A 72,089-nucleotide genomic window follows, 5' to 3' on the forward strand; every position below is an offset into this window, starting at 1 on the left:
TAGGTGAGAGTAGATACAACATAACATTACTGGGGCTAGGTGAGAGTAGATACAACACAACATTACTGGGGCTAGGTGAGAGTAGATACACAACATAACATTACTGGGGCTAGGTGAGAGTAGATACAACACAACATTACTGGGGCTAGTAGTGAGGTGAGTAGATACAACACAACATTACTGGGGCTAGGTGGGGAGGTGAGGGTAGATACAACACAACATTACTGGGGCTAGGTGAGAGTAGATACAACACAACATTATTGGGGCTACTGGGGCTATGGTGAGAGTAGATACAACATAACATTACTGGGGCTAGGTGAGAGTAGATACAACACAACATTACTGGGGCTAGGTGAGAGTAGATACAACACAACATTACTGGGGCTAGGTGACTGGGGAGTAGATACAACATAACATTACTGGGGCTAGGTGAGAGTAGATACAACACAACATTACTGGGGCTAGGTGAGAGTAGATACAACACAACATTACTGGGGCTAGGTGAGAGTAGATACAACACAACATTACTGGGGCTAGGGGTAGCATTACTGGGGCTGAGAGTAGATACAACACAACATTACTGGGGCTAGGTGAGAGTAGATACAACACAACATTACTGGGGCTAGGTGAGAGTAGATACAACACAACATTACTGGGGCTAGGTGGGGAGAGTAGATACAACACAACATTACTGGGGCTAGGTGAGAGTAGATACAACACAACATTACTGGGGCTAGGTGAGAGTAGATACAACACAACATTACTGGGGCTAGTGAGATACAACAACACAACATTATTGGGGCTAGGTGAGAGTAGATACAACATAACATTACTGGGGCTAGGTGAGAGTAGATACAACATAACATTATTGGGGCTAGGTGAGAGTAGATACAACATAACATTACTGGGGCTAGGTGAGGGTAGATACAACATAACATTACTGGGGCTAGGTAGATACAACACAACATTATTGGGGGGTGAGAGTAGATACAACATAACATTACTGGGGCTAGGTGAGGGTAGATACAACATAACATTACTGGGGCTAGGTGAGAGTAGATACAACACAACATTATTGGGGCTAGGTGAGAGTAGATACAACACAACATTACTGGGGCTAGGTGAGAGTAGATACAACACAACATTACTGGGGCTAGTAGTGGGGAGGTGAGTAGATACAACACAACATTACTGGGGCTAGGTGAGGGTAGATACAACATAACATTACTGGGGCTAGGTGAGAGTAGATACAACACAACATTACTGGGGCAAGATACAACACAACATTATTGGGGCTAGGTGAGAGTAGATACAACACAACATTACTGGGGCTAGGTGATAACATTACTGGGGAGTAGGCATCATTACTGGGGCTTGAGAGTAGATACAACTAACACTTTTACTGGGGCAGTAGCTCAGTAATCATACCGCCTACACTCTTAGAACAAAGGGTTCCAAAAGGGTTCTTTGGCTGTCCCATAGGATAACTCTTTTTGTTCCAGGTAGAACTCTTTGGGTTCTTCTGGGAAAGGGTTCTACATGGAACCCAATAGGGTTCACCTGGAATCAAAAGGGTTCTTTCTGGAACCTAAAATGGTTCTTCAAAGGGTTTTCTTATTGGGACAGCCGAAGAACCCTTTTAGGTTCTAGATTTATTTCTAAGTGTGTAGTTCCTGTTTTGCAATGTGCAGTCTGAAACCTTTTGTGAAATGGTATATAAACCTGGCCTGATAGGTATTTTCCAGAACAGAGTTAAGGTCACATTTGCTATGCATTTGGAACTGGTGAAAAGTTTGCACCTGTTTTTAATGGATGAAACACCAAAGCTACAACAGCGAACTGTCTTCATTTATACTTGATAAATGATTCACTTTCTGAACCTTTATTCAAATAACTTCTCAAGAAAATTATATTTTCATGAACTACCTCATACAACCCACCTCATACATGATTACTACAACTACATAAACACAACCCACCTCATACATGATTACTACAACTACATAAACACAACCCACCTCATACATGATTACTACAACTACATAAACACAACCCACCTCATACATGATTACTACAACTACATAAACATGATTACTTCAAATGTCCTCATGGTTTGATTGGCAGGATTACAGAGGAAACCAATCTGTATCCATTCAAAACGTGGATTACAAAGAGTTGCAGGCTTTTCCGACATCCCCTAAGACTTACGTCAATTTGAAACATCCTAAAACATATCATTAAAAAGTTTGATCGGGGGTTGTAAGTATTCAAGTAAATGTCCTTGGGAAAGTGATGATGATCAATGTGGAATGTAAAATACATTTTTAAGTACAAAAAGTACAATCAACCTCCATTTGCAGGAGAAAAGTGAAAGTTGAAAAAATTGCACTTAGCTAAATCTCAGCAGAACACTTGCATAAATATGCTGCATAATCAGCCAGAATAAGAAAACACCTGTCATCCTTCCGAGCTACTACTTTCCATCACCATTAATCAATACATTTTCCTTACTTCTCCTTCATATTTAACAATCACCAGCTGTTTCTCTTGGCATTATTCTCAGAATGTTTTGAGTCTTTTATACACTTGGCCTGCCTGAGGAACTGGTCTGCTTTCCTCAGCTTCTCCATGGCTCTGGCTAGCAGCTCCTCCGGCGACCTGTCCTCCAGGCTATTGCCCCCCGCTAGGGCTGAGTTCTGCCCAACCTCGGTGCTCCCTTTGGGGACGACGCTCCCCAGGAGCTCCTCTGTATTTTCCAGCTCCAGGGCCACTTCATTTTCAAGATCTGTTAAGTTTTGTGGACCCACGGTGGCCTTTGTCACGGCCACGTCTGTGATTGGCTGTTTCATGTTTTCACCCAATGAGGCCTCAGAGAGGAGATCCCCCAAAGAGGTGGACATGAGCTTGGCTAAGGGTTTGAAGGGGATGGGGGGACAATGGGAGGCCTGACTGACCCTCACCTGGAGGAAGGTGGAGTGTAGGCCAGAGTGATTGTCCTGGGGCGTCTGGGTCGTAGAAGGGCAGTCCTCCACAGTGCTGAGTCCCAAGCTGCCGGGGGTCTCCGTGTCTCCGTCTTGACTCTCATCCATCAGCGCGTCCAGGCCAGCTTGGCTGCCCATTAGGGCAGCGGTGGAGGCTGCCAAAGTGTCCCTGCTCTCTGACCATTCTTCATCGACATCGATGTCCGAGTGTTGGCCGCTGTCGACTGACTTTTCCTCTTCACGCTCACTCTTCTTTTCCGGGGAGAGGTGGCAGGACATGGGGCTGGAGCAGGAGCTGTCTGGCTCAGGGTCACTCAGAGAGAGAACTACGACTGGGAACTCAGACTTAGTCTCAACGACCACAGGAACTTTCAGGTCCTCTGTTTCTTCAGTCGGACTGGTTGTGGTCACCACGGCTGGTGTTGGTGAAGTGATAGAGTTGAGTTTCTCTCCTGGTGTGGTGTTGATGATGATGTTCTTGGTTTTGTCTGTCGCTTGGTTCTTAGGCTCGCTTAGGTGGACGTCTTGAGCCACCACCACTGCTTTGGGAGGAGGGAGGACGACAGGCTTCTTCTTTGTGGGAGGTCTGGGAGGGCCAGGGCTCTTTTTGATTGGCTCCGGTGTCTGAACTGACGGCGTTACTGTGAGTTGGGAAGACTTCATTGTCTGAGGTTCTTCATTGGGGGATATATCCACTCCACCACTAGTGGCAGACTCTTGTTCTTGAGCCATGGGCTTGGCAACTTTCTGCGTCTCTTCTTCTATGGTGGTGGTGGTGGTGACCTCTGGGTGGTCAGTCACAGAGGTTTCAACTTTGACCTCTAGTGGGGTCATGGGTGATGTAAGCTGAGAGGAAGGAGACTCCTCCTCATCCTCAGCCCCCTCAAGGATACTGCTTTGTTGAACATCAGATGCAATCATTTCAGAACCCTCTTCCTCCTTCTCCCCTACTTCATCCTCTTCACCTTTCTTCCTCATCCCATTAGCCTCCTCTGTACTCTCCTGCACGGCTGTCTGAGTGGGCTTTTTGTCTTTGGATGGTGGGGTGGGCGGCCTGTGTTCCTGGCTGGATTGGGAGGCCTCGGCCAGGTTGTCTGTGGAGCCGCCGATTGGTTTGCCGGGAGGGGTGGGCGGTGGTGCTGACTCGAAGCCCTGCTCTGGGCTGCCCTCGGGGCTGGTGTTCCTGGGGGGTTGGTCTCCGGCTGGAGCAGTGGGCTTGGCCTCTTTGGAGGGGGGCATGGGCGTCTTCAGGACCTTGGAATCAAATCAAATGTTATTTACTTAACATCTTTCATATGGTTGTTACAACACATTGTAAAATACATGGAAAGAAGAGGGTAAAACAACAAATGATATGCACCTTTTTCTCAGGGCTGGTCTCTCCAGGTGGTTGGTCCTCGGCAGACGCTGTGGGCTTGGCCTCTTTGGAGGGCGGCATAGGAGGCTTCAGGACCTGGACAAATGAATAACAATGTTTGTGTGTGCGTGTGTGTGTGCGTGTGTTCACCACAGACGTGTGTGTGGATGCGTTTGTACATGCGTACCACTTAATTGAGGAGGACGGGCTCTGGAGTGGAATGGTATCAAATATAGCCATTATTATGAGCCGTCCTCCCCTCAGCAGCCTCCACTGATACGCATGTGCATGTGAAACAGAATATGTACTATAATGTTTTAAAAATGCAACCTTTTTCTCTGGGCTTCTGTCAGTGCTAGTCTCATCAGGGAGTTGGTCCCCTGCAGAAGCAGCAGCCGTCTCGGCCTCTTTGGAGGGCGGCATGGGGTGCTTCAGGACCTTCTGGGGACTGGGCTCCGTTTCAGATGGCAGACCTTCGTCAGGGCTCTGGGTGGTCTGACACTCCTCTGGGGCCTCGCTGGGTTTGGACGTGGGGGGCATGGGGGGCTTCACAGACATTTTGGGAGTCTCAGTGGTGTCTGTGGTGATCTGGTGTGTCCCGTTGGGGATGCTGGCATCCACCACGTCCAGGTCATGCCGGAGAATGCCGTCTGATGAGACGTTGGCAACCTGGAAGATGAGGGGAGGGGTTTAACAGACATCTTATTCCAATGAATTGTATAAACACATAGTATAACATGATGCATTTATCAGCATCACACACTATCACTCAGCACTATGTTGCAGATAAAACACACACCTCTTTCATGTGTATCCTGGTCGGTGGTCTTCTGTTACGGTTTCCTTTCGGCCTTGTGCGTGTTGCGTGCTCCAACTGACTGGTCTCATCTACCTTCACCTGGGACAAAAAAAAGGAATGGTTTGATATTGGAGCACTGGTACATGAGTGTCGAACACCACTGGTTTCTAGGGGTTCCCAACATTTCTTGTTCCTGGGATTGTAATAAAGATAGTGCTTATATTAGCCTGGTCCTAGATCATGTTTGGAATGACCATAGGAGTTGGCAAGAGAACACAAACCGATCTGGGACCAGGCTATGCTTATACCACACTGGTTACGAAACATGCTTTTCAGCATTAAGGAAAACACTTCACCTCGTCAAATATCTTATTCTTTGCTCTGTTGATGCCGTCACTAAAGGCCTTAATCCAAGCCTCCTTCTCCTCCGGGTTCTGAGCCTGGAACTTGACATCATGGACCTGGGAACCAGGAGAACACAGAGCTTAGAACATTAGAACAAAGGCACATAACCTGGAGAGCTGTCAATCATTCCTTAATTACTATTAAACCTAGAATGAAAAGAAAACACTGTCACTAACCAAGGTGCTGTAATCAAACAGCAAACGCCAAAGAATGTATGTTAATTGTGCCATTTAGTTCTTCGCCTAAACAACTTGGATTCCACCACTGACGTAATAATTAGAAACAGGGAATTATGAATACATTGCTGAGTGCCAACCTTAGAATAGCGCTGGAGATAACTACATAATCCAATACTACAGAATTCCTATCAAACATTTTCAACAGAGAATTTTTGCTGTCAAATAAATGTCAAAACCAGGAAAGAGGAAAAAAACAGATCGACAAAACCACTGTTCAAAACTAGGGCCAGGATGGAGAATAGAATTTAGATTAAGGATCAGAAAGGTCTGAATCTACAAAACCACTGTTCAAAACTAGGGCCAGGATGGAGAATAGAATTTAGATTAAGGATCAGAAAGGTCTGAATCTACAAAACCACTGTACAAAACAGTCCCACAGTGGAGTTAAGAAACTAGGGCCAGGATGGAGAATAGAATAGAAAATAATCAAATATGTAAGAATAGGACAGACATACATTCTATTCTATTCAGAGCACTGAGTACAACAGATTAGAGCGAGAAACTAAAAGTTCTGTCTCGGTGGCAGTTCTGGGACATGCACTGGCTGAACTAGTCTGAAGGCCATCTTTGTTCCTTTTGACATACCTTCTACTGAGGCCAAGCCAGAGAGCTAAACAGGGTTACCAGGGAGGGAGTGCAGGGGCATCCAAGTAGCTCTTAACATCCTGGTCAAACCCTCTCTGTCCATTCACACTGAACGACAACAGCGCCAACTCAAAACTACAATACTGTATCTTTAGAAGCTAAACTACAATACTGTATCTTTAGAAGCTAAACTACAAATAGCTTTTAAAGCTCCATAAAACAGCTGTGTAAATGCAATGCATCACAGAACATGCAAATATCCACAGCTTTGAGCAGAAATGATGACAAATGTTTTACATAGACGTTTCTTTGTTAGTGTTTGTGGACTTTGGAGTCTGTATTACAGGGGTGTCTGTTGTGAATGTTAAATAGGTTTCTACTTTCTACGGGCCAAAAGCTGACTGTTGTTCCATCTAGACCTGGGTTCAACTACTATTTGAAATATTTAAAATAATTTGAGCGTTTGAGTCGGCCTGGTGCAGAGTGCCAGGTGGGAAGGGTTTGCTCTTCACTATTGGTTCCATGGCAACAGGCAATGGAACCAAGAACATATAAAGTATTTGAAAGTATTTCAAATAGAATTTGAACCCAGGTGTGGTTCCATCCGCTCAGCATTGAGCTCTCTGCTGTTTCAGGTGACCCGGCGACCAGACAGAGACTGAAATAAAAGTTGGCAAATCAAATGCGTGGAAAGCCCTTTGGTTTGTCTTGAGAGTGCTAGGGCCAGCACAACCAACTGCTTACTTCACACAATTCTCCCTGATAAAAACCTCCTCCCTAAAGAAACCAAAACCAAACAGGAAACTAGAGTGCACAAAAACAATAAGTAGGTTGCATCCTGGAATATGTTGATTTAAGAAATAGACAAATACTAAAGTGCCACCCGGGACAGTGTGGGTGTGTATGTATGTATGTATGTGTGTGTGTGTGTGTGTGGGGGGGGGTGGCATTGGGACAAATATTTCGCACCATAACAACAAATGCGTCGAACCACAGCAAACATTATTAACGCGTCTCATTATCTTCAGGGTTCCCCACTGACTAAATCTTCCAGCGACATAATGAAAGTTCACAGATGTTTACTTTTCTTCCTCTTTGTTTGTTTTTGTAAAGACTTTATTTATACAGCCTATTGTTCAAGTGGTGTGCTTGGTGTTCATGAAGGAGGTGTGGCATCCGGTGTCTTGCTAGGGCCCAGTATATGTAAGACCCTTAACAGATGCTTAACGACGTCTATCTAGCCTCCAAAACCAACACCAGCAGAATTACATGTAGACGTTCTCTATTGTCTGGTGCAGTGTGGGACTTTCTCTATTTTATCAAGTTTATTATGTTTGTTTGCACCCTGCTGACATTTTTGAGTGCATGTCAGATATATTTATACTACATACAGACCAACATAGCCTCCTGACTCTAGGAAGTGTGTCAAAACCCAGTTTAAAGCCCAGTTCCAGAGTCAGAACCACAGAGAACCTGACGTGTTCAGTGTTTAATGGAAGTGTACAGGCCAGCATATAGTTCAACTCCAAAAGTCTTTCCAAGCTGTTGAGGGCTGCTGCATTAAAATAAATCTGTGGGCTAAGCAGTCTGACTCACACTCCTCTCCTGCCTGGTCACTGTATTTAGGACAGGGGAAAAAGTGACACACACACACACACACACACACACACACACACACACACACACACACACACACACACACACACACACACACACACACACACACACACACACACACACACACACACACACACACACACACACACACACACACACACACACACACACACACACACACACACACACACACACACACACACACACACAGACACCCCTTCCTCTGACATCTGCTCAAGTTGTGGCGTTGGCCAACTCTCCAGTCTCCTCATTTGTTAGTGATACATTCTATTTCACCACTTTGGAATCTTCCACATTTCTTGAGACTTTTTCCACTGTCCTTGATCTGGGCCAAGGGGACCTCAGCTCCACCTGCACACATTCATACAGTCCTAAATGCTTTCGATATGAAATAGGCCCTCCTGTATCAGTCCAGCCATGCCCTCCTGTATCAGTCCATCCATGCCCTCCTGTATCAGTCCATCCATGCCCTCCTGTATCAGTCCATCCATGCCCTCCTGTATCAGTCCATCCATTCCCTCCTGTATAAGTCCATCCATTCCCTCCTGTATCAGTCCATCCATGCCCTCCTGTATCAGTCCATCCATTCCCTCTTGTATCAGTCTATCCATCCCCTCCTATATCAGTCCATCCATTCTCTCCTGTATCAGTCCATCCATGCCCTCCTGTATCAGTCCATCCATTCTCTCCTGTATCAGTCCATCCATGCCCTCCTGTATCAGTCCATCCATTCTCTCCTGTATCAGTCCATCCATGCCCTCTTGTATCAGTCCATCCATTCTCTCCTGTATCAGTCCATCCATGCCCTCTTGTATCAGTCCATCCATTCTCTCCTGTATCAGTCCATCCATGCCCTCCTGTATCAGTCCATCCATGCCCTCCTGTATCAGTCCATCCATGCCCTCCTGTATCAGTCCATCCATGCCCTCCTGTATCAGTCCATCCATGCCCTCCTGTATCAGTCCATCCATTCTCTCCTGTATCAGTCCATCCATGCCCTCCTGTATCAGTCCATCCATTCCCTCTTGTATCAGTCCATCCATTCTCTCCTGTATCAGTCCATCCATGCCCTCCTGTATCAGTCCATCCATGCCCTCCTGTATCAGTCCATCCATGCCCTCCTGTATCAGTCCATCCATGCCCTCCTGTATCAGTCCATCCATGCCCTCCTGTATCAGTCCATCCATTCTCTCCTGTATCAGTCCATCCATGCCCTCCTGTATCAGTCCATCCATTCCCTCTTGTATCAGTCCATCCATGCCCTCCTGTATCAGTCCATCCATGCCCTCCTGTATCAGTCCATCCATTCTCTCCTGTATCAGTCCATCCATGCCCTCCTGTATCAGTCCATCCATTCCCTCTTGTATCAGTCTATCCATTCCCTCTTGTATCAGTCCATCCATTCCCTCCTGTATCATTACATTTACATTTAAGTCATTTAGCAGACGCTCTTATCCAGAGCGACTTACAAATTGGTGCATTCACCTTATGACATCCAGTGGAACAGTCACTTTACAATAGTGCATCTAAATCTTAAAGGGGGGGGGGGGTGAGAGGGATTACTTATCCTATCCTAGGTATTCCTTAAAGAGGTATCAGTCCATCCACGCCCTCCTGTATCAGTCCATCCATTCTCTCCTGTATCAGTCCATCCAATCCCTCCTGTATCAGTCCATCCATGCCCTCCTGTATCAGTCCATCCATGCCCTCCTGTATCAGTCCATCCATGCCCTCCTGTATCAGTCCATCCATGCCCTCCTGTATCAGTCCATCCATGCCCTCCTGTATCAGTCCATCCATGCCTTCCTGTATCAGTCCATCCATGCCCTCCTGTATCAGTCCATCCATTCTCTCCTGTATCAGTCCATCCATGCCCTCCTGTATCAGTCCATCCATTCCCTTACCATCTGAAATCTTCAACTTCTCAAATTCAGGGGTTATGATGAAGAGTGACCCAGAACTGTGTGTGTGTGTGTGTGTGCATGTGTGTTAATGTGTGTGTGTATCTCATAATCACACAGTCAGTAACACATAGGAGGGACTGGGGCTTTAAAGTATAGGAAGGACTGGGGCTTAAACCCATAAGAGGGACTGGGGCTTTAACCCATAAGAGGGACTGGGGCTTTAACCCAGAGGAGGGACTGGGGCTTTAACCCAGAGGAGGGACTGGGGCTTTAACCCAGAGGAGGGACTGGGGCTTTAACCCATAGGAGGGACTAGGGCTTTAACCCATAGGAGGGACTAGGGCTTTAACCCATAGGAGGGACTGGGGATTTAACCTATAGGAGGGACTGGGGCTTTAACCCATAGGAGGGACTAGGGCTTTAACCCATAGGAGGGACTGGGGATTTAACCTATAGGAGGGACAGGAGCTTTACCCCGATTACTTTTGTATCGTGGACAATTGGAATGAAGTAGGATTTTACGTTTACTTCCTGAATTTAAATGGAATTGACCTGAACCCTGCTGTTTAGCATGTTTGCCTTGAAACCAGAAGGTTGTGAGATTGATAGTAAATGGTTCTTTACCCCTGCCTCTATGGGTTATTTACGCCACAGACAGACAGGCACACACAGACAGACAGGCAGGCAGGCAGACACACACACAGAATAGCAGGCAGGCAGGCAGGCAGGCAGGCAGGCAGGCAGGCAGGCAGGCAGGCAGGCAGGCAGGCAGGCAGGCAGGCAGGCAGGCAGACAGACAGACAGACAGACAGACAGACAGACAGACAGACAGACAGACAGACAGACAGACAGACAGACAGACAGACAGACAGACAGACAGACAGACAGACAGACAGACAGACAGACAGACAGACAGACAGACAGACAGACAGACAGACAGATTCTTCAAAGACAACCTCTTCTATGGCCGGCCTGTTAGCATACTGCATCCACCTCTGTGAAGCCTCAAGGCCTTGAAAGCCCATAATTACACTCTCTGGCCGCTTTGATGATCTCTGAGCAGTGGTGCCACACATATCTGCAGTCTCAGAGAGAGAAAGAATAAACCTGCTGACTTCAAGGGTAAGAGCTTGTCACCTTTCCAAGCGAGAAAATTGTTCAGAGGTTTTAAACTTGAACATTTCAGAATCTACAGTTTAGTGTCTAAAGTTTAGTTGAGTGAATGAGCACAAAGCTTTATACACACTGAAGACAAGCTGGAGACTAACTAAGATATTGAATGAAAGGTATTAGTTATATGATACTTTAGTCCAGACCAGTTTGTCAGTTTCTTTCATACCATGGAGCAGCACGCTTTGGACCAACTCTGACCTGGAACACCTACTGATTTTTTTCTATTTGACCTCCACTCCCACTTTTCAGAGGTCAACTTGACCTCTTGAATTAAAACAATCACTTGAGAATTGACTAAATCTCTGTGAGCTGACTATCTGACTGACAGCATTCTTCCATGGGCCAGCGCTGGTCTACAGACTGGAGGTTGAGAAACACTTTGTCTGGACGACTGACAGCATTCTTCCATGGGCCAGCGCCGGTCTACAGACTGGAGGTTGAGAAACACTTTGTCTGGACGACTGACAGCATTCTTCCATGGGCCAGCGCCGGTCTACAGACTGGAGGTTGAGAAACACTTTGTCTGGACGACTGACAGCATTCTTCCATCTTACAGACTGGAGGTTGAGAAACACTTTGTCTGACTGACAGCATTCTTCCAGCGCCGGTCTACAGACTGGAGGTTGAGAAACACTTTGTCTCTGACAGCATTCTTCCATGGGCCAGCGCCTGTCTACAGACTGGAGGTTGAGAAACACTTTGTCTGGACATGACAGCATACTTCCATGGGCCAGCGCCGGTCTACAGACTGGAGGTTGAGAAACACTTTGTCTGGACGACTGACAGCATTCTTCCATGGGCCAGCGCCGGTCTACAGACTGGAGGTTGAGAAACACTTTGTCTGGACGACTGACAGCATTCTTCCATGGGCCAGCGCCGGTCTACAGACTGGAGGTTGAGAAACACTTTGTCTGGATGACTGACAGTCCAACTCAGGTCATTTTCCCAGATCGCTCTCCTTTGTGTCCGTTAAGAAATAGCTCAAGACAAGCCTTGCTGATGATGACATCACTATGTGACAGCATCTGTCTTCTGAGTTTCAACCATAGCATGTGAGTCAGTAGAACAGACATTTCCATTCAAATTGACATTTGAAATGCTTGAATAATTGATGCATTGCACATGTATGAGGAGCTTTGTCCATTTGATCAATTTCTCATTCTATGGTTTTCTCATCACAGGCCAACATTACATATGGCTGTTTCATTTACAGTAATGCTCCTGACATAAATGAACCTCTGGGAGTAGACCTGGGTTTTAGCTGTGCTTGATTGAGCTTTCCTGGTACAATGGAAACAATGGAACATTCCCAAAAGTGCAATCCCTGCTCATCTGGCAATCCTGGGTTTCAAATATTATTTGATTTCTTTCAAAAACGTTAAGAGTTTGATCGAAAACCAGCCTTGGTTTTCGATCAAACTGTTAATGTTTTTGAAAGAAAACAAGTAATATTTGAAACCCAGGTTTGTCAAGCAAACAGACAGACCTTTTGATTCAGAGATTCAGAGACAAGACACGTCTCTCTGCTCGCTTACAAGGTTGTGAAATAGTGCTCACCTTATTCCCTGATTTGGCCGCTCGTATCAACACCAGTCTATTCTTCTTCGTGAAGGCGCTCCTCAACTCGTGACACTTATCGTAGTTTTCCAGGTCCACTTTCTCCAAGTAGGTCGCAAGGTCCTGCACCAAAGAGGCAGAACGTTGTTTACTCTAAAGGGCAAATTGCACCTTTAATTAACTGACGTTCTATTCCAGAAGAACGTGTGTGTGTTTAATGTTTATAAATCTGCCAGGTGGAAATTGAAGGACTACTGAGTGTTTATGGAAATAGTTATCAAAAGTGAAAGAGAACAGTACATCATCTGACAGACATGCATACAATGCATTGATACAGGATATCATCTGACAGACATGCATACAATGCATTGATATAGGATATCATCTGACAGACATGCATACAATGCATTGATATAGGATATCATCTGACAGACATGCATACAATGCATTGATACAGGATATCATCTGACAGACATGCATACAATGCATTGATATAGGATATCATCTGACAGACATGCATACAATGCATTGATATAGGATATCATCTGACAGACATGCATACAATGCATTGATATAGGATATCATCTGACAGACATGCATACAATGCATTGATATAGGATATCATCTGACAGACATGCATACAATGCATTGATATAGGATATCATCTGACAGACATGCATACAATGCATTGATATAGGATATCATCTGACAGACATGCATACAATGCATTGATATAGGATATCATCTGACAGACATGCATACAATGCATTGATACAGGATATCATCTGACAGACATGCATACAATGCATTGATATAGGATATCATCTGACAGACATGCATACAATGCATTGATATAGGATATCATCTGACAGACATGCATACAATGCATTGATATAGGATATCATCTGACAGATGCATTGATGATATCATATGATAGGATATCAATACAGGATATCATCTGACAGACATGCATACAATGATTGATAGGATATCATCTGACAGACATGCATACAATGCATTGATACAGGATATCATCTGACAGACATGCATACGCATTGATATGCATTGATATAGGATATCATCTGACAGACATGCATACAATGCATTGATATAGGATATCATCTGACAGACATGCATACAATGCATTGATACAGGATATCATCTGACAGACATGCATACAATGCATTGATATAGGATATCATCTGACAGACATGCATACAATGCATTGATATAGGATATCATCTGACAGACATGCATACAATGCATTGATATAGGATATCATCTGACAGACATGCATACAATGCATTGATATAGGATATCATCTGACAGACATGCATACAATGCATTGATACAGGATATCATCTGACAGACATGCATACAATGCATTGATATAGGATATCATCTGACAGACATGCATACAATGCATTGATATAGGATATCATCTGACAGACATGCATACAATGCATTGATATAGGATATCATCTGACAGACATGCATACAATGCATTGATACAGGATATCATCTGACAGACATGCATACAATGCATTGATACAGGATATCATCTGACAGACATGCATTGATACAGGATATCATCTGACAGACATGCATGCACAGGATATCATCTGACAGACATGCATTGATACATCTGACAGACATGCATACAGGGTATAATGACAGACATGCATTGATATAGGATATCTGACAGACATGCATTGATACAATGCATTGATTATACAGGATATCATCTGACAGACATGCATACAATGCATTGATACAGGATATCATCTGACAGACATGCATACAATGCATTGATACAGGATATCATCTGACAGACATGCATTGATACAGGATATCATCTGACAGACATGCATTGATACAGGATATCATCTGACAGACATGCATTGATACAGGATATCATCTGACAGACATGCATACAATGCATTGATATAGGATATCATCTGACAGACATGCATACAATGCATTGATATAGGATATCATCTGACAGACATGCATACAATGCATTGATACAGGATATCATCTGACAGACATGCATACAATGCATTGATACAGGATATCATCTGACAGACATGCATACAATGCATTGATACAGGATATCATCTGACAGACATGCATACAATGCATTGATACAGGATATCATCTGACAGACATGCATACAATGCATTGATACAGGATATCATCTGACAAACATGCATTGATATAGGATATCATCTGACAGACATGCATTGATACAGGATATCATCTGACAGACATGCATACAATGCATTGATACAGGGTATCATCTGACTGCACTGGGCCTTTAATAGTTTATAGAAATGTAGCGTACCTCATTCTCGTACACCACAAGCTCTGTCCTCTCCACCTGGATGTAGCGGTCCTTATAGCTGGCCAGGAATCTGCCTGAGGCCTTTTTCACCCAACCGGCCTTCCATGTGGACATGGTCTCTTTGGACCTGGTGGGGTCCTCGTTGGGCCTGGTGGGGTCCTCTTTCACTTCCTGGGAGGACAACAGCGGAAGGAAATCAGAGTCGCACACAGCAAACTTACACTCGAGGCTATGTCTCAATACTCTTTCCTCCTTCCCTTCATCATCACTTACAGGTGAGTGAGAGGGCAAAGTGTGTTTCCATTATGTAGGCTATGGTTATAGTATTTCCTGTATGGTGTGGTCTGTTCATAATATCAGTGGTTGTTTAGGAAAGGAGACACGGAGGGAGAGCTAGTCATAAGGATTGGAACGTGGCCTAATTAAACCTAAAATGTGTCTAGTAAGTATTAGAGCATGTTTCTCTTCATACTCTTGCTACATTTCTTGTGCTGTGTCTGGCTCAAAACGAAGTGACTTTGTAAACGCCTGAAACCTGACTTCTCAATAGGCCCCGCTGTGGCACTGCAGAGAGCTGTGACACTCAGTAAGTCCAAGGGCACTGCAAGCTGTAGGAGAACTGACACTATAGTGGTTAATGATGACACTTGAGGCATGTGCAGCTAAGTTAACACCGACAACTCTTATTTAGTAACAGTTCATTTCATTTTTACACTGCCTCTTCCTCCTCTGCTGCTCTGTTTCTCACCTCAGAAAAACACTTATTTCCAGGCAGTTCACTCTTTTCTCTCTCTGCTCTCAGGTGTTTTTTCTTAGTATCACATTTCAGCTTAGTATCAGTTTCCTATTCTGTACACTGAGGTCACGTAAGGAGGCCATCTTCTGTCTTTCTGTCTACATTGAGTGGAACATGTGTATTACATCAAAGTACATTACTTGATTTGGGTAAGGATACACTTAAAGTAAAAAACAGCACCATACAAATCAACATGCAGAAAGTATGTATAAAGTATTGTAAAAGTAGAACTTCTTTCAAGCGGCTGAAAGAAAAACATCCCCATAATAAAATATGATTTATTTACATCTCAAAACATTTGAAGTTAGGAACTGAAATATAAAAGTGAAATGATCAAAATCACAAGGGGTTCTTTCAGTTGTGTTATTCGGAAAAGACTTCCCAGGGTCCGGTTTCCCAAAAGCATGTTAAGTAGATGTCGACCGATTAATCGGAATGGCCGATTAATTAGGGCCGATTTCAAGTTTTCATAACAATCAGAAATTGGTATGTTTGGACACCGATTTGGCTGATTATTATTATTATTTTTTACACCTTTATGTAACAAGGCAAGACAGTTAAGAACACATTCTTATTTTCAATGACGGCCTAGGAACATTGGGTTACCTGCCTTGTTCAGGGGCAGAACAACATATTTTTACCTTGTCAGCTCTGGGATTCAATCTTGCAACCTTACGGTTAACTAGTCCAACGCTCTAACCACCTGACTTACATTGCACTCCACGAGGAGCCTGCCTGTTACGCGAATGCAGTAAGAAGCCAAGGTAAGTTGCTAGCTCGCATTAAACTTATCTTATAAAAAACAATTAGTCAATCAATCATAATCACTAGTTAACAACACATGGTTAATGATATTACTAGTTTATCTAGTGTGTCCTGCGTTGCATATTAATGTGTGAAGACTATTTCTTCCTAACAAAGACAGCCAAACGGGGGGATGATTTAACAAAAGCGCATTTGCGGAAAAAAAGCACAATCGTTGCACGACTGTACCTAACCATAAACATCAATGCCTTTCTTAAAATCAATACACAGAAGTATATATTTTTAAACCTGCATATTTAGCTTAAAGAAATCCAGGTTAGCATGCAATATTAACCAGGTGAAATTGTGTCACTTCTCTTGCGTTCATTGCACACAGAGTCAGGGTATATGCAACAGTTTGGGTCGCCTGGCTTGTTGAAAACTAATTTGCCAGAATTTTACGTAATTATGACATAACATTGAAGGTTGTGCAATGTAACAGCAATATGTAGACTTAGGGCTGACATGTTTGGTTTTCGAGATGATAGTTTCCGGACTCGACCATATTAATGACCTAAGGCTCGTATTTCTGTGTGTTATTATGTTATAATTAAGGCAGACTCTATTTTCTGTAAACATCAATGATGTTGCTCTTGCTGCTGGTGATTCTCTGATCCACCTCTACGCAGACGACACGATTCTATATACTTCTGGCCCCTCCTTGGACACTGTGTTAACTAACCTCCAGACGAGCTTCAATGCCATACAACTCTCCTTCCGTGGCCTCCAACTGCTCTTAAACGCAAATAAAACTAAATGCATGCTATTCAAACGATCACTGCCCGCACCTGCCCGCCTGTCCAGCATCACTACTCTGGACGGTTCTGACTTAGAATACGTGGACAACTACAAATACCTGGGTGTCTGGTTAGACTGTAAACTCTCCTTCCAGACTCACATTAAGTATCTCCAATCCAAAATTAAATCTAGAATCGGCTTCCTATATCGCAACAAAGCATCCTTCACTCATGCTGCCAAACATACCCTCGTAAAACTGACCATCCTACCGATCCTCGACTTCGGTGATGTCATCTATAAAATAGCCCCCAACACTCTACTCAACAAACTGGATGCAGTCTATCACAGTGCAATCCATTTTGTCACCAAAGCCCCATACACTACCCACCATTGCGACCTGTACGCTCTCGTTGGTTGGCCTTCGCATCATACTCGTCGCCAAATCCACTGACTACAGGTTATCTACAAGTCTCTGCTAGGTAAAGCCCCGCCTTATCTCAGCTCACTGGTCACCATAGCAGCACCCACTCGTAGCACGTGCTACAGAAGATATATCTCATTGGTCACACCCAAAGCCAATTCCTCCTTTGGCCGCCTTTCCTTCCAGTTCTCTGCTGCCAATGACTGGAAAGAATTGCAAAAATCTCTGAAGCTGGAGACTCACATCTCCCTCACTAGCTTTAAGCACCAGCTGTCAGAGCAGCTTACAGATCACTGCACCTGTACATAGCCCATCTGTAAACAGCCTACCTACTGGTATTTATTTATTTTGCTCCTTTGCACCCCAGTATCTCTACCTGCACATTCATCTTCTGCCAATCTACCATTCCAGTGTTTAATTGCTATATTGTAATTACTTCGCCACCATTCCTTAACTTACCTTATTTGCACACTGTATATAGACTTTTATATATAGACTTTTCTTTTGTTCTACTGTATTATTGACTGTATGTTTTGTTTATTCCATGTGTAACTCTGTGTTGTATGTGTCGAATTGCTGTGCTTTATCTTGGCCAGGTCGCAGTTGCAAATGAGAACTTGTTCTCAACTAGCCTACCTGGTTAAATAAAGATGAAATAAAAATAAAATAAAAAAGTCTATGATTTGATAGAGCAGTCTGACTGAGCGATAGTAGGCACCAGCAGGCTCGTAAGCATTCATTCAGACAGCACTTTCGTGCGTTTTTCCAGCAGCTCTTCGTAATGCTTCAAGCATTGTGCTGTTTATGACTTCAAGCCTATCAACTCCCGAGATTAGGTTGGTGTAACCGATGTGAAATGGCTAGCTAGTTTGAAACGCGCTAATACCGTTTCAAACGTCACTCGCTCTGAGACTTGGAGTAGTTGTTCCCCTTGCTCTGCAAGGGCCGCGGCTTTTGTGGAGCGATAGGTAATGCTGCTTCGAGGGTGGCTGTTCTCGATGTGTTCCTGGTTCGAGCCCAGGTAGGAGCGAGGAGAGGGACAGAAGCTATACTGTTACACTGGCAATACTAAAGTGCCTATAAGAACATCCAATAGTCAAAGGTATATGAAATACAAATCGTATAGATAGAAATAGTCCTATAATTCCTATAATAACTACAACCTAAAACTTATTACCTGGGAATATTTAAGACTCATGTTAAAAGGAACCACCAGCTTTCATATGTTCTCATGTTCTGAGCAAGGAACTTAAACTTTAGCTTTCTTACATGGCACATATTGCACTTTTACTTTCTTTTCCAAAACTTTCTTTTTGCATTATTTAAACCAAATTGAACATGTTTCATTATTTATTTGAGGCTAAATTGATTTTATTGATGTATTCAATTAAGATAAAAATAAGTGTTCATTCAGTATTGTTGTAATTGTCATTATTACAAATAAATGTAAAAAATCTGCCGATTAATCGGATTCTGCTTTTTTTGGTCCTCCAATAATATAGTATAGTATAGTTATCGGCGTTGGCTAAGTTCATCGTTAGAACCTTCGTAGGAGAATCATTAAATCTTCGAGCTGATCCCGTTATTAAAAAACGCTCGCAATCTAATGGCTGCCTCAGAGCAGCTAAGATGCTTTTTTCCCTCCCGTGTCACTTTATACACAGAAGATCCCTGCTAAACATAGAATCACATGGTTTATCCGCCTCTCTATGACCGCTGATGACTTCAGAACAAAGTTGACTACAAATACAAAGTTGCCAATATATAAATATGTGGTTTTCGATGATAGAGTTTATAGGATAGCTAGCAATTTGTAAAAAATTACCCATTCGTATAAGTCAGTAGTATTTTAATAGTATGTAAAAAATTATGTTTATGACTGTTGCCGTTTTAGTTAATTCAATGATAATTATTAGGTGGAAGTCGCTAGCTACAGTATAGCCTAGCCTTTTAGCTAGCTAGCTCCCAAAATAAATGTGATCTCTGCCGAGAGACTAGGCTCTCCTCCATCTTGTCTTGCATTGGTTGTGAAACCCTATGCTCTCCGTCCAGTAGCAGAAAGAGCTTGCATGAAGATGTTTTGGAAAACGTATGTTACATCTTCAGCCATTGTAGGAAATATTCAATGTTAAAGCACTTGTAGGCCTAAGTTCCATCACTATTGGGAAACTGGACAGATCTGAAGCAGAATGCCAGGGCACACAACAAAAATGTTGTAAAATGTTTTGCTAGGTATTCCATCCGTTTCATTCGGTTTTCTTCCATTTCTTGCTTAATGAACACCACCCTGTTGTTATATGGAGCTGTCCATACGTGGAGATAGTCCAAACCAGGGTATTGAGACCTGAGAAAGCTGACTACAGTTCCAGAGGATTACTGTTAAGTAGCTGTAGCACAATGCCTTTCTATCACAATGCTTTTCTATGCTACTCAGTTACTACCAAACATAGTATGAAACTTCCAGCACTGAATAAGACTGCGGATTGCGTTTGTAATATTAACCAATGAAGAAACAACAACGTAAAACTAAAGCTCACAGCACTATCTACCTCAAACTCCTTTAGAGACACTGCGCAGCAAATTGACTGGTCCTAATTTATTACAGAATGAAACACAAACAACTGCAGGTGCCTGTCTAGAACTCCCAGGCACTCCGAATCTATTGGAGGAAATTCCACAGGATGTCTTTTTAAAGGGTCATCGAGCTGTTTTTCCACTTTCACTGCGACAGCACTGGAAAGAGTGGCTCCGCTTTGCACACAGAGGAAAGGTACAGCTGTGAGGCGAGGAAAGGCCTAGAGAGAGAGGGGGAGTGACACAGAGAGGTTAAAGGAGTTAGAAAGAGATGAAGGGAGAAGGTTAGAGGTGATAGAGGAATGAAAGAGGAAGAGAGAGAGAAGGAGGAAGGGAAATACAGAGAAGGAAAGAGAGAGGGAGAAAGAAAGAGAGAAGGAAAGAGAGGGAGAAAGAAAGAGAGAAGGAAAGAGAGAGAGAGAGAGAAAGAGAGAAGGAAAGAGAGAGAGAGAGAGAAAGAGAGAAGGAAAGAGAAAGGGAGAGAGAAAGAGAGAGAGAAGGAAAGAGAGAGAGAGAGAGAAAGAGAGAAGGAAAGAGAGAGAGAGAGAGAAAGAGAGAAGGAAAGAGAAAGGGAGAGAGAAAGAGAGAAGGAAAGAGAGAGAGAGAGAGAAAGAGAGAAGGAAAGAGAGAGGGAGAAAGAAAGAGAGAGAGAAGGAAAGAGAGAGAGAGAGAGAGAGAGAGAGAGAGAGAGAGAGAGAGAGAGAGAGAGAGAGAGAGAGAGAGAAAGAGAGAAGGAAAGAGAGAGGGAGAGAGAAAGAGAGAAGGAAAGAGAGACAGATGAAAGGCAGTCATTAGTCTTCCACAGTGCATTGTCCACAAAACAGAGACATGAGAGAGAAGGAACATGGCATGCATCGCTGTCTCTAAGTGAAAGAGGAAAGCACTGATTGGCCTTTGACTCTCTGACACACACACACACACACACACACACACACACACACACACACACACACACACACACACACACACACACACACACACACACACACACACACACACACACACACACACACACACACACACACACACACACACACACACACACACACACACACACACACACACACACACACACACACACACTGAAGGCCAGGCCAGTGGAAAGTGGAACACATCACAGTGTACTGTACAATGCCTGACAGTACAGCTCACCTCTGCCAATAATGCTGGGTGTGGTGCTGGATACATCTACACTGTTAGAAAAAGGGTTCCAAAATTGTTCTTCAGCTGTCCTCATAGGAGAACCCTATTTGCTTCCAGGTCAAACTATTTGGGGTTTCATGTAGAACCTTCTCTGTAAAGGGTTCTATATGGAACTCAAGGGGGTTCTTCCTGGAACCAAAAAGGGTTCTTCAAAGGGTTATCCACTGAGGGAAGCCGAAGAACCATTTTAGGTTCTAGATAGCACCTTTTTTTCTCAGAGTGTACATTATAGAAGAGATATTTTGCACTACAGCAGTTGGCTTGACTCTGTGTCTTCCATTATGCAGCTTAACATTGGCTAGCATAGTTAGCTAAAGTGAGGGAATGATGTTAGGTGCAACAGTTTAATGGACTCACGTCATACAACATTGTGGCATGTGGCAACATTAGCCATGTTGGCTAGTTAACCAAACTCAACATGCTGGTAAAAGTGCAACAGTCGTCCTGAGTCTCTGTTTCCTTGATTGTGACAGTTATCATTGTGGCAAGTGGCAACATTAGCCATGTTGGCTAGTTAACCAAACTCAACATGCTGGTAAAAGTGCAACAGTCGTCCTGAGTCTCTGTTTCCTTGATTGTACAGTTATCATTGTGACATGTGGCAACATTAGCCATGTTGGCTAGTTAAACAAACTCAACATGCTGGTCAAAAGTGCCATTAGCCATTTTGTTAAACAAACTCCATCTGATTGAGTCTCTGTTTCCTTGATTGTACAGTTATCATTGTGACAAGTGGCAACATTAGCCATGTTGGCTAGTTATCCCAACTAAGCTTACTGGTTGGAAGCTCACAGAGCTCTGTGGTGTCGGCCATTGTTGCAAGCAACTTTAGCAGTGTTAGCTAGTTAGCCAAGCTGAACATGCCAGAAGGTGTAACAGTTCCAAACATGGATCTGCTTTTAGCTTTACCACATATCGACTCCCACAGGAAGAGATGCTTGGTTAATCAGTGGACATCCCAAAATGACATCTGATAATGACTGTCGTATGCTAGCATGTAATGACGAGTGTAACATTATGAAGTTGAAGTTTACACGGGTTTGTGCCTCTCTGAGGATGTTTGAAATAAGACGAGCAAATACACATTTAATATAAAACTGTATTGGGCCAAGCTTTGTTATTGTGTCATAAATGGATGTCTTTTTTTCCAAATTCTCATTTCACAGGAGAAAACCTAACCCAAAAACCAAGCCCGAGCCAAATCCAAAAGCTCCCTTTTCTTATGCCTTTGCAATATCTGATTCACTTTACAACTCTTTCAACAACCATCCCAAATGGGCCGAGGCCGAGCCCTCATTTCAAGGCCTTAAAAAAGGCACACCTTAGCCGACATGTGTTCCTTATAAAGTCTTAAACAGGGAGGAGAAGGCTCCATCTGGGATGAATTGAGTTCCATGCTGCCCTGCCCGGCTTGAACTCACCACACGTCCTAATCAACATCATCTGAGTTAACAAGGTCTCCCCTTTCCACTGGTTGACTTAGCTAGCTATTAGGGGAAGTGGGAGAGAGGAGAGAAGACACCTTAGTATCATTTGAGAGAGTGGGGAATAGGGGAAGTGGGAGAGAGGAGAGAAGACACCTTAGTATCATTTGAGAGAGTGGGGAGTAGGGGAAGTGGGAGAGAGGAGAGAAGACACCTTAGTATCATTTGAGAGAGTGGGGAGTAGGGGAAGTGGGAGAGAGGAGAGAAGACACCTTAGTATCATTTGAGAGAGTGGGGAGTAATGGGGAAGTGGGAGAGAGGAGAGAAGACACCTTAGTATCATTTGAGAGAGTTGTAGGGGAAGTGGGAGAGAGGAGAGAAGACACCTTAGTATCATTTGAGAGAGTGGGGAATAGGGGAAGTGGGAGAGAGGAGAGAAGACACCTTAGTATCCTTTCCTTTGAGAAGACACCTTAGTATCATTTGAGAGGGGGGAATAGGGGAAGTGGGAGAGAGGAGAGAAGACACCTTAGTATCCTTTGAGAGAGTGGGGAATAGGGGAAGTGGGAGAGAGGAGAGAAGACACCTTAGTATCCTTTGAGAGAGTGGGGAATAGGGGAAATGGGGAGAGAGGAGAGAAGACACCTTAGTATCCTTTGAGAGAGTGGGGAATAGGGAAATGGGAGAGAGGAGAGAAGACACCTTAGTATCCTTTGAGAGAGTGGGGAATAGGGGAATGGGAGAGAGGAGAGAAGACACCTTAGTATCCTTTGAGAGAGTGGGGAATAGGGGAAGTGGGAGAGAGGAGAGAAGACACCTTAGTATCATTTGAGAGAGTGGGGAATAGGGGAAGTGGGAGAGAGGAGAGAAGACACCTTAGTATCATTTGAGAGAGTGGGGAATAGGGGAAGTGGGAGAGAGGAGAGAAGACACCTTAGTATCCTTTGAGAGAGTGGGGAATAGGGAAGTGGGAGAGAGGAGAGAAGACACCTTAGTATCATTTGAGAGAGTGGGGAATAGGGGAAGTGGGAGAGAGGAGAGAAGACACCTTAGTATCCTTTGAGAGAGTGGGGAATAGGGGAAGTGGGAGAGAGGAGAGAAGACACCTTAGTATCCTTTGAGAGAGTGGGGAATAGGGGAAGTGGGAGAGGGGAGAGAAGACACCTTAGTATCCTTTGAGAGAGTGGGGAATAGGGGAAGTGGGAGAGAGGAGAGAAGACACCTTAGTATCCTTTGAGAGAGTGGGGAATAGGGGAAGTGGGAGAGAGGAGAGAAGACACCTTAGTATCCTTTGAGAGAGTGGGGAATAGGGGAAGTGGGAGAGGGAGAGAAGACACCTTAGTATCCTTTGAGAGAGTGGGGAATAGGGGAAGTGGGAGAGGGGAGAGAAGACACCTTAGTATCCTTTGAGAGAGTGGGGAATAGGGGAAGTGGGAGAGGTGTACTTTAACTATATGCACATCATTACAACACTGTATATAGACATAATATGACACTTTACATCGTATTTATTCGTTTGGAACCTTTGTGAGTGTATATTTTTTATGTTAATTTTATTTTGATTGTTTATTTCACGTTTGTTTATCTATTTCACTTGCTTTGGCAATGTAAACATATGTTTCCAGTGTCAATAAAACCCCTTAAATTGAATTGAGAGAGCGGGGTAGAGGTGAGAGAGGGAGGGAGAGGTGGGAGAGGGAGGGAGAGGTGGGAGAGGGAGGGAGAGGTGAGAGAGGGAGGGAGAGGTGGGAGAGGGAGGGAGAGGTGAGAGAGGGAGGGAGAGGTGAGAGAGGGAGGGAGAGGTGGGAGAGGGAGGGAGAGGTGAGAGAGGGAGGGAGGGAGAGGGAGGGAGAGGAGAGGGAGGGAGAGGTGAGAGAGGGAGGGAGAGGAGAGGGGAGAGGGAGGGAGAGGTGGGAGAGGGAGGGAGAGAGAGAGGAGGGAGAGAGGGAGGGAGAGGTGGGAGAGGGAGGGAGAGGTGGGAGAGGGAGGGAGAGGTGGGAGAGGGAGGGAGAGGTGAGAGAGGGAGGGGAGGTGGGAGAGGGAGGGAGAGGGAGAGGGGAGAGGGGAGAGGGAGGGAGAGGTGGGAGAGGGAGGGAGAGGTGGAGAGGGAGGGAGAGGGAGGGAGAGGAGGGAGAGGGAGGGAGAGGTGGAGAGGGAGGGAGAGGTGGGAGAGGGAGGGAGAGGTGGGAGGGAGGGAGGGGAGAGGGAGGGAGAGGTGGGAGAGGGAGGGAGAGGTGGGAGAGGGAGGGAGAGGTGGGAGAGGGAGGGGAGGTGGGAGAGGGAGGGAGAGGTGAGAGAGGGAGGGAGAGGTGGGAGAGGGAGGGAGAGGTGGGGAGAGGGGAGAGGGGGGAGGGAGGGAGAGGTGGGGAGGGAGGGAGGGAGAGGTGGGAGAGGGAGGGAGAGGTGAGAGAGGGAGGGAGAGGTGGGGAGGGAGGGAGGGAGAGGGGGAGAGGGAGGGAGAGGTGAGAGAGGGAGCGATACGAGAGATGTAGAGCTCTCAAAGATATTAACAAACAAGAGGAAGTCCCAAAGAAATACCCTATTGCACACACACACACACACACACACACACACACACACACACACACACACACACACACACACACACACACACACACACACACACACACACACACACACACACACACACACACACACACACACACACACACACACACACACACACACACACACACACACACACACACACGTATCAACAACACCATCAGAGTTTCAGAGGGAACTCAGTCACACACACTTACTCACACACAACCATTGTGCAGCACACAAGTCCAAACGCCGGGAAACGATGGTCAGAAATGGACTATTGTGCAGCACAAGGCTGAGCGGTGGTCAAAGAGGGTTAATTGTTTTCCTCACATAATGTGCAAGTCTGTTTCCTCAGACTGTGGTCCAGCAGGCTGACACACACCATGGCCATGCTTCCAGCAACAGCAGAATGTGACTGACAATCACAGAAGAAGTGTCGAAGAAGTGTTGGTGTCAGTGATACTGAGCCTAAAGAACCTCCCCACTGGGCACAATCGTCAGTTCAATGTCTAAGTTTGATTTAAATTAGGTTGAGAAATGGCCTTACGTTGATGAAATCCAATCAGTTAATTCAACGTCATCACATTGACTTTTTTGGTTGAAATGAGGTGGAAACAACGTTGATTGAACAGTTTTTGCCCAATGGGTAGGTAGTGTTTATCGTGTGTGTGTGTGTGTGTGTGTGTGTGTGTGTGTGTGTGTGTGTGTGTGTGTGTGTGTGTGTGTGTGTGTGTGTGTGTGTGTGTGTGTGTGTGTGTGTGTGTGTGTGTGAGGGGGTGGGCGGGGGACAGACAGAAAGAAAGATAAAGTGAGGGGTTGAGAAAAACAGACAGAGAAAGAGTCAGAGATAGAAAGATAGAGTGAAGTGAGAGGATGAGGGGAGGGGAGAGAGGGGAGGGGTCAGTGACAGAGTGCTAAAACAGCTGGTTGTGTAGAACAGGCAGCTAGCCAGGCAGTGGCCTTCACTGAGCCGCCAGACACTGTCCAGCCACACCAGTGTATATAAACCCGGCCCACGAGGAATGGCCTGTCAACCTATTGCTGTGACTCAGAGGACCTGAATGAAGTTGCCCATAACACTGATCTGAGGACAGTTTTGAGTTTTAAACACTAATGATTAAGGTGAAATGTGTGGGTAGGGTAAGCTGATCCTAGATCTGCTATAGGAAACGTCTACCAAGAGAGACTGCACAGACACACAGCTGAACCCTTTCCGCCAGTCCTCCCTAATATGGTCTTTCATTTACCAATTAAGATCACATTAGTATAGCTACATATAGGGCATTCAGTGTGGTTAGTCCAGCTGTTCATATAGTTATACTGATGTGAAAACATAGTGATGGCTGACTTGATTCCCTCTCAGGACTAGTTTCCAGGCCTAGTCCAGGACTAACAGGTCAGTTTCCATTAAACTGGCCCTTGGTCTTTACAATAAACCTTTGGAAACAAACCATGTATTGCTTGAAAATATGGTTAACACTATAAGTCATTCTTATGGACTGTTAGTCTTGGAATTCATAGTCCATCTGAATATGAGAGTGGTTCCATTTCTCCAGCATCATCCCTCAGTTTACCAAACCAAGTGGCAGGGTCAGGCTGGTCAAATGACAGGTTGTACCTTTAACACTTCTGGGGGTGTTGTGTCAATATTTCATGTTTATGAACGTGCCCTGATGTGTTATGGGACTGCCGGGCACCTCTGTAGTATAAACCTTGACTGCATGGTGGTCCTTATCTCACCCCTGCACTCTGGTTATTAATGTAAGCCTACACTAATACTACACTAACACTACACTAACACTACACTACTGTAATAGGATAGTGCTGCCCAGGGCTAAACCTCTGTGTGCAAGGGGTTTTCTGAGGTCACTAAGAACATTTTCTTTTAAACTCAATTGCTCCATGTCTATTGTGACACAGTTGTTTAAATCAATGTTTATGTAGCTGAGAGAAGCTCCTAGAAGTATCATACCTTGCTGGGCATAGTACTTTTTTTGACCATGAATTTACATTCCATACTACTTCATCTCCCGTGACTCAGCATCTAGACTGAGAGAATCTGCCAGGACTGACTGGGATGTGGGAGATAACAGCAGCATTAGTTCCGTTTTAAGGGTTTTGTCACTGGTTATTTGGACGTATCAGGATTGGGTGAAGGCGGCGCATAAACCGCGTCGTCTTGAGTGCTTCGTGCCTGTGCCCACATGGGGGAGTGGGGGGCTTTGGCTGAGAGTTTCATGTTGCTAGGTGGTGACTTTGTTTCTAGCAGAACTCACAAATTGTAGGAACACAGAAGTTAACCATGCAGCTGACTTCTGGGTTAACAGAGATTATAGGCTACTCTGACAAGAGTTTCACTGCATCGCAAGCGCACACGCATGTGTGTGTGTGTGTGTGTGTGTGTGTGTGTGTGTGTGTGTGTGTGTGTGTGTGTGTGTGTGTGTGTGTGTGTGTGTGTGTGTGTGTGTGTGTGTGTGTGTGTGTGTGTGTGTGTGTGTGTGTGTGTGTGTGTGTGTGTGTGTGTTTGCAAAAAGTTGCAAAGTAGCCAATTTTGATTGATTTACTGTTTTACTGCTCTGTTCGACTTCCTCATTCTAGTAGCAGCTCCCGGAAACTCGCCTCAATGTCATCTACGGCTTGCAACTTTGAGCTGCTATATGAGTTGTTGCGCATACAGTAGGCCTGTTTATCCCATAAAGACATCTTTAAAACACACAGGTCAATGCTTGTCAGTTCAGGCCTACTCTTTTTAACGTCACTACATTCAAAACAAAAGGAGGGACAATAGGCCTCCAGATGAAGTTTGAAAAGCAGTACATGTACATCTTCTTCTGTTCTAACTAGCCTATTTAGGATTTAGGATCATTCAGGATAGGAGGACAGCCTTACATATTAGGTGACTCAGTAGTTCTTTCAGTCTGACCCAAGCTGCATTGCATCCCCAGACAACACTGCGGTGTAGGCCTACTGACCATGGTTGTAGGTATGGTGACTTTGTTCACATTCAATAACTGATTTGAGATCAGCTCTCCATAACACATAGGCCTACCCCAACTTATTCATTAAGAGCTTGACCCAAGAGCTGACACTGGATCAGTTACTGTACCGGAGGGGTAGGCTGCAGTTTATCTAAACAGTAGGCTATAATGTAGGGTCAGGGTTGGGTTACATGTTATCGGTTTGAAATGAACTGTAACTGTAATCAGATACTTTTGAAAAACTATATGATTACATCTTGGATTAAATTCAGAAAGGATGTTTGTTTTCTCCATGACATTCAATTCAGCATTGATAAAAGGTGCAAGTTTAAGCGAGTCTGACCACAAGTTCAGAGACCACTATGATGACACACCAAATGGGTTTGATGGATCATGTTTGTCTTCTTCCAATGCCTCTTAAGGGAAAGTCATCAAAAAGTAACAGAAAGTAGTCAGATTATGTTACTGAATTTGGTTAATCACAAAATTATGTTACTGATTATAATTTTGGACAGGTAACTAGTACTGTTTTTTGATATATATTTTTGATTGAACCTTTATTTAACTAGGCAAGTCAGTTAAGAACAAATTCTTATTTACAATGATGACCTACACCCGCCAAACCCGGATGATACTGGGCCAATTGTGTACCACCCTACTGTAACCGATTACATTTAGAAAGTAACCTACCTAACCCTGTAGGCTAAAATGTATCCAAATAGCTACAATGTAGTTATTACAATGTAAAAATAAAGTTATTAACCCCTCCTCCTCCCCTAACATCTCCATGGCTACAGGGGCAGCAGCCAGCAACGGAGGGGTGAGAGAGACCACTGTAAATGCCCCAGTAGCAGTAGTAGGCTACGGTTGAAAGCAACAGGTTGTCAGGTGCGTGGCTTTAACAGCTCCTGGCACCTGAGTTTGAACTGTGAAAAGTACGATGCGTTGTAGGAGCCTATTGACAGATCAGTTTGATGAAACACAAATTATTATTTTCTTCGCCGATACTTCAACAGGCTATTTGTGGTGTGTAGTGTGCATCCAATAAACTGCGGATTGTTTTATATCTAGGCTACATTGCTCGTTTTACTCTTTTTTTTCTGACCTTGAATGATGATGAGTTTTAGACTACTTTCCTACCCCTCCGTGGGTGTTTTGATTGACCTATGTCGCCACCAAGGAAATGTAAGAATCTTTACTCAGGTTGAACTTTCATTAGACCTGTAGCCTTTATTTAATTTAAAACCAACCATAGCCGACCGAGATTCCACCAATGCCGCCCATCAGAACAATGCAATAGACTGAATACTCACGTCTTCCATGATAAAAACGAATATCCGTTATACTATGTGTGGAGGAATAACACTCGAAGGCGGCCGTTATTCTTGACAAAAAGTCAGTATTTCACTTCTTTTAGACAGCAACCAACTATTATCCAACATGACTCGAATATGAGGAAGAAAATAAGGAACTGTAAAAGTTTGGACGCGGAACGGTCTTGTCTCTTTCTTTCCTCTTTCGACGCGTTCGACTCAGCTACGAAACAAGTTTGAAGAAAAAGTTTGGTTTCCGGTAAGTCCCTGAATGCCTCAGCGCGTCGATAGACAGGGTATGTCAATCGAACTGAATCCCTTAGGCGCAGTGAAGGCCGTAACAAATTGATGTAGGCTAGCCATTTTCTCAAATGTTCACGCAGTGCAAATGTGAGTGAGCGCCTTTACACTTCGCACTGTCTCTGTCACCAACACAGTAACCTATTGTATAACTGTGCGAAGTAAGCTTGTCCTTTGACACAATGAATGACGCCATAAAACCATCGTCCTGAACTCATGATAAAAACACGGCACTGCAAGACCAATAAAACAGATTGTATAACGCATTCCTGTACAGGCGGAATAAAACACATGGAACAGTATCCTTTTTTGTCATCCTCATTTTTTTTTTTTTTTTAAATGAATAACAAACTACATCCACTATCCCACTATGTTTGTCCTTAATGAAAGCAATTGCATATGTCAACATTTATGAATAGGCCTATCCTGCACTGAATCAGATGTGGTCATCACTGTAATAAAACAACAGGTTGTATGTAATAAAATGACGTTGTCACGTTGTTTGACGAATTACTTGACATTATGCCCTTTAACGTTCCCTGTCACGCTAACGTTTTCATTCAACCTAGATTTAGCCCCTGGAGCTGTACCACTGTGGGTTGGATAAACAGTGGATTAATTATAAACTCCAAACTTGTCTCTTCTTACTTCCTGATAGGTGTGGTGGCTGTTATTGGTTAGAGGGGATGTATTGTCTGTCACAACACTGAGCTATAAAAAACAGAGCTCCCCTGGGCGGGGCTGCAGTTTACTCTAAATGAACAGTTCTCTTGCATAATTCATTTCTCAATGCTTATAGCTTAAAATAAATACATGTATTTCATGTGAAGCTGTGTGTGTGTCATACATATTGTGTGTGTGTATGTGAGTGGGGGGTATGTGTGTGTGTGAGTGGGGGGTATGTGTGTGTGTGAGTGGGGGTATGTGTGTGTGTATATGTGAGTGGGAGGTATGTGTGTGTGTATGTGAGTGGGAGGTATGTGTGTATGTGAGTGGGGGGTATGTGTGTGTGTGAGTGGGGGGTATGTGTGTGTGTGAGTGGGGGGTATGTGTGTGTGTGAGTGGGGGGTATGTGTGTGTGTATGTGAGTGGGAGGTATGTGTGTGTGTGAGTGGGAGGTATGTGTGTGTGTGAGTGGGGGTATGTGTGTGTGTGAGTGGGGGGTATGTGTGTGTGTGAGTGGGAGGTATGTGTGTGTGTGAGTGGGGGGTATGTGTGTGTATGTGAGTGGGGGTATGTGTGTGTGTGAGTGGGGGGTATGTGTGTATGTGAGTGGGGGGTATGTGTGTGTGTGAGTGGGGGTATGTGTGTGTGTGAGTGGGAGGTATGTGTGTGTGTGAGTGGGGGGGCATGTGTGTATGTGAGTGGGGGGTATGTGTGTGTGTGTGAGTGGGGGTATGTGTGTATGTGAGTGGGGGGTATGTGTGTATGTGAGTGGGGGGTATGTGTGTGTGTGTATGTGAGTGGGAGGTATGTGTGTGTGTGAGTGGGGGGTATGTGTGTATGTGAGTGGGGGGGGGTATGTGTGTGTGTGAGTGGGGGGGGTATGGTGTATGTGTGTGGGGGGTATGTGTGTATGTGAGTGGGGGTATGTGTGTGTGTGAGTGGGGGTATGTGTGTGTGTATGTGAGTGGGAGGTATGTGTGTGTGTGTGTGTGTGAGTGGGGGGTATGTGTGTATGTGAGTGGGGGTATGTGTGTGTGTGAGTGGGGGTATGTGTGTGTGTGAGTGGGGGGGTGTATGTGAGTGGGGGTATGTGAGTGGGGGTATGTGTGTGTGTGAGTGGGGGTATGTGTGTGTGTATGTGAGTGGGGGGGTATGTGTGTGTGTGAGTGGGGGTATGTGTGTATGTGAGTGGGGGTATGTGTGTATGTGAGTGGGGGTATGTGTATGTGTGGGGGTATGTGAGTGGGAGGTATGTGTGTGTGTGAGTGGGGGGTATGTGTGTATGTGAGTGGGGGTATGTGTGTATGTGAGTGGGGGGGTATGTGTGTATGTGAGTGGGGGTATGTGTGTATGTGAGTGGGGGTATGTGTGTGTGTGTGAGTGGGGGGTATGTGTGTGTGTGTGTATGTGAGTGGGGGTATGTGTGTATGTGAGTGGGGGGGTATGTGTGTATGTGAGTGGGGGTATGTGTGTGTGTATGTGAGTGAGGGGGGGGTATGTGTGTGTGTATGTGAGTGGGTATGTAGTGTATGTGGGGTGTGTGTGTGTATGTGAGTGGGAGGTATGTGTGTGTGTATGTGAGTGGGGGTATGTATGTGTGTGTGTGAGTGGGGGGTATGTGTGTGTGTAGTGTGAGTGAGGGGGTATGTGTGTGTGTATGTGAGTGGGGGTATGTGTGTGTGTGAGTGGGGGTGTGTGTGTGTGTGAGTGGGGGGTATGTGTGTGTGTGAGTGGGAGGTATGTGTGTATGTGTGAGATGTGGGAGGTATGTGTGTGTGTATGTGAGTGGGAGGTATGTGTGTGTGTATGTGAGTGGGAGGTATGTATGTGTGTATGTGAGTGGGAGGTATGTATGTGTGTATGTGAGTGGGGGGTATGTGTGTGTGTATGTGAGTGGGAGGTATGTGTGTGTGTAGTGTGTGTGGGAGGTATGTGTGTATGTGAGTGGGAGGTATGTGTGTATGTGAGTGGGAGGTATGTGTGTGTGTGAGTGGGGGTATGTGTGTATGTGAGTGGGGGGTATGTGTGTATGTGAGTGGGGGGTATGTGTGTGTGTGAGTGGGGGATGTATGTGTGTATGTGAGTGGGGGGTATGTGTGTGTGTATGTGAGTGGGAGGTATGTGTGTGTGTATGTGAGTGGGAGGTATGTGTGTGTGTGTATGTGAGTGGGAGGTATGTGTGTGTGTATGTGAGTGGGGGTATGTGTGTGTGTATGTGAGTGGGAGGTATGTGTGTGTGTGAGTGGGGGTATGTGTGTATGTGAGTGGGGGGTATGTGTGTGTGTGAGTGGGGGAGGTATGTGTGTATGTGAGTGGGGGGGTATGTGTGTGTGTATGTGAGTGGGAGGTATGTGTGTGTGTATGTGAGTGGGAGGTATGTGTGTGTGTGAGTGGGAGGTATGTATGTGTGTATGTGAGTGGGGGGTATGTGTGTGTGTATGTGAGTGGGAGGTATGTGTGTGTGTGAGTGGGAGGTATGTGTGTGTGTATGTGAGTGGGAGGTATGTGTGTATGTGAGTGGGAGGTATGTGTGTATGTGAGTGGGAGGTATGTGTGTGTGTATGTGAGTGGGAGGTATGTATGTGTGTATGTGAGTGGGAGGTATGTGTACCCATGCATATGTGGTGCAGATCAAATGTATGGTCACATTTATGTTGATGTATTTTCTTTGTATTGGGGAAGAATGTTTTTACTCAAATGTCAGTCCTCCAAGGTTTCGCCATTCGATGCCTTTATACACCTGTTGGCCAGTCGGGGGCAGTGAGACATGTTCGCTTCACACTGGGACTTTTTAAAATGTTTTATTTTTATTTCACCTTTATTTAACCAGGTAGACTAGTTGAGAACACCTTTATTTAACCAGGTAGGCTAGTTGAGAACACCTTTATTTAACCAGGTAGGCTAGTTGAGAACACCTTTATTTAACCAGGTAGGCTAGTTGAGAACACCTTTATTTAACCAGGTAGGCTAGTTGAGAACAAGTTCTCATTTACCACTGCTACCTGGCCAAGATAAAGCAAAGCAGTTCGACATAAACAACAACACAGAGTTACACATGGAATAAACAAACATACAGTCAATAATACAGTAGAAAAAAGTCTATATACAGCATGTGCAAATAAGGTAAGATAAGGGAGGTAAGCAAATAAATAGGCCATGGTGACGAAGTAATTACAATATTGCAATTAAACACTGGAGTGATAGATGTGCAGAAGAGGAATGTGCATGTCGAGATACTGGGGTGCAAAGGAGCAATATAAATAAATAAATACAGTATGAGGATGAGGTAGTTGGATGGGCTATTTACAGATGGGCTATTTACAGATGGGCTATGTACAGGTGCAGTGATCTGTGAGCTGCTCTGACAGCTGGTGCTTAAAGTTAGTAAGGGAGATATGAGTTTCCAGCTTCATTGATTTTTGCAATTCGTTCCAGTCATTGGCAGCAGAAAACTGGAAGGAAAGGCGGCCAAAGGAGGAATTAGCTTTGGGGGTGACCAGTGAAATATACCTGCTGGAGCGCGTGCTACGGGTGGGTGCTGCTATGGTGACCAGTGAGCTGAGATAAGGTGGGGCTTTACCTAGCAAAGACATGTAGATGACCTGGAGCCAGTGGGTTTGGCCAGCCAACGAGAGCATACAGGTCACAGTGGTGGGTAGTATATGGGGCTTTGGTGACAAAACAGATGGCACTGTGATAGACTGCATCCAATTTGTTGAGTAGAGAGCTGGAGGCTATTTTGTAAATGACATCGCCGAAGTCGATGGTCAGTTTTACGAGGGTATGTTTGGCAGCATGAGTGAAGGATGCTTTGCTGCGAAATAGGAAGCCAATTCTCGATTTAATTTTGGATTGGAGATGCTTAATGTGAGTCTGGAAGGAGAGGTTACAGTGTAGCCAGACACCTAGGTATTTGTAGCTGTCCACATTTTCAAGTCAGAACCGTCCAGAGTAGTGATGCTGGACAGGCGGGCAGGTGCGGACAGCGATCGGTTGAAGAGCATGCATTTAGTTTTACTTGCATTTAAGAGCAGTTGGAGACCACGGAAGGAGAGTTGTATGGCATTGAAGCTTGTCTGGAGGTTGGTTAACACAGTGTCCAAAGAAGGGCCTGAAGTATACAAAATGGTGTCGTCTGCATAGAGGTAGAGCAGAGAATCACCAGCAGCAAGAGCTACATCATTGATGTATACAGAGAAGAGAGTCGGCCCGAGAATTGAACCCTGTGGCACCCCCATAGAGCCTGCCAGACTATATGTGATCCCGCACCTGTGTGTTCTCATAATTGAAACAACCTTTGAACGGGATGCCATGTTCTCCTGTTTCATCATTTATCCTGTGTTACAGGTCAGTAAAGTGTCAAAATAAACAGAATACCACAATATCGTTTTATAACTTGCCTGTTGAAGACAGAAAATGCATGTCGAGTGTAACATTAAATGACGTGGCGGTGCATTCCTGTGATCTAGAAAGAAACTAATTGTTAACTCCTGAACATTTTTATTTTTGAAAAAGACACTCCTGACAACATCCTAAGGGTTTAGAGAATTTAATGTTGTAACTGTGATGTTTAAGAACTTTGTAATTGTTGTACTGTGAAAAGCTGCTAGTTTAGAGCTAGCTCCGGTTAGCTATTAGCTAGCGCTGTTAGCTTTTGGCTCGTTCCGGTTAGCTGTTTGCTAGCTCTGGTCAGTTGATTGCTAGCTTCGGTTAGCGCTATGCTAGCTTGTTCAGTCGTTTTCCAATAATTAGCATGAATGTAATTTGCAATAGTCTTGTCTTTCTATGAACCCTTTTTAAACTGGGTGAATGTATTTTGAGCATGGGTATAAAGTATCTTCCAATGAGTTATACCAGTCTTTAAAGGCTTTCATTTTTTAGAGTCTCCTATGGGGCTTTAGTGGGCAACAGTCAACTATATAATTATAACATAAACAGGTGAATTAAAGTTAAGAGTAAATGTGTTTGGGGTATAAATGTAAAGAATTTTAGGATGTGAATTGGATTGTAATATAATATTTTGATGTTTATGAAGTACTATGTCAGGGATTTATGAGACAAATGATTAAATACACTTTAAACAAAAAACAAAAAAAACATTGAAATACAATAAAAAGACAGAAAAAGACGATTTGCACTTGAGAAAATATTGAATAAAATAATTGAGGGAACCTTTGAAAGAGAAGCCACTCTCTCCTGTTTTATCATTTATCCTGTGTTAGGAACTATTATCTGCTGCATCAGACCCAAAACTGGGACCTGTAACACATATGTGTTTCTGTGTTTCTGTGTGTGTGTGTGTGTGTGTGTGTGTGTGTGTGTGTGTGTGTGTGTGTGTGTGTGTGTGTGTGTGTGTGTGTGTGTGTGTGTGTGTGTGTGTGTGTGTGTGTGTGTGTGTGTGTGTGTGTGTGTGTGTGTGTGTGTGTGTGTGTGTGTGTGTGTGTGTGTGTACATGCATGCATGTGTGTGTACGTGCTGTTACAGTTACATGCAGTCAGGCAGATTAGAAACTAAACTACACTGACATTTAATTGAACATCACCTTATTTAGAGGAAGAGGAAGTGGTGAATGATGCATAAGGCATGCTTTCTCATTAGTTGTCCAATGTTTGCTCAATAAAGTCTGAGCACCCAAGAAGAAGACCTTGTTGGTCACATGGCCTATTTCTACTTCTAATGAAAGTATCCTTGAGCAGGTTCTCTCTCTTTCCCTTTTTTCTTCCACTTTTCTCCCACGTTGAAGCTTCTTCCACTCTTCAACTCATGCACAGGACTTTGTCAGGACAAGTTACACATCCACCTCTACTATCTTACCAACAACCACAACCAATATCCATCATAAAAATGTGTTTCTTCGTACATGCACAATATTTAGTGGTCGCAGTGAGAGTCATAATCAAAACAAGTAGAAACACGTGTTTAGTGAAGGCTGCATGAAGAGTGAAATGTGTAACCAAAAAGGTCATTTTTATCTATGAGCCCAGTCGCCTGTAAAACCCAACCACAACCCAATCAGTCCTACACTCAAACACTGCTGTGAGTCTGCCCAACATGTGCCTGCATCACCAGTGAAGCACCACCCTCAGGTAGTTTTTGGGAAGTGCATTGATTTAACTCAAGCTCTCGGTCTGGTCTGGACTGGAGTAATCTGAGGGAAAAGTCGGATCAGACAATGCTCTTAGTTCAGTTGTGAGTTATCTCCCCTAATGGTTAATGAGGATAGGATCTGAAGAGCATAGATGATCCTAGATCTGTGATGTGCCTAAGTCACAGGAGGTTGGTGACACCTTAATTGAAGGACGGGCTTGTGGTAATGGCTGGAGGGGAATGAGTGGAATGGTATCAAATACATGGTTTCCATTGGCTCCATTCCAGCCATTATTATGATCCGTTCTCCTCTCAGCAGCCTCCACTGGCCAAGTGTACCTCTAACCATAACGCTGTATCTCAGCCAATTTCCCCAACATTAATGTGTTCACTGTCTGCTTCAAAGTCAGTGGGAGCTATCCAAATAGCTACCGAGGTAATATGGAAAATAACAAAGTACAGTGTATTCGGAAAGTATTCAGACCTCTTGACTTCTTCCACATTTTGACAGCCTTATTCTAAAATTGATTACATAGTTTTCCCCCCTCATCACAACGCATCACCGGGGGCAAACTACCTGCCCTCCAGGACACCTACACCACCCGATGTCACAGGAAGGCCATAAAGATCATCAAGGACAACAACCACCCGAGCCACTGCCTGTTCACCCCACTATCATCCAGAAGGCGAGGTCAGTACAGGTGCATCAAAGCTGGGACCGAGAGACTGAAAAACAGCTTCTATCTCAAGGCCAGTGTGTTGGCAGCAGCCACTCAATGTTAGTGGTGGCTGTTTAACAGTCTCTCTCAACTCCAGCCACTTTAATAATGGGACTTGATGGGAATGATGTAAAATATATCACTAGCCACTTTAAACAATGCTACCTAATATAATGTTTACATACCCTACATTATTCATCTCATATGTATACGTATATACTGTACTCTATATCATCTACTGCATCTTTATGTAATACATGTATCACTAGCCACTTTAACTATGCCACTTTGTTTACATACTCATCTCATATGTATATACTGTACTCAATACCATCTACTGTATCTTGCCTATGCTGCTCTGTACCATCACTCATTCATATATCTTTATGTACATATTCTTTATCCCCTTACACTTGTGTCTATAAGGGAGTAGTTTTGGAATTGTTAGCTAGATTACTTGTTGGTTATTACTGCATTCTCGGAACTAGAAGCACAAGCATTTCGCTACACTCGCATTAACATCTGCTAACCATGTGTATGTGACAAATAAAATTTGATTTGATTGATCAAATCAAAAAATTCAATCTACACACAATCAAAGATCTACACACAATACCCCATAATGACAAAGCAAAACAGTTTTTTTTATTTTTGCACGTATAAACAAAATATAAAAAAATATCACATTTACATAAGTATTCAGACCCTTTACTCAGTACTTTGTTGAAGCACCTTTGGCAGTGATTACAGCCTTGAGTCTTCTTGGGTACGATGCTACAAGCTTGGCACATCTGTATTTGAGGAGTTTCTCCCATTCTTCTCTGCAGATCCTCTCAAGCTCTGTCAGGTTGGATGGGGAGCATTGCTACACAGCTATTTTCAGGTCCCTCCAGAGATGTTCAATTGGATTCAAGTCCGGACTCTGGCTGGGCCACTCAAGGACATTCAGAGACTTGTCCCAAAGCCACTCCTGCATTGTCTTGGCTGTGTGCTTAGGGTTGTGAACCTTCACCCCAGTCTGAAGTCCTGAGCGCTCTGGAGCAGGTTTTCATCAAGGATCTCTCTGTACTTTGCTCCGTTCATCTTTCCCTTGATCCTGACTAGTCTCCCAGTCCCAGCTGCTTAAAAACATTCCTACAGCATGATGCTGCCACCACCATGCTTCACCATATCTTGGTTTCGTCAGACCAGAGAATCTTGTTTCTCATGGTCTGAGAGTCCTTTAAGTACCTTTTGGCAAACTCCAAGTGGGCTGTCATGTGCCTTTTACTGAGGAGTCGCTTCCATCTGGCCTAATTGGTGAAGTGCTGCAAAGATGGTTGTCCTTCTGGAAGATTCTCCCATCTCCACAGAGGAACTCTGGAGCTCTGTCCGAGTGATCATCGGGTTCTTGGTCCTTCCTTGACCAAGGCCTTTCTCCCTCAATTGCTCAGGTTGGCTGGGTGGCCAGCTCTAGGAAGATTCTTGGTGGTAACACAATTCTTCCATTTAAGAATGATGGAGGCCACTGTTTTCTTGGGGACATTCAATGCTGCAGAAATGTTTGGGTACCCATCCTTAGATCTGTGCCTCGACACAATCCTGCCTCGGAGCTCTACGAACAATTCCTTCGACATGGCTTGGTTTTTGTTCTGACATGCACTGTCAACTGGCGTGTGCCTTTCCAAATCATGTCCAATCAAGTTGTAGAAACATTACAAGGATTATCAATGGAAACAGGATGCACCTGATCTCAATTTCAAGTGTCATAGGAAAGGGTCTGAATGTAAATAAGGTATTTAAAAAAATATATATATATACATTTTCAAAAATGTTGAAAAACCTGTTTTCACTTTGCCATTATGGGATATTGTATGTAGATTGATGACAATTATTTATTGAATAATTTTAGAATAAGGCGGTAACATAACAATGTTGAAAAAGTCAAGGGTTCTTAATACTTCCCGAATGCACTGTAGTTCCTTCAAAATATGTTTCCAATATAATGTTTTGTATTTACTCACTCAATTTCCTGTTTGTTTCGTGACCAAAGTGTAGGGTGAATGACCCTAGACACTGATCTTGGCTCAGATTTCCCCATTAATGATTAAGGTTAGGAATGGGGGAGGGGAAGTTGTTCCTAGATCTGTACCTAGGGGAAACTTCTCCCAGGAGCCATGACCAACCAAATGTATGTAATGTACAGACAGATTTGTAAAGACCTGAACAATCAGGTTTGAATCACAGTCTTTCTTACAAATGTCCCACCATCGTCTCCTGCTATGGTGTTCTAGTGGTTGGACCAATGCTATTATGAAAGCTTGGGACTATAAGGTTTTAAAAGATGATTCTGACATAATTGCCTTTATATTTTCAAACCCTCATTGGTTTGAATGTTGTCAGCAATTTTTTAAATCTTGTATACCTTTTGAACAACATGCATTGGGGGTATTTAGAGAGTACTATATAGGTAAAGAAAAGGTAACAGGATAAGGCTATGTCAATAACTACTAGACAAAATGCCGATAGAACCTTAGAGTCCCAGGCTCTCTCTTACTCACATCACATTATGCCCATACATTTGCGTAAGGGTTAATTGAGAGAGTGGTGGATGCACATTCCAGAGTTCTTCATCTGTGTATCACGAATCAAGGTAAGACCCAAGTACAGACTGTGTAAAGCAACAATGTTTATTGTAACCACAGGGGCAGACAAAGACAGGTCCAAGCAGGCAGGGGTCGATAATCCAGAGCAGAGGTCAAGGTACAGGACGGCAGGCAGGCTCAGGGTCAGGTCAGGCAGAGGTCGGTAATGCAGAGGTGGAGCAAAGTTACAGGACAGCAGGCAGGGTCAGGGAGTGGTCAGGTGGGCAGGTACAGAGTCAGGGAGTGGTCAGGTGGGCAGGTACAGGGTCAGGGAGTGGTCAGGTGGGCAGGTACAGGGTCAGGGAGTGGTCAGGTGGGCAGGTACAGGGTCAGGGAGTGGTCAGGTGGGCAGGTACAGGGTCAGGGAGTGGTCAGGTGGGCAGGTACAGGGTCAGGGAGTGGTCAGGTGGGCAGGTACAGGGTCAGGGAGTGGTCAGGTGGGCAGGTACAGGGTCAGGGAGTGGTCAGGTGGGCAGGGGTGGTCAGGTGGGCAGGTACAGGGTCAGGGAGTGGTCAGGTGGGCAGGTACAGGGTCAGGGAGTGGTCAGGTGGGCAGGTACAGGGTCAGGGAGTGGTCAGGTGGGCAGGTACAGGGTCAGGGAGTGGTCAGGCGGGCAGGTACAGGGTCAGGGAGTGGTCAGGCGGGCAGGTACAGGGTCAGGACAGGCAAAGATCAAAAACCAGGAGGACGAGAAAAAGAGAGACTAGGGAAAACCAGGAGCTGAGACAAACCGCTGGTAGGCTTGAACAAACAAGATGAACTGGCACTAGACACACAGATATAAATACAGGGGATCATAGGGAAAGCTATGATGTTAAACCTTACTTTCACCTATCCCATCATATTAGATGAGTGATTTTATTTTATGTTTTAAATACGAGTGGGGCAGGCCAACTCTTCACATGTTTTTCTGTTTATTGGATAGGACAGAGGTATAAGGGAAAGATAGAGGAGAGAGTGTGGACCGGATCCGAACATATGCTGCAGAAGAATAACATATTATGTGATCCGGAGGCAGTGGCTTAGACTGCTAGACCACCCTAGTCGACTGCAGGAAGCATTTGAACAGTTTTAATACAGCTTTGCTCTCTCTCTCTCTCTCTCTCTCTCTCTCTCTCTCTCTCTCTCTCTCTCTCTCTCTCTCTCTCTCTCTCTCTCTCTCTCTCTCTCTCTCTCTCTCTCTCTCTCTCTCTCTCTCTCTCTCTCTCTCTCTCTCTCCATCTCACACACACATCCAGCTTCACAGTGGGACCGTCATTGTTCCTCCTGTTTTATCACAGAGAGATCACACCAGAGGAGCGGCATTGGGATGCTGTGAGTGGCTGAGGCTCCTGGCAGATGCTATAATTGCACTGTCATACAGCTGATGGGATGTGTGGACCTGTAAATCAATGAGAATCACGGCAAACCCTGTCGACACTGGCAGGCCAATCTTAGCTAATGCCACACCTCCCACAAGAGTTAGGTCATCTCCCACCGGTGTCTCTAGATCTTGTTCTCTCTTGTTCTCTCTTGTTTTCTCTCGTTCTCTCTCTTGTTCTCTATTGTTCTCTCTCGTTCTCTCTTGTTTTCACTCGTTCTCTGTCTCATTCTCTCTCTTGTTCTCTCTCTTGTTCTCTCTCTCATTCTCTCTCTTGTTCTCTGTCTCATTCTCTGTCTCATTCTCTCTCTTGTTCTCTGTCTCATTCTCTGTCTCATTCTCTCTCTTGTTCTCTGTCTCATTCTCTCTCTTGTTCTCTCTCTTGTTCTCTGTCTCATTCTCTCTCTTGTTCTCTCTCTTGTTCTCTCTCTCATTCTCTCTCTTGTTCTCTGTCTCATTCTCTGTCTCATTCTCTCTCTTGTTCTCTGTCTCATTCTCTGTCTCATTCTCTCTCTTGTTCTCTGTCTCATTCTCTGTCTCATTCTCTCTCTTGTTCTCTGTCTCATTCTCTGTCTCATTCTCTCTCTTGTTCTCTGTCTCATTCTCTGTCTCATTCTCTCTCTTTTCTCTCTTGTTCTCTCTCTTGTTCTCTCTCTTGTTTCTCTCTCATTTCTCTCTCTTGTTCTCTCTCATTCTCTGTCTCATTCTCTCTCTCATTCTCTCTCTTGTTCTCTCTCTCATTCTCTCTCTTGTTCTCTCTCTCATTCTCTCTCTCATTCTCTCTCTCATTCTCTCTCTCATTCTCTCTCTTGTTCTCTGTCTCATTCTCTCTCTCATTTCTCTCTCATTCTCTCTCTCATTCTCTCTCTTGTTCTCTGTCTCTTGTTCTCTTCTCTCTCTTGTTCTCTGTCTCATTCTCTCTCTTGTTCTCTCTCTTGTTTCTCTCTCTCATTCTCTCTCTTGTTCTCTGTCTTGTTCTCTGTCTCATTCTCTCTCTTGTTCTCTCTCTCATTCTCTCTCTTGTTCTCTCTCTCATTCTCTCTCTCATTCTCTCTCTTGTTCTCTCTCTCTCTCTTGTTCTCTGTCTCATTCTCTCTCTTGTTCTCTCTCTCATTCTCTCTCTCATTCTCTCTCTTGTTCTCTGTCTCATTCTCTCTCTTGTTCTCTGTCTCATTCTCTCTCTTGTTCTCTCTCTTGTTCTCTCTCTCTTGTTCTCTGTCTTGTTCTCTGTCTCATTCTCTCTCTTGTTCTCTTCTCATTCTCTCTTGTTCTCTCTCTTCTTCTCTCATTCTCTCTTGTTCTCTCTCTCATTCTCTCTCTCATTCTCTCTCTCATTCTTGTTCTCTCTTGTTCTCTCTCTGTTCTCTCTCTCTCATTCTCTCTCTCATTTCTCTCTTGTTCTCTCTCTTGTTCTCTCTCTCAGCTTCTCTCTCTTGTTCTCTGTTTTATCAGAGAGATCACACCAGAGGAGCGGCATTCTCTTCTCTCTCTATAATTGCACTTCTCTCTCTCATTCTCTCTCTCATTCTCTCTCCCTTGTTAGGTCTCTCATGTCTCTCTCTTGTTTCTCTTGTTCTCTCTTTTGTCTCTCTCTGTTCTTGTTCTCATTTCTCTCTCTCGTTCTCTCTCTCTGTTCTCTGTCTCATTCTCTCTCTTGTTCTCTCTCTTGTTCTCTCTCTCATTCTCTCTCTTGTTCTCTGTCTCATTCTCTGTCTCATTCTCTCTCTTGTTCTCTGTCTCATTCTCTGTCTCATTCTCTCTCTTGTTCTCTGTCTCATTCTTGTTCTCTCTTCATTCTCTCTCTTGTTCTCTGTCTCATTCTCTCTCTTGTTCTCTCTCTTGTTCTCTCTCTCTTTCTCTCTCTTGTTCTCTGTCTCATTCTCTGTCTCATTCTCTCTCTTGTTCTCTGTCTCATTCTCTGTCTCATTCTCTCTCTTGTTCTCTGTCTCATTCTCTGTCTCATTCTCTCTCTTGTTCTCTCTCTTGTTCTCTCTCTCATTCTCTGTCTCATTCTCTCTCTCATTCTCTCTCTTGTTCTCTCTCTCATTCTCTCTCTTGTTCTCTCTCTCATTCTCTCTCTCATTCTCTCTCTCATTCTCTCTCTCATTCTCTCTCTTGTTCTCTGTCTCATTCTCTCTCTCATTCTCTCTCTCATTCTCTCTCTCGTTCTCTCTCTTGTTCTCTGTCTCATTCTCTCTCTTGTTCTCTGTCTCATTCTCTCTCTTGTTCTCTCTCTCATTCTCTCTCTCATTCTCTCTCTTGTTCTCTGTCTTGTTCTCTGTCTCATTCTCTCTCTTGTTCTCTCTCTCATTCTCTCTCTTGTTCTCTCTCTCATTCTCTCTCTCATTCTCTCTCTTGTTCTCTCTCTCATTCTCTCTCTCATTCTCTCTCTTGTTCTCTCTCTTGTTCTCTCTCTCATTCTCTCTCTTGTTCTCTCTCTCATTCTCTCTCTCATTCTCTCTCTTGTTCTCTGTCTTGTTCTCTCTCTCATTCTCTCTCTTGTTCTCTCTCTCATTCTCTCTCTTGTTCTCTGTCTTGTTCTCTCTCTCATTCTCTCTCTTGTTCTCTCTCTCATTCTCTCTCTTGTTCTCTCTCTCATTCTCTCTCTCATTCTCTCTCTCATTCTCTCTCTTGTTCTCTCTCTCATTCTCTCTCTCATTCTCTCTCTCATTCTCTCTCTTGTTCTCTGTCTCATTCTCTGTCTCATTCTCTCTCTTGTTCTCTGTCTCATTCTCTGTCTCATTCTCTCTCTTGTTCTCTGTCTCATTCTCTGTCTCATTCTCTCTCTTGTTCTCTGTCTCATTCTCTCTCTTGTTCTCTCTCTTGTTCTCTGTCTCATTCTCTCTCTTGTTCTCTCTCTTGTTCTCTCTCTCATTCTCTCTCTTGTTCTCTCTCTTGTTCTCTCTCTTGTTCATCTCTTGTTCTCTCTTGTTCTCTCTCTCATTCTCTCTCTCATTCTCTCTCTCATTCTCTCTCTCATTCTCTCTCTTGTTCTCTGTCTCATTCTCTCTCTCATTCTCTCTCTCATTCTCTCTCTCATTCTCTCTCTCATTCTCTCTCTCATTCTCTCTCTTGTTCTCTGTCTTGTTCTCTCTCTCATTCTCTCTCTTGTTCTCTCTCTCATTCTCTCTCTTGTTCTCTCTCTCATTCTCTCTCTCATTCTCTCTCTTGTTCTCTCTCTTGTTCTCTGTCTCATTCTCTCTCTTGTTCTCTGTCTCATTCTCTCTCTTGTTCTCTCTCTTGTTCTCTGTCTCATTCTCTCTCTTGTTCTCTGTCTCATTCTCTCTCTTGTTCTCTGTCTCATTCTCTCTCTTGTTCTCTGTCTCATTCTCTCTCTTGTTCTCTCTCTCATTCTCTCTCTTGTTCTCTCTCTCATTCTCTCTCTCATTCTCTCTCTTGTTCTCTGTCTTGTTCTCTCTCTCATTCTCTCTCTTGTTCTCTCTCTCATTCTCTCTCTTGTTCTCTCTCTCATTCTCTCTCTCATTCTCTCTCTTGTTCTCTCTCTTGTTCTCTGTCTCATTCTCTCTCTTGTTCTCTGTCTCATTCTCTCTCTTGTTCTCTGTCTCATTCTCTCTCTTGTTCTCTCTCTCATTCTCTCTCTTGTTCTCTCTCTCATTCTCTCTCTCATTCTCTCTCTTGTTCTCTGTCTTGTTCTCTCTCTCATTCTCTCTCTTGTTCTCTCTCTCTCTCAGTTCTCTCTCTTGTTCTCTGTCTTGTTTCTCTCTCATTCTCTCTCTTGTTCTCTCTCTCATTCTCTCTCTTGTTCTCTCTCTCATTCTCTCTCTCATTCTCATTCTCTCTCATTCTCTCTCTTGTTCTCTGTCTCATTCTCTCTCTCTTGTTCTCTCTCTCTCATTCTCTCTCTTGTTCTCTCTCTCATTCTCTCTCTTGTTCTCTCTCTCATTCTCTCTCTTGTTCTCTCTCTCATTCTCTCTCTTGTTCTCTCTCTCATTCTCTCTCTCATTCTCTCTCTTGTTCTCTCTCTTGTTCTCTGTCTCATTCTCTGTCTTGTTCTCTGTCTCATTCTCTCTCTTGTTCTCTGTCTCATTCTCTCTCTTGTTCTCTCTCTTGTTCTCTCTCTCATTCTCTCTCTTGTTCTCTGTCTTGTTCTCTGTCTTGTTCTCTGTCTTGTTCTCTGTCTTGTTCTCTGTCTTGTTCTCTGTCTTGTTCATGCTCGTTCTCTCTCTTGTTCTCTCTCTCTCTCTTGTTCTCTCTCATTCTCTCTCTCATTCTATGTCTTGTTCTCGCTTGTTCTCTCTCTTGTTCTCTCTCTCGTTCTCTCTCTCATTCTCTCTCTTGTTCTCTGTCTTGTTCTCGCTCATTCTCTCTCTTGTTCTCTCTAGGTCTCTATGGTTCTCTACTGCTCTCTTTCTCGGTCTCTGGTCTCATTATCATACGTGTTGTCTGTCTGTCTGTCTGTCTGTCTGTCTGTCTGTCTGTCTGTCTGTCTGTCTGTCTGTCTGTCTGTCTGTCTGTCTGTCTGTCTGTCTGTCTGTCTGTCTGTCTGTCTGTCTGTCTGTCTGTCTGTCTGTCTGTCTGTCTGTCTGTCTGTCTGTCTGTCTGTCTGTCTGTCTGTCTGTCTGTCTGTCTATGTGTGTATACATTTAACATAGAGAGGGAGAGAGAGATAAAGAGATAAAGAAAGAGATTGATATAGTGAGTGTTAGAGAGCTTGTGTCTCTCTCTGTGTATGTGTGTATATAACAGAGAGAGAGGGAGAGAGATAAAGAACGAGAGTGATAGAGTGAACGATATAGAGTTTGTATGTCTCTGTGTATGAATGTGTGTGTTCAGCACAAGCGGTATTGTAATGAAAATAATTGAAAAATGAATCTCTATCCAGTCTGATGTTGTGGAGAGATGACATCATTTAGAGTCAATTATATTACAAAACCTTCCATTATGGTGGCATTGTTGACTCAGTTTGTCAACATAAACTACAGGGTCCATATTCATGTTTCCTTCTCTGAGATCCTTTGTGAATACGGGCCCTGGGGTACAGTTAAATGGCAAGGTATTGAGGTGTGCCTTAGAGGACTCCTGGGATCAATTAGCTAATTCAGGGATGGGCAACTTTGATGGGGCTGCGGGCCACAAATCTACAGACACCATGAGGGTCATCAGTTGCTTGTGAATCTGCGTACCCATGTGTTAGCTGATATGGGCGAATTGAGTGACAATCAGTGACTGACATAACAACAGAAAAACTGCTGATTCTCAACCAAATGTTGAAATTCCTTGTGCATTCTACTATTCTAGGTTGTAACAGTAAGTTGAGACCCAGAATTGTATTTTATTTGATTATTATAATCGTTTTCTTTTATTGATCCGAGGGGCTTCCAAAGGGGGCTGCATCCCTGTGCTAATTGGTCAGAAGTTACATTTGACTATGTTTGCTTATTTTGAATATGACACACGGTATGTTTGTTTTTGGGCCTTAGCCTACTTGTACACACAGTTCATGATTAATATGGTTTATTTGACAGCTAGATATGTTTGCATTAAGTTATTTTGGTACTAACAAGGATGTGACTTATTTTTCCCTCAGCAGTGCTGACTGACTTTACTGTATGTGGCTCTATTCATTAACTGTTAGCGTTGTGTGTGTGTGTTTGTTTTTCTTTGGACCGATCTCGGTACTCAATATAAAAAGACATGTAGACCCATAGTCAATGTAAAACCCAGATGCAATGGTAAACCGGAATCAAGCTCGCTTGGTTTGATTATTAACATCACTGATCGCTCTGACCACAAGTTAGCACTATTGTACTAGCTAGCCTATAATGTTCTCTAATATCATCAGTTTGCCAATGGTATTTTTCCAATCCATCAACATAGGCTACCAGTTCATTTTGAATGATTTAGCCTGAAGAGCATTAATGTAGGCTACTTCCCCAAAATATAATATATCTTCTCTACTCTGTTTATTAAAAAACAAAGAGCATCCGAAAGTGGTCTCAGATGCAAGGTCATTTTTGAACTATAGGCCTAGTCCTTTTCCTGAGGGTTGATGTAATAGAATCTCTCCAGGTATACTGTACATGAAATATAAATCATACTGTACCAGTAACATGGAGACAGTGTAATGCCCGGGGTGTAGTGGAGGAAGAAGTCAGACGCAGGAAACAGAGAGTTCAGAGTGGCGCTATACTTTATTCATCACACAGGGGAAAACGACTTCACTCAAACAAATGCCCCAAAACACAGGGGAACTAAACAGTCCCGAATAACTCACGTACACGAACAACCGTGACTTACAGGCGTGTGCATGAGTACACATAAAACAATCCCACACACCCAGCAGGCGGGCCGGCTGGATAATAAAGCCCAGCTAATTAACCTAACTGAACACAGGTGTAACTAATAAACAGACAAGGAGGGGGAGGAAAAGATCAGTGGCAGCTAGTAGGCCGGTGACGCCGAGCGCCGAGCGCCACCCGCACAGGAAGGGGAGCCACCTTCGGTAGGAATCGTGACAGACAGACACCTGCTGGGTTGTTTTTCTAATACTGGAAGTCATGTTAGACTTGTATATCTGAGACCTGCATGATAAAACAAGGTTAATTGAACTTGAGTCATTAAAAAATAAAAGATAAAAATAAAAGCAACATTAAAGGTTGATAGCCATTAGATAGTGTCAGGACCCGGTTACGAACCCAGGTCTCCGGAGTGAGAAACAGTCACTTAACCAACTGAGCCACGAATAGTCGGCAGAACCCAGATGATGAGGCAGACACAGCAGTACTTGAGACGGTGTATTTAATGAATTAAAAAGTGAAGTTCAAGAAAACATGTAACTCCACAACCTCAAAAGGAATTCCACAAGAACTAAGGTAATCCTCCAAGACAAAAAGGTAAATCCACAAGGTGGAAGGTAAAGCACAAAAAGCCTCAAAAGATACTCAAAAAAAACAAACAAACAAACAAGAACAAAAAACAGAATTCCACAAGAGAGTCCACCGGGATCAACAAGAGTTCACAGAGTACTAGGGCTGGGTGCTAACATACAAACACAGAGCAAAGAACAGAGGAAAACAAAGGGTTTAAATACAATCAGGGGAAACAAGGCACAGGTGCAAATAATAATGGGGATCAAGGGAAAACAAAAGGTCAAAAGGCACAATGGGGGCATCTAGTGACCAAAAACCGGAACAACCCTGGCCAAATCCTGACAGATAGGTCATTAGAGAGCTATAGGGCCTACTGTCATATTCATTCCCTTAGATAGCGGAAGGATGTTTTTTATTTCAGAAGGTTTTTATAAAGCTTGAACTGTCACATGACAAAAACTCTGGACAAAATACAGTAGCCCAAAACGTAGGTTTGGCCTGGTCAAAATGGGAGGCTAATAACTGTAGGTTTGGCCTGGTCAAAATGGCAGGCTAATAACTGTAGGTTTGGCCTGGTCAAAATGGCAGGCTAATAACTGTAGGTTTGGCCTGGTCAAAATGGCAGGCTAATAACTGTAGGTTTGGCCTGGTCAAAATGGCAGGTTAATAACTGTAGGTTTGGCCTGGTCAAAATGGCAGGCTAATAACTGTAGGTTTGGCCTGGTCAAAATGGCAGGTTAATAACTGTAGGTTTGGCCTGGTCAAAATGGCAGGTTAATAACTGTAGGTTTGGCCTGGTCAAAATGGCAGGCTAATAACTGTAGGTTTGGCCTGGTCAAAATGGCAGGCTAATAACTGTAGGTTTGGCCTGGTCAAAATGGCAGGCTAATAACTGTAGGTTTGGCCTGGTCAAAATGGCAGGTTAATAACTGTAGGCTTAAAGAGCCCCTAGACACCTGTCATAATAGAATTAAGAATTCATTCTCTGTCACAATGTAACATTTTTTGTGTGCTTTCAAAAACATTTGTCATAAATGGTTTAGAATGTGCAGGCTTAGAACGTGTTCTGAAATCCATGACAACATTTACCCAAACATCCCAAAAATAGGCTCCAACATTCTGCTAAAATATTTATCAGCTGTAAAGTCATCTATGAAAAGTGACTTGGATAAAATTCCTTTAAAATGGCCAAATATATTGTAGGATTAAGTAAGGTAAGTTAGCTTTCTTTTTTTCTGTTATACTTATTTGATCACATGAATTTATCTCTTAGGCTCTTTGCATTTATTTTAGGGTCTATGATTACCACATTTAGTCTGATTTCATTTGCTGAATTTGTAGCCATATAACTTAAAATCTTAATTTTGTTACTAGTATTTAAAAATACCAACCAAACTACTTGCATAGCTATATCAATTTAGGCTACGTTTTAAAATAGTGAACGCTTTACCTATGGATTCTCAATGCAGCCTTACCTCTGAGTGATGATGAAGCCAAAGTACAGTATGTTTCTGTTCTTGTCCAGGTGATCCACTGGTCTGATGAGAACACCCCCAATAAACAACTCATCAAGCATCTACAGCTCTGCTGCTACCAGCAGGTATTTCTTAGGAAATCTCATCAAATCAACATCTTGATGATTCATTGATAACTTGAATTAGATGTGTTAGTGCTGGGCTGGAACAAACACCTTTATACTCTGTAACTCTAAGACTGTCAGTCAGTCAACAGGGAAAGGAAGGCACATGTAGTATTGATATATTTCACAAATCAAATCAAATCAAAGTTTGTTGGTCGCTTAATCAGATTTGCAGATTATATTGCAGGTGCAGTGAAATGCTTGTGTTTCTAACTCCAACAGTGCAGTAATACCTAGCAATACATAACAATACACACATAATACAAAAAGAACAAAGAAAGAAATTAAGAAATATCAGAACAAGCGATGTCAGAGACCGGAATAAAACTATTTATAAACTGGGTGGGTCAGACCGTATACCACAGGTATGACAAAACATTTATTTTTACTGCATTAATTACGTTGGTAAGCAGTTTATAATGGCAATAAAGCACCTCTCGGGTCGTGCTTAAGAACAGCCCTTAGCCATGGTATATTGGACATATACTACACCTCCTCTGGCCTTATTGCTTAAATATACCACAGGAGGTTGATGGCATGTTAATTGGTTTCTATGTGTTTGATGCCATTCCATTCTGTTCCAGCCATTATTATGAGCCGTCCTCCCCTCAGCAGCCTCCACTGATATTTACGCATAATGTATATAAATAAAATACATATGATGGTGTATAAAGACAGTATGGACAGTATATGAATAGAAAAGATGTGTACAGCAGTAGTTACAGTATATAGGATGAGCAATGACTAGAATACAGTATATACATATGAAGTGAGTAAAGCCACTCAAACACTCTTTCTCAAAGGAAATGTCAGTGACTTTACATTGGAATTGTCAATGAATTCGGCTGCAGTATGTCGGTTATGGATTTGACATTGAGTTTGATATATTTCAGGAAAGAAGACCTCTAGTGTTTGTCATGAGTCCTTGGGTGTCTGCTGGCATCCTGTCCCACGGGTTGAGAGGGAACTTAGAGAGATGTCTATCCATCCCTACAACCGTGATGACCAGTGTTCTTGATGAGAGGTGAGAGAAGTGTCATGGCTGTGTGCATATCTCCATGGTTTCTCCTCAGTAACAACAGCGTGCAGCAACATTTATCGGCAAAAAACAGAAAGTCTGTTACCTGAAAATATCAGTGTACAAGTATGGTCAGAGATGTGTTAGAGAATGATTGTCATTGTGTTTTGTGAAGGTTTCTGATGGATGTCACTGAGCCTGGATATCACTCCTTAGTTGAGAGGGTAAGCAGAAAGAGACCGTATAGAAAGTTAGGCAGGCATCTTACAGTACATTTAGTCACTTCTATCAATGTTTTATTGGATTTACTGAGCGGAATCACCTGACTGTTAGTCCCTCTGGATAAAGCGAAGAGATTGTTGTTATTGCATTGAAAACTGATTGGGTAGAATTATATTGTCTCATAACTATTGTTGTCCTCTTGTCCTCAGGCTTGTGGATCTAGCACATGTTTGACCACGCTCAGGACGCTGCGCCCATCACCCATCCACCTGCCTAACCTGTAAGTGCTACTTGCTGTCAGTGAAAGGCCCAGCTGTGTGTTTGGAACATAGATGCCATCACTTCCTTTTCAATTCAGTCAATACAAGAAGTCAACAGAAATTCCAGTTCCAATATTCCTCAATGTTCCTTTATGAGAAAAAAATTGATTTGGAATTTCTGTTTACTTCTTGTATTGACCTACTTGAAATGGAATTGACCCCAAATGTGGTTTGAAGATAACATTGTGATTAAGATAGTGCTCTATTCCTTATATTTTATTGTTCATGTGGTCCCCCTCTTGTGATGAGATGGTGTTATCTGGCCCATCCTGACCACCTTTGAACATTCACCCATGTATGTCTCGCAGGTTGACACTGAGAGCAACGGGTGATAGGCTGCAGGCTGTGTCCCGTGGTCTGGGGGTCACAGAGGGACGTGAGGTAACCATGACCCAACTTCAAGTCCCTCTCCATTGTCCTGCCACTGCCAGCCAGAGGGCAGCAGTTCTCCACTGCCTCAGTAACCTGGTGCGAGTGTTCCGCCGCCCTCATGGCCTGTGGAGTGGACAGGGAGTGGGTGAATGGGTGATATCCACTACTACGGGGTCAGAGATCACTGTGCGAGCTGCAGGCATGTTGCCGAGCTGCCTTCGCTTTGATGGTAGGATCAAAGTCCAGGTCTCCATCTCAGGCCAACTCCTCTCCTTGACCTCTGGTGGCTCCAACAAGCCGGCCAACGCCACTGTACCATCAGCGAGTGATCAGACCAAGAGTTATTTTCCTTGCAAAACCTCTGTGATAAGTGGACAACCCAGTCGAGCTCAGAAGCTCTGGAAGAAGAGCCCCAAGCACAAACATTGTCACATCGCCAACAAGCTGTGCATGGTCCCAGAGATGCTCCTCATGTACACCCTGGGCAGATTTGTGTATGCCATCTACCCCTTGAAGGACTTCTCTCCATGGATAGAGGAGGTTATTGAAAAACGTGTGGAGCTGACATGGCAACTGTTCTTCCTGGTCCAAGAGGCCTTGGCAAAAGCTACGAAGACAAGAGCCCTACAAAGAGTACTGAGAAGGCTTTCAGAGCCTAACCAAAACCATGGTCCACTAGAGCTCCGGCTGGGAGACCTGCTCTACAGCAACTTTGAGAAGGACTTCCCTTCACAGCGCCCTCTGGTGCCAGAGGCCTTCCTGGGGGACCACCAGCTCTGCTTGGAAGTGTCTGTCATGGTGAGCAGGTTGCTCCTACAGCACTGGACCCCCAGGATAACATTCTCCCCTGACTGTGAGGTGCAGGACATTAGTCTCAGACTGAAGTGTCGCAGTGGGAGCCTCACTCGCCACTGGTCCTCGATGGACAATCTCAACGAGGTAAGGTTTCAGCATCAAAACCACATCTACACTGAAATAAATGCCTGTAGGAAACATGTTTTTACATCATTAGTGAACATTACTGTATGGAATCATTCCATCTGACTTGTGACTTCTGTGTGTTTTTAGTTTGCTGATGAAGGTGATGAGGAGCAGTGCTCTGTGGGTAAGTTTTCCAGACTGTACACACCCTAGGGTTGAAAATGGAAGCCCTAAAAGGAAACTTTAGGAAACTAAAGGGCTAATTGCTTGTATTGTTTTTCTTTCAGAAGCTGACAGAAAGCTGGAGAAAAAAGGACTGAAGGTTTTCTTTCAGAAGCTGACAGAAAGCTGGAGAAAAAACTTCTCTCCATGGATAGAGAGGAGGTTATGGAGCGTGTGGAGCTGACATGGAGCTGTTCTTCCTTATGAAAGCTGACAAAGGACTGACTGAAGGTTTTCTTTCAGAAGCTGACAGAAAGCTGGAGAAAAAAGGACTGAAGGTTTTCTTTCAGAAGCTGACAGAAAGCTGGAGAAAAAAGGACTGAAGGTTTTCTTTCAGAAGCTGACAGAAAGCTGGAGAAAAAAGGACTGAAGGTTTTCTTTCAGAAGCTGACAGAAAGCTGGAGAAAAAAGGACTGAAGGTTTTCTTTCAGAAGCTGACAGAAAGCTGGAGAAAAAAGGACTGAAGGTTTTCTTTTGACAGAAAGCTGACAGAAAGCTGACAGAAAGCTGGAAAAAAGGACTGAAGGTTTTCTTTCAGAAGCTGACAGAAAGCTGGAGAAAAAAGGACTGAAGGTTTTCTTTCAGAAGCTGACAGAAAGCTGGAGAAAAAAGGACTGAAGGTTTTCTTTCGGACTGAAGGTTTTCTTTCGTAGAGTTTGGAATTCATTGAAGAAATCCGCTATCTGTCGCTGTCTGCGCTCTAACGAAGCACATTTTAATATATTTTAATAAAGATTTGACATTTTTTATGAAAACATAACAATAGACTTGCTTGCATAATATACTGTATATTGGAAAAATGATCTGGAGTAATAACTCCTGCTCTGGCAGTGACGACCTGTGAAGGAAGCTGTGATTTCGTATTTATTAACTTGTATTTAACCATGGAAGAACACATTGAGACCTAGGTCCCATTTGCAAATGTACCCTGGGAACAACACATAAAATAAAATCATACACAATTTAAAACACAAAATTAAATAAATAGCAAATAGTATATACACAATAAACAATCAAACAAAACAAACACATTCATCAATGTAAAAATCCCTAGTCTTTCTCCTAAACGGACCTAGAGACAACAACACATCGAAATTCAATAAATAGTAAATAGTATATACACAATAAACAATCAAACAAAACAAACACATTTATCAATGTAAAAATCCCTAGTCTTTCTCCTAAACGGACCTAGAGACAACAACACATCGAAATGAAACGTTACTTGGAGATTATTCCATAAGATAGGAGCCTGGTAGGTAAAGACAGATTTACCCAACTCCGTGGAAACACGTGGAGTCTCCATCATTAACCAACTCTGTGGAAACACGTGGAGTCTCCATCATTAACCAACTCTGTGGAAACACGTGGAGTCTCCATCATTAACCAACTCTGTGGAAACACGTGAGTCTCCATCATTAGTGGAAACACTCCATCATTAACCAACTCTGTGGAAACACGTGGAGTCTCCATCATTAACCAACTCTGTGGAAACACGTGGAGTCTCCATCATTAACCAACTCTGTGGAAACACGTGGAGTCTCCATCATTAACCAACTCCGTGGAAAGACGTGGAGTCTCCATCATTAACCAACTCCGTGGAAACACGTGGAGTCTCCATCATTAATAACCAACTCTGTGGAAACACGTGGAGTCTCCATCATTAACCAACTCTGGGGAAAAACGTGGAGTCTCCATCATTAACCAACTCCGTGGAAACACGTGGAGTCTCCATCATTAACTAACTCCGTGGAAACACGTGGAGTCTCCATCATCAACCAACTCCGTGGAAACATGTGGAGTCTCCATCATTAACTAACTCTGTGGAAACACGTGGAGGCTCCATCATTAACCAACTCTGTGGAAACACGTGGAGTCTCCATCATTAACCAACTCCGTGGAAACACGTGGAGTCTCCATCATTAACCAACTCCGTGGAAACACGTGGAGTCTCCATCATTAACCAACTCTGTGGAAACACGTGGAGTCTCCATCATTAACCAACTCTGTGGAAACACGTGGAGTCTCCATCATTAACCAACTCCGTGGAAACACGTAGAGTCTCCATCATTAACCAACTCTGTGGAAACACGTGGAGTCTCCATCATTAATAACCAACTCTGTGATCCAGTGTTGTAATCCCCCTTTCTATATTTCAACCATGATGTTAAGTAAATTGGTAGTTTATAGAGTAAGGCTTTAAAAACAAAAACAGAATAATGAAGTGACTCATGTTTTTAGTGAGGTTCTACCAACTTTATGATGAAGGATGCTGTGGTGAGTGTCAAAACTGTCAGATGTTATAAAACAAGGTGCGCTATGACAAAACACTGGGAGCTGCATTCATGTATATAATATTGCCATGCTCTATAACAGGAATAAATGTAGACTGAATGATCTGTTTTCTACTATTTAATGAAAGGCAAGCCCTATTCCTAGAGAAGAAGACCAACTTAAATTCTTAATTTCTTGACTAACTCATCAACATCAGGGGCTCCCAAGTGGCACAGCAGTCTAAGGCACTACATCTCAGTGCTAGAGGTGTCACTACATGCACCCTGGTTCAAATCCAGTCTGTATTACAACAGTCCACGATTGAGTGTCCCATAGAGAGCTGCAGAATTGGCCCAGTATCGTTTGGCAGGTGTAGGCTGTCATTGTAAATACGAATTTGTTCTTAACTGACTTGCCTAGTGAAATATATATATATTTTTAAAGATAGCTTTTCGTCAATCCAGATCCCAAGATATTTATATGCGTGGACACGATCAATGGGGGCACCATCTAACGTACTTATGCACAAATCATCAGTTACACTATTACATTATTTGGAAAATAACATGTACTTGGTTTTACCAGCATTTAGTACCAACTTCAGGTCAACCAATGTTTTCTGCAAGCCAGTAAAAGCAGATTGAATGGTCAACAGAGCCGGAGCTGCCGTAGGGGAAGTAGCACACATACAACAGTGTCATCTGCGTCCAGATAAAAGTTACCGTTTTGTACAGATCGACCAATACTGTTAATATAAATAGTGAAAAGAACTGGACCAAGAATCAAACCCTTTTGGGCACCTTTTGTTTCGTCTGGAAGTCCTGATTTAATGTCATCAGTAAATACACTGTGTTCTGTCTTTTAAATCATTCTCAAACCAACTACAAGCAGGCCAATCTAAGTCAATTGTAGAGAGTTTCTGAATAAGTAATGCGTGATCCACAGTGTCAAATGCCTTGGACAGGTCAATGCAGAGGGCAGCACAGTGTTTCTTCGTATTTAAACAGTTTATGACATCATTTAAAACCATAGAAGTAGCAGAGATGGTACTATGACACAGTCTGAAACCTGACTGTTTTACATTCAGAAAATATGTAGCAGTTGAAAGGTGTCTAAGCTTTGAATCAATGATTTCAAGATCTTTGCTTGGCAAGAGAGTTTGGAAATGGGACGATAATTATTTAGATCACTCTGGTCGCCACCATTATGCAGAGGAAGAACATGGACAGGCTTCCAAACTCTAGGGATAGTACTCAATATAATTGTCAAGTTAAAAATATGTCTTCAAATGAATCAATGGAGCAGAAAGCTGTAATTAGAAGGGATCAAGCATATCAGCCCCAGTAGTTTTTTAAAACATCAATCATAAGTAGTTGTTCCAATACATCAGAAGTAGACAGCTGCTCTAGAGAGTACAAGGATTCACTGGGGTTTGTCTGGTCCTCTACCAAGTCGACTAGCAGCTGGGAGAGGGACGAGCAGTTTCCTGACTTACCCAGGTCTATTAAACCAAGATTTCTTTCAAACAAAAAAACGACAGACATAAAATGATGATTAATTAAACGCATAACCTATATCACTATAACTTGCTTGGATAGGGAAGGAGAGGAATTCCCACACTGCAGCACCTTTACTGTTTTCCAATATGTAGATGCATCACCAGCAGAATCAGCAATAGAACTTAGGAAGTAACTTGATTTAGCCTTTTCTACTAAGGACGTGCATTTATTTCTCAGTTGCCTGAAAAGCTGCCATTCCACAACAGCATCAGTTAGTCTAGCTTTGGCCCAGGCATGGTTTTGAGATAGGTGTCAGCCAGTCCAGGATAACGTCACCTAAGACCACTAGTTCAGATGATAGAAAAGGTTTTAAATGCTCAGCTATGATACTAGTCACATCAACTAATGCAGTAGGAGGCCTATGTCACATGCACCTTTTGGCTCATGGCCACATCGAGAACCAGGGTTTCACATTTTTAGGGTATAGTGATATTAAGAGCACGTTATTTCACATACAACAGCCACCCTCCACCTTTTCTCTGCCTATCACATCTAAAAATGTTGTAATTAGCAATGTCAATGTCCTTATCCATAATCAAATAATTTAACCAAGTCTCTGATAAAACAAGAATGTCTGTGTTTGTGTCATGCATCCAGATATCGATAAAGTCCACCTTTGACATCATACTTCACACATTTAAATGTAACAAACCCAGCCCTTGGCGAGACTTAAAAACAGCAGGGGTGTCCATATTTAACCAAACTTCATCATTAAGTAAGTCAGGAGATTTCATAGGAATAGAACTCAGGATATCAAAGCCCCAATGGGCCTGCGACTGCATCTATTTGGTGGCTGTTTATATCCTATTGATATTAAGACAGGGATCATGTACATTTCCTTGACTTAACATCAGAAACAGTTTGATGTGTGATGATGGTTGGGATAACCTGGATAGAGTGAGGGTTATATCCCAGTCAGTCTCTCAGAGGATCCTTAAAACAGCCTTGCAATGTATAAGCCCTGAGATAGTAGGGGTGAATTTGTCATCTTTGTAGAATTTTGAACGTGATGCTTGGTTTTCCTTATTTAGCCTGGGTCATGTTCATTAGGGGACTTGAAGGAAATAGTTTTAAAAATGTTTTGTAACTGAAAATGTAAATGTACATTTCTTACCCAGGTCGTCCCGGCCTGTTTCAGTCTATTTTCCTCTGATTGGTGGCTGAAGAACACGACACTCTGGTTTCCACTCTCATTTGAAGTGAATTCCTACAGGCTAAGTGTTCATTTTCTTTTTTCATATCCTTTGACAACAGCAAATCTAATATTCACACCTGTCTGTCTGGCTGTCCTATTAGCGACATGAGCGTAATGTTTGAAAAGACCTTTACAAATAAAGTCATCATTTTGGCTAAAGCAGACAGAATTACCAACCAATGGCTTTCTCTCTTTTGACTGCCTCCCCACAGTTGTTGTGTTAGTTTATTCTGGCCAACGGTTTCCATGGAGACCACTAGGCACCCTCTTGGAGCGCCTTTCAAGCAAGCAGATTTGATCCCCACCTCGGTCTGAGGGAGACTCTCAAAAGCCTCTCTGTTAGTCCGGGTCTGTTTCTGCCCATGCCCAGTTAACTAAACAACTAACAAACAAGGAGAGAGAAAAATATCAGGGCCTTATGATGCTGATGTTGGATCAGTTTTGCCTTTAGATCATTATGAATAAGACAAGGGGATCTGATTCTAGATCAGCATTGAATGCAGACCCTGACTTGCAATAATGACTGTGTATGCCATGCCCTTTTTTAATCATGTGTTTACTAGTTTGGTTAATACAGCCAAGAGCTGGAGAATAGTTGCACAGAGGAGAGGGGTTGAATAAGGAAGTAGAAAGTATAATTACTGGAGGTATGTTGTTCCTTTGCATCAGTTCTTGCAAACAATTATGTTTCTAATGACTTAATTATTACTGATCTGATGAAACACTTCGAAACACTTTGAGGCTATGAGCGTGAAAATGACAGAACCTGCAAAGGGGGTTGTTTTGAGACAGATGCCTGACTTGCACTTTAACTGAACTGAGCTCCAACTGAGCTTATTTTCTCTCTCTCTCTCTCTCTCTCTCTCTCTCTCTCTCTCTCTCTCTCTCTCTCTCTCTCTCTCTCTCTCTCTCTCTCTCTCTCTCTCTCTCTCTCTCTCTCTCTCTCTCAATTAAATTCAACTCAATTCAAGGGGATTTATTGGCATGGGAAACATGTGTTAACATTGCCAAAGCAAGTGAGGTAGATAATATACAAAAGTGAAATAAACAATAAAAATTAACAGTAAACATTATACATACAGAAGTCTCTCTCTCTCTCTCTCTTTCTCTCTCTCTCTCTCGCTGCTCTCTCTCTCTCTCTGCTCCATTATTAGCATTGATTGACCTTGTCCATGCGATGCTTCCTATTGATTCGTTACTTGTGTACCTGAGTTAATTAACTTGTAGAGGGCTCCGTTTAGTTGGACTGATGGCCGGACCGCTTGCTGCATGCTACTTCATGAAGGCTTAAAGAGATTCTCCGGTACTTTTGTATACTTTAGTGTTCTGAAAGTGATGCTCACATGTATGGTGCTGCACAGCTTCCAGAAAAATGTCTCTTTCAAACTGGGGATTTCATGGCTAACTGAGATGAGACAGTAGTTCTGCTTCTAGATTATGCATGTAGATTTATGCATAGCCACCAAAGTTCTGGAGAATGTTTTTAATCTTTATCAAATAGGACAGTTAAAGTCAGTAAGGGCAGATTGTTTTGAATGGGAGTTGGTTGGCCTTGGAGCTTGGATGGTTGGGTCTGTCTGTGTGAATGGCAAACTGATTAAAGCTGTCATCAAAAGAAGATAAAATGATTAGGAGTCAGGCTTGTCTGTCCACTAACCCTAACCCTCCCCACCTAAATAACAACCTGGACATAGCTGATCATTTGGTTCTGTCACGGACTGTGTGGACGGGGTGAAGAAGTGAACACTGTCAAAGCATTTCATACTGCATGTACTGTATGCAAGAACAAACGTACACACACCCTAACACACACACAGACGCGCACACACACACACACACACACACACACACACACACACACACACACACACACACACACACACACACACACACACACACACACACACGCACACACACACGCACACACACACACACACACACACACACACACACACACACACACACACACACACACACACACACACACACACACACACACACACACACACACACGACACACACACACACACACACACACACACACACACACACACACACACACAAGGCCCGTGAGTAATGGAGTGCAAAAAAACTAAATAATGTAATTGAACATGCACCTGAAGTACCATACTGTGTGATGTGAGATATGGAAATGAATGCAAATGAAGGCACACAATGACAAAGAAGATTAGCTACAATCCTAATAATAGGTGAACTTGTATAGCATGCTATCAGTACCTTGGATTAGCAAAATGTCATCTCCTTTGCAGGGCTGTACAGCAACAATCACAATAATTGCTCATGGTGTCATCAGAATTACAATTGTGCTAGTATTTATTCTCAATGATTAAGAGATACATATCTGTATTTGTCCTGTCATGTTTTTGTTGTGTTGTTGAACATGTTTAAGTTTCCATAGATTTTCCCAATATTCAAAACACAAGATGGCAGCACTAGCATTATAACTGGGCCTTATGCTCCATTCAGTAAATACTGTTCAAATATTTGTTATTTCAGAGGGGGCATAATGTTGATAAATGGTTACAATCAGTTTATGTAATAATTTCATGACTAGCATTATGGTTTAACACAAACTATGGAAGGGATTAAAATGCCTAAGTAATATTTGACTCAGTACTCAGATTGAAAAGCTGTGACAAATCAAACATCTAACTGTTCTGACAGATATTGCATTTTTTGATAAAAGGTTTGAGATCATTTTGATATCAGTGTTATATTTTACCCAAAGTAGCGTAAACATCAGATGAGTCTGGTATATTTTTATTGAAGATTAGCATTATATCAATTCTGTAGACATTCTGTTTGAATCACATAGTCTACAGACCATGTTTGTTCATATTGGCTCACCTGAATCCTAAAAATCTTCAGCCTGTTTGTAGAAATAGATGATTTATTGAGCAGTGACACATAGTCACCTGAGAACTTCAAACACTCCCCTCGCCAGTCTGCCAACACTGCAGGACTCATGCCAGGACAGAGGCTGCCAAACGCTGTGCTGAGGTCTCTCTCTGCACGAAGTTCAGCTATATGATTTACTCACATGCACAGAAACACGCAAATGCTGACACACATAGACAACGGCAAAGACACACACATATAAAAACAGACACACACACAGAGGTACACACACACACACACACACACACACACACACACACACACACACACACACACACACACACACACACACACACACACACACACACACACACACACACACACACACACACACACACACACACACACACACACACACACACACACACACACACACACACACACACACACACACACATGGACGCAGATACACACACACATACACACATACACACACAAGCCAGAAGAAACCACAACCCCAATACTCCTCCTGCCAATATCTACTCTGCGGGCAACTCTCTAGACTATTGAATGACTTTCTTCTGAATTTTACTAAAACCACATAATTTTACTGAGGAGAGCAAGGTGGTAGAGTTAACAGACTCTTGCTGACCCCATATAACACCGCTGACCCTAAATCCCATCCAAAACATATGAAAACAAGCTAATAAACGTTTTGCTGTCACTGTCGAAGGACATGTTTGTATTCATGCATTTTAGACGTGTTTATTTCAGATTCTGTCATCATTTCTGACCCAGAGGATGTTTTACAACTGTTCAGGTCGGTGTCTTGCATGTTTATATCACCCATTTCTCAGGAGAAGCACATGGTGTCTGAGGTATTGTCTCCATGCACCAGAGGCCATGGTCAAAAGGCATGGCCATATTTCTAAACCAACGGCCTCTAAAGCAACGACTAAGACCCAGTCTTTCCCTCCTCACTAGGTTAGTATATGAGTGTTGTACCCCTGAGATTCATAGTCCCATCCCACACACAGACATTATTGGTACAGCAGTGAGAACAACCTAGATCCCACCAGACTTATACCTACAGAACCCTCCACTGAGGATAATACTACAAGTTAAACCATTGCAGCATGATGTTTAGTTGATGTTTAGTCTATTACATGTCAGACCTAGAAATACAATGTTGTATTCCTCTTTTCAGGGTTATAATAACTCTTTATCCGGAAGTATTTGAGGATTTTTCCATTGTAAATCTCCATGGTTATTCAGTGTTTTGCTGCTGTAATTTTCTTGGATTATCAACAGAATAGATAATGACCATTATGTTGTGTCCCATTACTTCCCGAAGCCTATAAACCACTTGTGTTTGTGTTAGGAACATTGACTGAAATAAAACCATATCATGAAGCCTGGGAAGCGAGACCACGGGTCCTTCATAAAAGTCATGATTCTTTATGATTGTTGAAGGTATATTGTCCGTAGTTCCTGGAGGGTTTGTAAACATTCGCAGAAAGTGAATCTATTGCTACAGCTTTTCACTCTGACAAAAACAGGGAAACACTTTTTATTCTCTTGGTATTTGTATAAAGTCTGTGACATCAGGTGTGAGAGAGGAAAGTGAATGGCGGCATCTGTCTCTGTATTTGTGTGTAATCAGGGGACATACTCATAGAACAAGGTGATTGCATGCCATGGAAATAATACGCACTTCAAATGTGGCAAAATAGATTCGGTAATGTTTTCTGTGAATTCACTTTTTTCACTTGTTTCGTAAAACAATTTAGATTTGTTATTACAATGTAGAAAATAACATGTTAACTTAAAAGCACAAAGTCAATAGAATAGAATATTGTCCATTTGTTTGACATGTTGCCTTTGTCTTCTGCTGAGGACACACGTTAAGAGAAACAGCTGAGTGTAGAACCCCTAGAGCTGTTTTGGGTGTGAAGTGTCTTGCTCAAGGGCACAATAGCAGTGGATAGTATCTTAAACCAGCAGCCCCCCGGTTGCCAGGACATCCTCCACTTTTCTCACAGCATCTTTCTGGCTATTGGTCCACCCCTCTAAGTGGATTTCAAGAAGTTGCCTTTTAGGGCTCCTGCTGTTGGATAAATAAAATCTCATTGCAGAACTTTTACTGGAGTTTCAGCTTTCTGCATTCCACACCCAGTTCTTTTGAAAAAGTTCTTACGTATGGATATAACTAGTCATTAGGATGCCAGCTCCTCCCACCACTCCTGCTGTGACAAGTCCTCCTGCTAGTATTTCTGCAGGTGCCAAGGCACAAGCCACTCGTTCCTGCTCCTACCGCAGCGACTACAGACATTTTTACAACCACTCTCATCCTCTCAGGACTTTCTTTGAGCCTCCTGGTACATCAAATCAGATTGTATTCATCAGGTAGCCTAGTGGTAAAGCGTGTTGGGCCAGTAACTGGAAGGTTGCTGGTTCAAATCCGGAACTAACTAGGTGAGAAATCTATCAATGTGCTCTTGAGCAAGGCACTTAAACTTAGTTGCTCTGGATAAGAGATTGGTAAAATGCACATGCCTTGTAAACAACAGTTGTAGACTAACAGTGAAATGCTTCCTGATGTGCTCTTCCCAACAAAACAGAGACATATAAATAATAGCAAAGTAATAGCATGTAGTACTAATAACAAATACACAATTAGTCATAGGAAATGATGGTGGAAACAGTATGTACAAAAAAAATACAAATCACACAAAATAGACCTGACTTATTGGTGTAGTGCTGTCGTCCATTCTTCTCTATCTTCCTTAGCAGCTCTGTCACCTGAGTCTGGCCACCTCTGGCTTTATTATTAAAGACATGAGATCTATCATCATCACCTAAAGGAGTGTCAGAGGCTCCTTGCCCTCTTAAAGAAACACCTCCACTGGTTTTCCTTCCAGCTGATCCACTCTAGTGAATATTATTACAGTGTGGTGTGAGGCCTCTTTTCCAAAGTTCTTCTGGATCCACTTCACTGCATCCGGCATCTCCACTGTGTGTTTCCCAACGCCAATCACCAGAAGAAACACATGGGATTCTGGGACTGACAATTTGATCCAATGTCCTATGTCACTTTTCATTTCCTTTAATGACTGAGGTGTATCAGAGCCCCACTGTGTCAGTCACATGAACCTCCCTCTCATCCTCCTCGCCACGATGTTTCTGACACTGTGGTCACAGACTCTGTAGAGAAATACACTTGAAATGCCTCTCTCCCCAGGATGGGGTTTCCTGTTGCACTCCAGTCTCACCCACCAGAACAATCATCAGCAGCTTATAAACGGAATCTGTTTATAACACCCAATAAAACAGAACCCAATGCTGAATTGTCCTGTTGTGAATCAAGACTCGAAACCACAGCAACAGTTCTTCACTGTATGTCTAATATTCTGTACACACTGTAAAAGAGTAATGGTGAATCATGTGACAATAACTCAACTTCCTCTTCATAAGTGGGAGGGATCATCTATGCTTCCATATGCGATGTTTGTGGTCTACATGCACAGTGAGGAACAATCAAAACCCCTTAAAGAGTCCGAATGTCACATAAAAAAGTGAACATGTGATGTTGACAGGCCTGTTATCACAAGCACACCTGGTCCATCACTGTTCAAGTTTTAAACAATAATCAACAGCGTCATCTTAGGGGGGTTAGGGGGGAGCCATGGTGAAGTGGGGACTGAAAAATGGTGATAGACTCACAGATGGCTGGAGGGAGTTCCAGAGCTTGGGTTTAGCCCCGGAGAAGTCCCTGTTGCTGAAGCTCTGGACCTTGGACCTGGGGACAACAAGGTGGCCTGCTGTGGTAGAACGGGGTGATCGTGTGGGTTGGTAGGGAAGGAGGTCAGAGAGGTCAGCGGGGGCAAGGTGGTGGAGAGCTTCGTAGGTCAGAAAGAGGATCTTGTATTCGTTGCATGCGGAGACCGGGAGCCAGTGGAGTTCACGGAAGAAGGGGGTGACGTGCTGCCAGAACTTAGTATGGATGAGGACTCTGGCTGCAGAGTTCTGAACCATTTGGAGTTTATGGAGGGAACTTGAGTTGATGGCGGAGAGGAATGAGTTGAAATAGTCGAGTTGAGAGGAGATGAATGCATGGATGAGGGTTTCAGGACGGGGGTCCTTAGCAATGTTACCGGGGCGGAAGGATAAGGATTTGACAGTCTGTCTGATGGGGTGGTCGAAGGAGAGGGAGGAGTCCAGGATAACGCCAAGGTTGTGAGCTTGGGTGAGGGTAAGGTTGACAACTTCGCTGAGTGTTTTTTTTATGTTTGGGTTTCTCTCTTATAGGTCTACAGTACCTGTGCAATGGGGTCTCACGATACAATTAGAGTACATAGTGACATTTTCTATTGCCACATAGATAGTAAAGTGTCGTCCCCCCCCCCCCCCCCCCCCCGCAAACAGGGGAAGTCCTTGTCAGCATTTGGCCAGGGTTGTTACGGTTTTTGGTCACTAGATGCCCCCATTGTGCCTTTTGACCTTTTGTTTTCCCTTGATCCCCATTATTATTTGCACCTGTGCCTCGTTTCCCCTGATTGTATTTAAACCCTTTGTTTTCCTCAGTTCTTTGCTCTGTGTTTGTATGTTAGCACCCAGCCCTAGTACTCTGTGAAGTCTTGTTGATCCCGGTGGACTCTCTTGTGGAATTCTGTTTTTTGTTCTTGTTTGTTTGTTTTTGAGTATCTTTTGAGGCTTTTTGTGCTATACCTTCCACCTTGTGGATTTACCTTTTTTGTCTTGGAGGATTACCTTTGTTCTTATGGAATTCCTTTTGAGGTTGTGGAGTTACATGTTTTCCTGAAGAACTTCACTTTTTACTTCATTAAATACACCGTCTCAAGTACTGCTGTGTCTGCCTCATCTTCTGGGTTCTGCCGACTATTCGTGGCTCAGTTGGTTAAGTGACTGTTTCTCACTCTGGAGACCCGGGTTTGTAACCGGGTCCTGACAGTCCTAAGGACATTAGATGATGTTCCCATCAGGTCCCTTTTAGGGTTTCAGCAAAACCTTATCCCACAGATATTCTTAGAATGTTCTACGAACATTAAAACATGACGTTTACCTCAGTACCATAAGGGGAGGTCCAAGTTTGGTCACAACAGAACCTTAACAGCATTTAGATTCAGTCGAAGCCAGAACAGTTAGTGGCAATCAGCAACAAATATTGTGATTCATTTAGGATGACTGCATCCTAAATCCCAAATGGCACCCTATTCCCTATATAGTGCATGTATATTTGGTCAAAGTAGAGCCCTATGTAGAGAATAGGGTGCCATTTGGGACACAGATATGATTCACCCTCAGAGGTTTGGGAATGGAAATGTTCTGGTCTTCTATGTTAACTCCAGAGTGAGAACAGATGGCCTTGGTAAAGATGTTAATAATGACTATTCTCATTTCAGCATTGTAAATATCCCCCCCAAAATCTGGCTGCAATAATTTTTTTATGAGCTATTTTCCATTGAAAGCGAAAGAAAAAAAGACCAATTTAAAAACTGTGGGTGTTTGATGTGCTCTAATCCCAAACGTTGTTTTAAATTAGAAAAGGGGACAATGCCACCACTGTATCTATATAGGATGTGTCTCAAAATGTCCTTTATTCCCTACATGGAGCATTACTAATCTCTACATAGAACACTGTGTGTGTGTGTGTGTGTGTGTGTGTGTGTGTGTGTGTGTGTGTGTGTGTGTGTGTGTGTGTGTGTGTGTGTGTGTGTGTGTGTGTGTGTGTGTGTGTGTGTGTGTGTGTGTGTGTACATGTGTGGTAAAAAGCGTGTGTTTGTGTGTTTGTGTTTGTCATGCTGTATAGAGACACACAATCAGAGTTATTGCAATGATTGATTGCAATTACTATCTTATGTTTCCATACAGTATGCCTATGGCAGAGCAGCAGTCTTGACAAATAGACAGGATGTTGCATTATTCAACAGTTATTCATTCTTCACTGTCCAATGTCTTCTATCAACATAACTGTTTTCAAGAGACAGGGCCTACTTAACAGTCAGATGACAAGTGTATCAATATTTTCTTTATTTCTCTAAGATAATTGGACTTTGGGGTAGTTTATTGAATAATTCATTATCATATTGTTGCAGCAGACAAAGGCAGAGGAATTATGCCATTGTTCAGTAGCGCATTGACTCTTCAGAGCGACGTGCTACTATTATAGCGCAGGTTGGAGAGGCGTGGGCTACTACCGATCCCCTATGAGTGAGGCTTTGATGTTCGCACAGACGGGCTCTTTACCAGTGCGTCCCGCTGCTATAGGCTGGGCATGAAGGCATTCTCTATTGGTGGCTGTGCGTACACATAGAGGAGCGCTAGCGCGGGATAAGGGTTGGCGCCTGAGGTTCATATTTTCAACTTTTTAAGGAATTAAATATCAGTAAATTTCGCTCGGACATGATGGATTTATGACAAACTGCATGCCTTTTCTGATGGAGTTGGATTGACGATTGACTCATTTGAGCGTCCATGCGTGTTATATTTTTAGAGATGTGTTTTATCTCTTATTCTAGAGCTGATGTTGTAGGACAAGTTTCGGACACCAAAATGTGTATATTTTTTATTTTCATATTATCAACTTTAGAAATATGTCAGTCGCTGGCCCCTCGGAACGTTTATACAAATCACTGGGCAGTGCGTATTGCAGGGGGGCAAGAAGAAGCGGATAAACTTGCTGCTAAATATGGTTATAATAATTATGGACAGGTAAGACCATTACCGTGTTTTTATTTTGTGCAGCGTGACCTGTTATGATTCCCTCTTTCTGCTTTTCGGATCAATAGTCTAATGTTTTGTCGAGTTCAGCCGCTGAACTTCGATACAGTAGGCTGGCTATTTGTCGATCATAATGCAGAGACATTCATAGAGGAATCAAAGAAAAGTGACGTGTGTGATTATTATCCGTGTCTGGCAAGCACCTGAACCCCAGCGCCAAATGTACAGCTTTCGGAGTTACAGAGCGATTTTCAGTTGGCAACACAAACGCACCAGCGCCACTGAAGTACATTCTTTTCAGGCCGTACACTTATGGGCAATGGTCACGTTGCACTGTCCATATACAACGAGACTAAACATGACGCTGTAATTATACAACGTGTTGTAGACTACAATAGGCTTGTGCACGATGATCAACATTGGAAATGGCGCTGTGCCAAAAAAGGAAGTGCTCAAATTTGTAATATTGGGTCATTTTCATTTCCCAAATTCGAAAAGGACTACATTCCAACTTGGTACACTATTGATGTTTTCACTTTAAGGATGTTATATATGACTGGAATGGGTTTACTTAATTATAATAGTGGATTTGTTCTGCTCTTGTTTTAGCCATAATAGGCCTTTACAATCCTCCCCAGGGGGTAAGCCAGTGATTATCCAGATTATTTTTAAGAGGAGTGTCCCACAGCATGGCTTCTGTTGCAGCCTTCTTATTGAAGTTGACCACATGCCATAAACTGCAATAAATGATCATGTGGTCTTGACATTTTAGTCTTGTCTCCCATTGGGATTCACCCCCTATGGAACTTCCTAACTGATCTTAATTTGAATTTACTGACAGGGGATAGATGCCCTTGCATAATTCATGCAGACTGTGAAGATGACAAGTTTGTGGATGGGGGAGAAAGCAGTAGATATTCTATAGATTATTGACATGAATCTGAGGATAACAAGTCATTTAGGAGTACGGACGTGGCCCACATAACTACTGTAGCCTAACAGATGACACATTTATTCAGGGTATAAGGATTGACACAGTGTTTGCATGATTCAGAGAAGTGTGACATCTGAAATTGACGTTTATTCAATGGACCTTTGACCTTTTATGTTGTGACATTTTATATCTGCAGCGTCTGTGTACACTCAGCTTGCTATCTAGGCAATCATTCCAAATTCCTAAGAACTGACAGACTTGAATGGAGATGGAGAGAGAAAGGGGAGGGTGAGAAAGAGGGGAGAAATGGAGTGAGAACAGCAGAGTGAGAGAAAGAGGGAAAGAGAGAGTTGAAATGAGTGGGGGAGACATATAGAGCAAGAGACAGAGAGAGAAAGAGGGGAAGAGAGAGTTGAAATGAGTGGGGGAGACATATAGAGCAAGAGACAGAGAGAGAAAGAGGGGAAGAGAGAGTTGAAATGAGTGGGGGAGACATATAGAGCAAGACACAGAGAGAGAAAGAGGGGAAGAGAGAGTTGAAATGAGTGGGGGAGACATAGAGCAAGAGACAGAGAGAGAAAGAGGGAAAGAGAGAGTTGAAATGAGTGGGGAGACATATAGAGCAAGAGACAGAGAGAGAAAGAGGGAAAGAGAGAGTTGAAATGAGTGGGGGAGACATATAGAGCAAGAGACAGAGAGAGAAAGAGGGAAAGAGAGAGTTGAAATGAGTGGGGGAGACATAGAGCAAGAGACAGAGAGAGAAAGAGGGAAAGAGAGAGTTGAAATGAGTGGGGGAGACATATAGAGCAAGAGACAGAGAGAGAAAGAGGGGAAGAGAGAGTTGAAATGAGTGGGGGAGACATATAGAGCAAGACACAGAGAGAGAAAGAGGGAAAGAGAGAGTTGAAATGAGTGGGGGAGACATATAGAGCAAGAGAAAGAGAGAGAAAGAGGGAAAGAGAGAGTTGAAATGAGTGGGGAGAGAGAGAAAGAGGGAAAGAGAGAGTTGAAATGAGTGGGGGAGACATAGAGCAAGAGACAGAGAGAGAAAGAGGGAAAGAGAGAGTTGAAATGAGTGGGGGAGACATAGAGCAAGAGACAGAGAGAGAAAGAGGGAAAGAGAGAGTTGAAATGAGTGGGGGAGACATAGAGCAAGAGACAGAGAGAGAAAGAGGGAAAGAGAGAGTTGAAATGAGTGGGGAGACATATAGAGCAAGAGACAGAGAGAGAAAGAGGGAAAGAGAGAGTTGAAAGTTGAAATGAGTGGGGGAGACATATAGAGCAAGAGACAGAGAGAGAAAGAGGGAAAGAGAGAGTTGAAATGAGTGGGGGAGACATATAGAGCAAGAGACAGAGAGAGAAAGAGGGAAAGAGAGAGTTGAAATGAGTGGGGAGACATATAGAGCAAGAGACAGAGAGAGAAAGAGGGAAAGAGAGAGTTGAAATGAGTGGGGGAGACATATAGAGCAAGAGACAGAGAGAGAAAGAGGGAAAGAGAGAGTTGAAATGAGTGGGGAGACATATAGAGCAAGAGACAGAGAGAGAAAGAGGGAAAGAGAGAGTTGAAATGAGTGGGGGAGACATATAGAGCAAGAGACAGAGAGAGAAAGAGGGAAAGAGAGAGTTGAAATGAGTGGGGGAGACATAGAGCAAGAGACAGAGAGAGAAAGAGGGAAAGAGAGAGTTGAAATGAGTGGGGGAGACATATAGAGCAAGAGACAGAGAGAGAAAGAGGCTGAAATGACAAATGAGTGAGAACAAGACAGAGGGAAAGAGATGAAGGGAGGTAGCGAAAGGTTGAGAGAGAGAGAGAGTGTTAAAGAAGTCCTGGTTCAGATAATAACGCGCCTCAGTGCCAGAAGTGCACATGTGCTCTGGGAATCCTGCCCGCATTTTTGGTGCAAAGTCACAAGAGAAAAAAAAATCCTATTTATTACTTCACGTGCTTTGGATTTGAAATAGTTATTTTCCTCTGAGTAAGCAACATTTGCAGAAAAGTCCTTCTGTACAAATGTAGGATCTTAACTTGATCACCATGTTGTAGGAGAAAAAACCTTGTTTATTTGAGGTTTAAAAAGGCTTCTGAAGTTTGTAATTTCCACTTTGAAAATTCAGACTCGACTTTGTCTTACAAAAATTGTATCAACCCCCAACAAAAATGTCCATGAATTATAATCCACATAATAATGAACATGTCCTGCTGTAGTAAACTGGCTCACATTAAGATCCTACATCTGTATGTGTTCACAAACTTCACATTGTTGGATACTGGTGCAAACATGTTTTTTCTCAGAACAATGTAGGTTGTTTGGTTTTAGGTAAATCCTTCCATAACCAATATCATGTACTGTATATCGATTTGCATTGATGTACAGACAGTAACATACAAAACAATTATATTTGTTCTTGATCACTTCACTGCATACTCTAGATCTCACTTTACTGTAGAATGCAGATTTAAGCTGGCATTACCCCGTCTGCTGTCCACAATGATCATTTTTATGTATACTGTAAAGACTGTAGTGTATCTTCTTCTTCTTCTTCTCGCTACAACCCTACTGTTTGTTTTCATGTTGTTGCTGTCCAGATCGGGAGTCTGGAGGACCACTACCATTTCCACCACAGCAGAGTGGTGCGCAGAGCAGCTTTCTCCACTAGGGGCGCTCACTCCTTCATCCAGATGGACCCAAAGGTGAGACATCTGCTTGGTAGTTACTCGGGGTTTTCACATAGTGGTCTTTTTTGGCTGGTATTAAGGCGGTGCTAGTGTCAAACACATTTTAGTTTGCAATTTCGTCATGTGAAAACTGGTGCATTTGCATTTTACAGCCCCTAACACCAGGTTCGGCAATTTACCTGTCAAACATCAGCACACTTGTGCTCAGATGGGAGGTTGGAAATATTTGAGGCGTGTCCTTAAAAACATGATCCAAAGTGCTAATTTCAGGCAGTGCTGGTAGGGAGATTTAAGACCAACCTAAAGCTGGTTTCAGCAGTAACGCAGATGGTTATGACATGAATATTGACATCAGAAACACAGCCTATCCAGCCGTGACGCACACTGTCCATATCAACATGGAACAAGAGGAGCCTGATGTGCTTCTGGAGTCTGAATAATTCCTATTTAGAAACACAAAAAACGTGTTTTTTTCCCCCATTTTGTTTCATAGCCTCCTCTCAATGAAGGCTTTTTTTCTGCCCAAATCAATCGCAAAGTAGTCAAGACTGTCGATAAAGGGTTTGGCTACCGAGACCGCTTGGAAATAAATCTTAATCACCAAAGCTTTATTAAAATGTAAAGTTTGAGAGGAGTAAAACAGTGAGATGACATTCCTTTTTATGTCTGCATTGTAGGCAGGCCCACATTATTTTAGCCATGCAGGTCACGTTTTGCATGTGTGTAAAACCCTCCATAGTCTGCGTTGTTTTAATATTATATGCCC

General features: G+C 43.3%; 1 protein-coding gene across 3 annotated transcripts; it reads right to left on the bottom strand.

Annotated features, from left to right (window-relative positions):
• Positions 1 to 1,400: 1,400 nt before the first annotated feature.
• On the bottom strand, positions 1,401 to 30,291 carry plekho2 (pleckstrin homology domain containing, family O member 2). Of its 3 annotated transcripts, none has more exons than XR_006835697.1 (9): positions 29,784 to 30,291; positions 14,983 to 15,153; positions 12,639 to 12,761; positions 5,494 to 5,598; positions 5,138 to 5,236; positions 4,669 to 5,007; positions 4,342 to 4,434; positions 2,058 to 4,235; positions 1,401 to 2,018 (listed from the first exon to the last, which is right to left on the bottom strand). XR_006835697.1 is itself a non-coding variant. In XM_046334209.1 (8 exons), exons 1-8 carry the CDS (start codon positions 29,790 to 29,792, stop codon positions 2,532 to 2,534), a joined length of 2,643 nt encoding a protein of 880 aa, XP_046190165.1. In that variant the 5' UTR covers positions 29,793 to 30,291; the 3' UTR covers positions 1,401 to 2,531. The 3 variants fall into 3 exon arrangements, 1 of the variants encoding a protein (XP_046190165.1); XR_006835696.1 differs by having other exon boundaries at positions 1,401 to 1,940; positions 1,980 to 4,235; XM_046334209.1 differs by having other exon boundaries at positions 1,401 to 4,235.
• Between the last annotated feature and the right edge of the window lie 41,798 nt (positions 30,292 to 72,089).

This window comes from Oncorhynchus gorbuscha, unplaced genomic scaffold, assembly GCF_021184085.1.
Source record: "Oncorhynchus gorbuscha isolate QuinsamMale2020 ecotype Even-year unplaced genomic scaffold, OgorEven_v1.0 Un_scaffold_587, whole genome shotgun sequence".
Classification (NCBI taxonomy): domain Eukaryota; kingdom Metazoa; phylum Chordata; class Actinopteri; order Salmoniformes; family Salmonidae; genus Oncorhynchus; species Oncorhynchus gorbuscha.

Excerpts from the sequence above, each read along its gene's own strand:
- plekho2 (XM_046334209.1), bottom strand. Across the intron at positions 5,599-12,638 it reads CGGCCAAATCAGGGAATAAG|GTCCATGATGTCAAGTTCCA; the intron begins GTGAGCACTATT and ends CCTGGTTCCCAG. Across the intron at positions 5,237-5,493 it reads AGAATAAGATATTTGACGAG|GTGAAGGTAGATGAGACCAG; the intron begins GTGAAGTGTTTT and ends TTTTTGTCCCAG.